A 60,948-nucleotide genomic window follows, 5' to 3' on the forward strand; every position below is an offset into this window, starting at 1 on the left:
CTCCCGTGATTAAACTCCAGATGTCTTTTTCAATAGCCACATATTTTCTGTGATTTCACTCTCAAGCACCTCTTTTCTCTCTGTTCACCATCTTCATCTTTCAATCTCACCTACTTTAGTATCCCCATTCCAACACTTCTTTGGACTCCTCTTGGGCTTACAATCTATGAACCCGGTATGTTATCTATTTGGCTATTATCTTTCTCCCTTCCCACCCTGTGCCCCTAACTAGAATATAACCTCCACAAGAGCAGTCTCTTGGCTATTTTTGTTCACTACCATATCCCAGGGACAAAACAGTCTCCAGTGCATAGAAGATGCTCAACAAATATTCGCTAAATGAACGGTGACCAATTGAATTACTGCCAGAGGTATTAGCAGTATGTAGGGTACCTCCTAGGGAGGAAGCTCTATACTTGATAATCTGAAGATTACAGCAGTGGAAGAAGCATAGACCTTGCCTTTATGGCATTTGTTTGGCAGAGCAGTTGTTCTCGATCCATTTTGCAATATCTTAAGATGTTGCTGACATAATTTGATGTTAATTCAAATTAATTTTAATTATCATTAGTTGATTGTAAATAAACGTATGACAAGCTTCATCTTGGTAGCAGGGAGATGGTTTCAAGGTATAAAACTAACAAGGGGCTTGATCCGAGGATTAAGGAGATGTTGACAAGGTCCACAGCAGGGAGGACTCTGGGCATCTTTGGACCTTGCTAGCTGGGAACATTGACATCTGTCAGCCTCGAGAGGCTCAGATAGTGGAAATCTGTTGGAGAAGACTCTTGAGAGTCCCTTGGACTGCAAAGAGATCAAACCAGTCCATCCTTAAGGAAATCAGGCCTGAATATTCATTGGAAGGACTGATGCTGAAGCTGAAACTCCAATACTTTGGCCACCTGATGCGAAGAACTGACTCGTTGGTGCTGGGGAGGATTGAAGGCAGGAGGAGGAGGGGACGAAGGAGGATGACATGGTTGGATGGCATCACGAACTCAACGGACATGAGTTTGAGTAACTCCGGGAGTTGGTGATGGACAGGGAGGCCTGGCGTGCTGCAGTCCATGGGGTCACAAATTGTCGGACATGACTGAGTGACTGAACTGAACTGAACTGTGTGTGCGAGCCAGCATTCCAACAGTGTTCTTGATTTTAACGTACTTTTGAGAACCCTGCAGTTAGCTTGGTTTGGAGGCATCATGGTGACATGGGAAAGCGCTGGGCAGGAATCAATCCAGAATTCTAGTCCACCTCTTGTAGGGATTCACTGTGGGGCTTTGAGCAAGTCACTATACCTTTCCAGACTCAGATTCCTCATTTGTAGGATGAAGAATAGGCCATCTTGTCCTCCACAGACTGTATGTGAAGTCTCTGGTCCTATGATTCTAGCAAAAATTGGTGTCACATCTCCCGCTGTCTCAGAAATTGGGATGGAAGTGTTCACAAATACATACTTACTAAAATTCTTAAATACATATTTTTGGATAGGGGGCTTCAGTTTAGACCTCATTTATCTTGGTTGGTTGGAATGACTAATACAGAGAGGCATCCTCTAAGTTTAAACAGTTTAGAATGACAAGGAAGAGCATATACAAAGAAAATAAGTTTTCAGATTTAAAATCCTATTCTTTGAACTCCCATGGAAAAGGAGAATAACAGGAGAAAGAGGATCCAGCACTCATTTCTGGGGCAATGATGATTAGAACCTGGAAATCAGCCTCCCAAAAGTTGATTGACAAAGAAGATTTCCAGGTCCAAGGAAGCCAGAAAGACCCAGGAAGATATGAACAGGCAACAGACAGTAGTGATTAACAGAAATGAAGTCATTGTAAACGAAGAGAAGAATGTTTGCTGATGTGATCCGAGGTTGAGGTCAAATGTTAGAAAGCTCCTGTAGGACTGGAGATGAGGATCATCTCTGTCTGCCTGGTGTCTTCTGCTAAACCCATTTCTCCTGGTTACTTCTTCACTCTTATTGACCAGCATGCACTATCTTGCCTTTCACTCACCCACTGCTGTCCATAGCTGTCCTCCAGGTCATTGATGTATCGATTTTCCCAGTTGACACGGATGCCCAGCAGATCAGGAGGCTTAAAACCATTCTCAGCCAAGATCACAAAGTAGGTAAAGAATCCTGCCAGAGCCTGGATCATCCCTGTCAGTGATAGCTAGAGGTCAGGGGAACCTCGCTCAGCGGAGGATCTCAAAAGGCAGACCACGGAAGAGGTGGCGCCTGGGACTTGCTTCTAGCAGGGTTGATGTGTGTCTGAGCTGTAATGTGGAAGATTCCATCTCTGTTGGACTTGCCTCCAAAGTCTGACACTGGTTTCTAAGCTGTAACCCAGTGTTATGTAACCGTAAAACTGGAAAGGCCTTGAGAGGGGGTTTATTCTCTCTCTCTCCACCGAGTGAATGCTGGACTCTTGTCCACTTCCTCTGACTCCAGGACACTCATCAAGTCCTCTCTTCCCCTCACATTTCTCGCATCTGCTCCATGCCTCTCCCTTGGTCAAAACCTCCATCCCCATGCCTGGAAACCATAGCCGGCTGATGCTAATGTTTGCCTACTGACCACAGAGCTGTCACTGCAGATACCTGCACAGTGATTCTCACAGCAATTCTGAATTGTCATTTACATTTCATCAGTGGGAAAACTGAAGCACGAACAAGATTCAGTCATTACCCAGAGTGGTACAGGTAGTAAGTTGTGATACTGAGATTCAAACATAGATATGGCTCCTAAATCTGTGCCTTTTCTCTGTGTTTCCATCTCTAAATACTGATATTGTCTCCTCTGTCCGTATCTCTTGCCTGTACCCACATTGTGCCTGGCTACTCAAGAACAAAGAAGTGTCTTTCAAGACTTGGACCCACTATAAATACTATCTGTGTCCACAGCCTCATTTCCCACTACTTCTTTATCAGGAATAAGCACTCCACCAACTTGATTTATTCACTCTTCAGCAACCAGGTATCGTCTGGTCCCCGTCTGACCGTCCATTCATTAGCTGAGCCCTATCTTCCAGCCCCAAGTCTAAGTCCTGTCTCCTCCGCAAGGCCTCTCTGTCCGCAAGATTGGTGAGTCCTTCTGCCTTGTATTCCCGTAGTGTGTCCTATCTGTACTCGGTATGTGGCACTCGGAAAACAACCTGCCGTTCTTTCATGTGTGTTTGTACCTTTCCGACTGGATCCTTAAGTCAAGAGCAGATCAGAGATAGTGATTTTTTGTGCTAAGGCCTAGCACAGTTCATAATTAAGAAGATAGCTCCCTGAACTTCCAAACCAAGACTGGCCTCATGACCCTTCTGGGGCAGCCTCTCCCCACTCCCTTCCACCCCTCATTCCTGCAGCCGCACCAATCTGTCCGTAGGCCATGCCAATGAGACGGTCATTCACCAGCTTATCAGTCTTTGCGTTCCTTGGAGGCCTCTTCATGATGTCACTCTCAGCTGACTCATAAGCCAAGGAGATAGCAGGGACCTGGAGGATGGAGGGTGGAAGCAACAGGGAACCCACAGTTCAGGAGGAAACTCAGGGAAGTCACTCAAGCTCTGCCCCCTGCCTGACATAGATTGTCCCAACTCAGTCCGTTTCACAGGAGTTCCACGAGCTGGGTCCCAGCTTGGTCCTCACCATGTCAGTGCCCAGGTCAATGCAGAGGATGGTTATGGTGCCCAGAGGCAGGGGGATGCCGAGGATGATGAACATCAGGAAGGGGGTGATCTCAGGGATGTTGCTGGTCAGGGTGTAGGCGATGGATTTCTTCAGGTTGTCAAAGATCAGGCGGCCTGGGAAAGATGGTCAACCTTCTGTGAGCAGCACAGAGACATCACACCTCCCACAAACCAGCTCCTGGGCAGAGAGGCCACTACAAAGCAGTGTCAAACAGTCCGTGAAAGGGTCTTGGGCCGTGGCAGCCCGAGTTTTGTTTCTAAATTGTGTGACTGTTAGTTAAAGCCGTGATTTAAGCATGTCAAATTTGTATACTCTGCGTTCTTGGATTCAACATGGCTACTATCATCTGATCTCTGAAAATCAAGCAGGCTGGGGCCTGGTTAATACTTTGAGATGTCTGAGAATGCCAGTATAAAAGCCCTAAGAAGATTAAGGCTGGATTTGCAGCAACATGGCTGGAACTAGAGATTATCATACTAAGCGAAGTAAGTCAGACAAAGACAAATACCATATGACATCACCTACATGTAAAATCTAGAATATGACACGAATGAACGTATTTACAAAGCAGACAGACTCACAGACGTGGAAAACTAGACTTAGGATAATCAAAGGGGAGAATTACGTAGGTATAAAACTGAGTCACTCCACTATACACCAGAGACTAACACAATGTGGTAAGTCAATTATACTTCAATTTAAAAAAATTAAGGCTGAAATGGAAAGAGCCTGGGCGTGGGTTCCAGTTGCTTTTTCTGCCATAACTAACTTGTGACCTTGGGCACCCCTCACCTCTCCGAGCTTCATTCCTTCTGCATTGCAAGATGGCTTAAATCCTTCCATGACAACCTTTTTAAAAAGTGTCACCTCTCCTTCCACTCCCTGCTTCACTTACTTTTTTCCATTGCACTTGTCTTCTTTTATTAACTGTTCAGTTGATTTCCTATCTATCTTAATTCAACTAGAAATTAAGTTACCTGAGAGCAAGGAGGTGTCTTTTTACTCCCCATTGCTGAATCCCCAGCATCTAGAATAGTGCCTGATACATGGTTGATGCGCAAAAGTTTATTGAATTGAGTGGACATACAATACTGAGGATTATACAAGATCTCAATACTGAGGATCATTCACGGTTTCAATATAATGTTAACCGTTATTATTATGTGGATTGTAATAGGTTTTAATTCATAGCTCCAGACAAAAATCAGGGAGCCCAGGAAGCAGAAATCTGGGCTTCACCAATGGGAATTGTCTCTGTGAAAGAGGGGACTTGATTTGGCTCAGTCAGGTTCCAAATGACCTTGATACGTCAACATCATTCAGACAACAGGTTGCCTGAAAGTCCTCCTGAAATTGTGAAGTATAGAGTAGTCTTATGGATATGGCTACACCCTGAAACCTACAGTAGAATCCTACAGTAGAAACCTACATCAGATTCAAGTAGGGTCTCCTGAATCTCCGTGAGAGAAACAAACAAACTATGCTGCCCTGGGGCTGCCTAGACAATCTGGACTTTCCTCCCATCACATAAAGGTTCCACATAGTGATGGTCTAAGGACCAGCTGAATCCAATTTGCAAAATTGTGACTTACAGTGATTTTTCCCAGTGTGTGCAGGAGGTTGGAAGATGGGCAAAGGAAATGAGAATAATGTGCATCAACTCTCACCTGAGTCTGAGGGCCAAGTAAGTCCCTACCCTGGGCCCCCAGCTTCCTCACCCTCCTCCACGCCGGTGACGATGGAGGCAAAGTTGTCATCCAGCAGGATCATGTCGGCGGCCTGCTTAGACACGTCGGAGCCGGCGATGCCCATGGCGATGCCGATATCCGCCTTCTTCAGCGCCGGGGAGTCGTTCACCCCGTCCCCTGTCACCGCCACAATGGCCCCCTGGGGGAGGCACAGAGGGAGTGAAATAACACTGTATCAGGTTCAGGCCCCGTCCCAAAGGTCAGCTTGATTTCATCATCCCTTGTTTCTTGATGTGGCTTCTTGGCACTTCCTTCTCCTGCACCTCCTGAGACAGCAAAACTGTCAGGGAGCCCCCAGATAGATGCCTGTCTCAGGGGTTCACAATCGGATGCTCTCTGGCTCCTCCTCCAGCCCAGCCCACATGTTGCTCTGCTTGGTTTGGGGCTGGGTGACTTCCCAAGCCTCCTTGGTCTCCCTTACCAGCCTCTGACATCCCTCTACAATGATGAGCTTCTGCTGGGGCGAGGTCCGAGCGAACACAATCTCAGTGTGGTTTTGGAGGATCTCATCAAGCTGCTCAGGGTTCATATCCTTTAGTTCTGAGCCATGCACCACAATGGCTTGGGCGTCCCTGAGGAAGAGGAATTTCTAAAGGTTAGTTCCAGGTACTGAGAATTCACCAGGCATCCTGTACCCTCAAACTCATCTTTGCTATAACCTGCATGTTTCTCCTTTCAGCCCCATCTCCTCAACTTGTCCCCAGCCGTGAGACTGGCACACTGTATCCTCACCCCCCACCTCTCCCTCCCTCTTCTCTGCCTTCTTCTTTGGCCCACCTTCATCTGAAAACCTACTGACACAGTCGCTTGGTCATTTTCCTATTATGTTTTACCTACCTACAGAAAGAACCTCAGAAATCTTTAGATGGTGGAGCAAACTAAGGATGGAGGGGGGAAAATGGTATATCTAAGTTCTTTATGGGGTCTCACCTAGGATTGACCTTGCTGACAGGGATCTTGAGCCGGGCAGCAATGTCCTCTGCTGTCTCAGAGCCCTCTGAGACGATGCCCACACCCTTGGCAATGGCCTTGGCTGTGATGGGATGATCCCCTGTTACCATAATCACCTGGGTTGGGAGAGGAGGGAAAGAGAGCAGAGTCATCTTCAGAGAGGCTCCCAGCCCTTCACCTCTCTCTCCAAGAGCTAACAGATCACTGCTGTTATTCCACAGGGGTTTAAGTAGCTCATTCCCGAGAACTTGGGCTGTCAGTCAAAAATCTTGCTATGCTAGCTTCAACCCTTGGGAGGGGGTCAAGGCCATCAGACCATAAAACATAGGACAAATTGGACTCTGCTGCTGCTGCTGCTGCTAAGTCGCTTCAGTCATGTCCGACTCTGTGCGACCCCATAGATGGCAGCCCACCAGGCTCCCCTATCCCTGGGATTCTCCAGGCAAGCACACTGGAGTGGGTTGCCATTTCTTTCTCCAGTGCATGAAAGTGAAAAGTGAAAGGGAAGTCGCTCAGTTGTGTCCAACTCGTCGAGACCCCATGGACTGCAGCCCACCAGGCTCCTCCATCCATGGGATTTTCCAGGCAAGAGTACTGGAGTGGGGTGCCATTGCCTTCTCCGGTTGCCCATGAATAAATCAGGGATTTGAGTGTATTTACTATATTCAGATGGAGAAGGAAATGGAAACCCACTGTTGTATTCCTGCCTGAAAATGACAGTGGACAGAGGAGCCTGGCAGGCTACAGTCCTCGGGGTTGCAAAGAGCCTGACGTGACTCAGCACGCACAAGCACACTATATTCAGAATTTCATGTATTGCTCCAGAAGCTATTCTGCCTCTTTTTTTTTTTTTTTTTAGTTATTTTATCTTTTTAATTGGAGGATAATTGCTTTACAATGTTGTGTTGGTTTCCTCCATACAACAACCCAAATCAGCCGTAAGTGTACATATACTCCCTCCCTCTTGAATCTCCATCCCACCTCCCACCCCATCCCCCTCCTCCAGGTTGTCACCAAGCGTCAGGTTGAGCTTCCTGTGTTATACAGCGGCTTCCCACTAGTTTTTTATATGGTAATGTAGCTACTTCAAAGCTACTCTCTCAATTCGTCCCACCCTTTCCTTCCCCTGTTGTTTCTCTAAGTCTCTTCTCTGTGTCTGCGTCTCTATTCTTGTTCTGCAAACAGGTTCATCAGTATCATTTTTCTAGGTTCCAAATATATGTGTTAATAGACAATATTTTTCTCTTTCTGACATACTTCCCTCGGTATTACAGACTCTAGATTCATCCACCTCACTGCTGCTGCTGCGGCTAAGTCGCTTCAGTCGTGTCCGACTCTGTGCAGCCTCAGAGACGGCAGCCCACCAGGCTCCCCCGTCCCTGGGATTCTCCAGGCAAGAACACTGGAGTGGGGTGCCACCTCACTAGCACTGACTTAAATTTGCTCCTTTTAACGAGTGAGTGATATTCCATTGTATGTATGGACCACAACGTCTTTATCCATTCATTTGCTGATGGACATCTCCATTGCCTCTATCTCCTGCCTGTTGTAAATGGTGCCGCAACGAACACTGGCGTACCTGTGTCTTTTTGAATTATGGTTTTCTCAGGGTATATGCCCCGTAGTAGGATTGCTGGATCATGTGGTAGTTTTATTCCTAGTGTTTAAAGGAATCTCTGTACTATTCTCCATAGTGCTATCCTTCCTTTTTGACCTCAAAGACAGAAGCACCTACCATCAGAACAATCGCAGCAAAGGGACGTCTGGAAGAATCCATCTCCCTAGCAAAATTTCATCCAGACCCAGTGCATTCTGATCCTCACTCTACCCCTCTTCTTCCCACTGCCTCCTTGGGCCCCTGGGTTCTGGCCCTTTTCCTGGTACCTGGGCCCAGCCCCAGTCCTATCCCTTTCCTCCCCAAAGATCAGGTGCCCACGTGTGTGGTCTTCTAGCCTTCTGTTCTCCTAACCCTCCTCACATTGTCTGTGTGTGATGGCTTGTCTGTCTCTCTCCTCTGCTGGACTGAGAACTCTCAGACAGTGGGGCCATGCCTATGATTCATGTTAAGTTTCCAGCTTAGCATAATTCCTAGCTCAGAGTAATCCATCAACAAGCAATTATAGAGTGAAGGAAGGATCGCTTCCTGGGAACCGCTGCCCGTGGTTCCCAAGTGCCCTCTAAGCACATAATTCTCAGGCTTTGGTGGGAGGGAAAAGGGAACTATCTGACTGTGGCTGAACTAAGAACAGAGGTCCTGGAAAGGTCAGTCTATTCACTCCCAGAGCATGGAAATAAGCCTTGAAGGGGTTTTCCCATGAGCCCTCCTCATTCCATACTGGCACTGCTGGCTTGCTGGATGAAGTGCTAACTAAGCTGGGATTACCAGGGACTCAGGCAAGGTGCACTATGAGCAGTTCCCCCCCTCATTGCTTTCCAATGCCCTGGCTCGGTTGTGGGGCGCTGGGGCCTCACAAAGCTCGGCCTGTGGGGCGCAGGGAGGATGTAGGAGGAAACCGCAACCAAAGATTCCAGGTGTGGTTCAGACTGAGCTCTCAGTGATGGGTTTTTAGGCTTACCGTGCCCTGAACATTTCCCAGTAGCTCATTAATAATGACGTGTAAGACAGTTGTCATACCTAGGCCTGCCTCACCAGAACTACTGTTCTACAGCAGTTTCTGGAAGTACCACCTCTATGCCAGCCCGGAGAAATAAAAACAAAGTCAGTCACCCCAAGAGTGAGTTCCTAGGACACAATTTCACAGAACATTGAGATGCATTCACATAATAGAAGAGAATGGCTCCCTTCAAAATAAAAGGCATCTAGTAGTTTCTGGTGGAGAAGGCAGTGGCACCCCACTCCAGTACTCTTGCCTAGAAAATCCCATGGATGGAGGAGCCTGGTGGTCTGCAGTCCATGGGGTTGCTGAGAGTTGGACACGACTCAGTGACTTCACTTTCACTTTTCATGCATTGGAGAAGGAAATGGCAACCCACTCCAGTGTTCTTGCCTGGAGAATCCCAGGGATGGCAGAGCCTGGTGGGCTGCCGTCTATGGGGTCGCACAGAGTCGGACACGACTGAAGCGACTTAGCAGCAGCAGCAGCAGTAGTTTCTGGAATTCGTCAAGTACTAAAGGAATTTCATGTTTCACTTCTTGATGCTGTCTGTACCTCTGGTGTTCCCACGTACTCTTGCAAGCTGCCTTCCTTGTTCCCTTGGGCCCTCTTCCCCCAGATCAGACCCATTGAGAGAGAGCTTCCAGCGCTGGTGACCTTAACTTCAGGTGCTTGCTGCTCAGCTGCAGTTCTTAGAGGAGGCTGAATTCATAGCCAGGGCCAAGTAGCCTCATACTGTTAAGGGCCTCAGGTAGTGGCAAATATGATGGGATAATTTTTTTATTTTTAATGATTTGGTATTCTTTATTTAAAAAAAAATTTTTTTCATTTTATATTGGAGTAGAGCCAATTGGCTTCCCAGGTAGCTCAGTGGTAAAGAACCTGCCTGCCAATGCAGGAGACATAAGAGACGTGGGTTCGATGCCTGTGTCAGGAAAATCTCCTGGAGAAGGGCATGGTAACCCACTCCAGTATTCTTGCCTGGAGAATTCCATAGACAAGGATCCTGGCAGGCCACAGGCCATGGGCTTGCAAAAGAGTTGGATAGGACTGAGAGATAACAACAACATAGCCAATTAATAATGTTGTGACAGTTTCAGATGGACAGCAAAGAGACTCAGCCATATATATACATGTATCCCTTCCCTGCTGACTCCCCTTCCATAATGGGATAATTTTATTTCAGTTTTCTTTTTTTTTTTTTTTTTGGCCATGCCACACACAGCATGTGGGATCTTAGTTCCCCAAGGAATCGAACCCACACCCCCTGCATGGGAAGTGTGGGATCTTAACTACTGGACCATCAAGGAAGTCCCTTATTTTAGTTTTTTAAAATCATTCATTCCTAAGGCCTGAACACATGACTATCTGAGAAACACCAGTCCCACCGTCAATTGTAAAAAAAAATTTGCTGCCACGCAGCTGTTATCCAGCCTCTTTCAACAGCTTCATCACATCCGTCAGCTCTGCGTCAACACCACTTTGGAGTTAACCTTGGAAGGTTCTCACCGCTGGGACAACACTCTATATTGTGTGCTTAGTCGTGTCCCACCCCCTGTGACCCCTGGCCCGTAGCCCGTCAGGCTCCTCTGTCTGTGGGATTTTCCAGGCAAGAATACTGGATTGGGTTGCACTTTCCCTCTCTAGAGAGCTTCTCGAGCCAGGGGTCAAACCTGAGTCTCCTGCGTCTCCTCCACTGGCAGTCAGGTCCTTTACCACCGAGTCACCTGGGAAACCCAACCCCCTGTTTAGCCACTACACTTCATCCTCCTTGAAGGATGGCCTCCTGTGCACATCTTATACTCCCCTATAGGGAGAAAAGGGAGTGATGCAGAATTCCTCACCAAGCCGGCCAAGCTTCTGTCAGCTTCAGGTCCAGAAGAGGTAAGAAATTAAAGTGTAAACCTATGCCCAGAACAAGAACGGGCCCAGGAAGCACCAGCCTTTGTGCTTCAGGTGCCAGCTCCAGACCCGCCCGAATCCCCTGCGGACCGTTACCTGCCACAGCTCGCTCGGCCTCGTGGGCCATGAGCGGGCCCTGCGCCGGCAGGCACCCTGACTCAGGTCACTTCTTGTCTCCGGGGTGGGCCTCCCCACCTGTGGACACGATTATAGCTCTGCTTCTTGCTAGAGATCCATAAACTCCCCGATGAAGTAAACTTTCGACCACCTCCATAAGAGCTATACTTCTCATCCCAGCAGCCCCCCTGGAAGCTGAGAAAATGCAAAGGAACCCCTTCTCCATTTAGCTACCATAGTATGATGCTGTAGATCTGTGGAGGACTATCAAGACGGATGGTTACCCTGTCCAGATGTGTTACGATGAAGAACTGTTCCACCCCAAAGCATCCGGTAGTAATCAGGGAATTCACTCAGAGTAGTTTCCGCTATCCCTTCCTCGGTTCCCACTGTAGTGACCAATCACTGTGCTTGGCATGACCCAGACTGCTCAGAGACAAACTGCCAATGGTTAAAGGTCAAGAGGAAGTCAGCTCTGACACAGAGCATCCAGTTCTCCTTAAATACTTCCAGCCCCACCCCAACTCCAACCTGCTCTCCTAAATATTCTCCTAATAATATCAAGTGTGAGCAGAGATGACAATACCTAATCTATGAAGATGTGTAGAAGTCTTAGAATTTGACCTTGGAGGGAGTTCCCTGGTGGCCTAGTGGTTAGGATTTGGTACTTTCACTGCAGTGCCCTGGGTTTGATCCCTGGTCGGGGAACCATCCCGCATGCCAGCCAAAATACAAAACCACACAAACAAGCAGCAACGAGTGATAGAATTTGACCTGGGAAAGTGGAATACAGAACATCTCAGAATTAGAAGAATTTTGCTGCTGCTATTCCATGAAGTCCAAAGTCCTCTTCTGACTGAAAGGAAGTTCCCATCTCTGGGTTTGCTCTCCGCTGGGTTTGCTCTTGGACCACTTCATTTTAAGCTTCTAGCTTTTGCTCCTGGACATATACCTATTACGGCAGCTGCTCACCCTGAGTCAGATCCATCGAGGGCCCCAGCTCTGTCTCCCAATTCTCACAAGTGTCTGCTCCAGGACCCCAGCCCACCTGGCTTCACCCTTTTGACAACCCACTTAGCAGTACATTTTTATGACATTTTCTAGCACTTTGCTATTTCCAGTGTGGCTTGCAACCAGCAGCAATGGCATCACCTAGGAACTTGTCAAAAATATAGCATCTGGGGGTCTTCTGGACTTACAAAAAAAAAAAAAAAAAGGATTTGCATTCCAATAAAAGCCCCAGCCTATTCAATGCACATCAGTTTGAGAAGCACTCTCCTAGGGCTTAGGTTCTCAAACCTGTCTGCACACTGGAATCTCTAGGAGACTTTTGAAAAATACAGATACCTGGCTCCCAATCAGAAACTTGAAGGAGTCTGGAGTGTGGCCAAGGCATCAGAGTTTTAAAGCTCCCCTGGGGATTCTGTTTTATTTCATTTTTTAATTTTATTGAAGTATAGTTGATGATACATAGATGAACAATGTTGTGTTCATCCCCTGGTGATTCTAATTTAAGACAGGATTCTAACTACAGAGGGCACACTATAAAGTTCTCTCTTAAGACTAAAACTTATAAGCTCAAGGAAGCAGAAATCAGCTCAGTTAAATGAAGAACCTACTCTGTCCAAGATTTCCTATGGTTGATCCAGGTTAGGATAGGTGAGGGGTGTCTGGATTGCTCCGGCACTTACCTTAATCCCAGCACTCCGGCACTTGCCCACAGCATCAGGCACAGCAGCTCGGGGAGGGTCAATCATGGAGATGAGCCCCACGAAACAAAGGTTATTTATGGGAAAGTTGATTTCACTGGTGTTAAACTTGAATCCCTTGGAGTAAGTGTTAGGCAGATTCAAGAAGCAGAACCCTGAAGAGGGACAGAAGAGGGGACCAGTAGTCATTCCTCTATGTCTCTACCCGCTTGCCCCAACCTCCTAGATTCTTCACCCCACAAATAATGACAGTTTTGACGTCACTCTGCAGAGGCTTCTCGCACAGCCGCCTCACCTAGCACACGTTCCCCGAGACCTCCCAGATCCAAGTAGGCGTTTTGGAAGGCGTCCTTCATTTCATCATCTATTGGGTATTCCTGCCCTTTCAGAAGGTAAGTAGAGCAAAACTCTAAGATCCTCTCAGGCGCCCCCTTCATCATCAGGACATGGGCCTGGGAGCTGTCTTCCCTCAGGTGGATGGACACCTAGGGAGAGGAGAGGAACCTTCGATGGAAGGAGAGCACGAGGGTTGGGTCAGAGAAGCAAAGTTAAGCTGTGTCATACCTCCATTTCCTGTGTCCCCTGACCCAACACAGCCCTCCTTCCTGCAGTCATATCTGCTCTTTGGTTGAGCCCCTTCCTCCTTTGTAGGACCCCACAGCCTGGTATTATTTGCACACGAATCTCTGTTATCTTCTTAGCCATACTTGGAGCTAAGGGCAGCCCAGGCACTCTGTTCCCCTGGCTTCCTCTCTGCCTGAGTGGCTAGCGAGCAGAGACAGCAGAGTGAACAGGAAAGAAAGCTTAGAGTCGAACACCTATGTTCTAGGACCAACAGGAAGGCTTTCTTAGCTTTCTGGCCTCAGGTCTGTCCATTTAACCTCTGCAAACCTTAGCTCCTTTGAGAAAACGTAAAAGATCTGCGATGCCCACTTCATTTGGCCTTTATAAAAGAGAGAGAGTATTAATGAAGACTATATTGAAAAACACTGACAGTTATTTACCATGATTGGTTGAGCCTGAAGGATGGGATTAGGATGAATAATAATAGTAGCATTTATTGAGCACTTACTATGTGCCAGGCATTGTTCCAAGTGCTTTACGTGAACCGTCATTTTAACCCTCCAGTTACTTCCCTGTGAGGTAGGCACTATAAAGTTCTTTGTTTTATAGATGACAAAACTAAGATTAAGCTGTGTCCAGAATCACATAGCTAGAAGGTAGAAGCAATCAAGGGAAGAATCCAAATAGACTGACTTTAGAACATGCTCTCTTAACCAGTCTATGTTCTAAATTCTTTGTTAACTCTGTCATTGCGTATTTGGTGATAGTCTACTTAATACTTATGATTGTTGCTTCATCTTTATTAACACTGTCTTTATTTTTTTCCTAAAAGAGTAAGGGTATCTATTCACTTTGAGTTACCAAACTCTTCAAGCATTCTGATTTGTTTGCTGCTTAAAGCTCAACATTCAGAAAACGAAGACCATGGAATCTGGTCCCATCACTTCATGGGAAATAGATGGGGAAACAGTGGAAACAGTGTCAGACTTTATTTTTTTGGGCTCCAAAATCACTGCAGATGGTGACCGCAGCCATGAAATTAAAAGATGCTTACTCCTTGGAAGGAAAGTTATGACCAACCTAGATAGCATATTCAAAAGCAGAGACATTGCTTTGCCGACTAAGGTCCGTCTAGTCAAGGCTATGGTTTTTCCAGTGGTCATGTATGGATGTGAGAGCTGGACTGTGAAGAAGGCTGAGCACCGAAGAATTGATGCTTTTGAACTGTGGTGTTGGAGAAGACTCTTGAGAGTCCCTTGGACTGCAAGGAGATCCAACCAGTCACCAGTCCATTCTGAAGGAGATCAGCCCTGGGATTTCTTTGGAAGGAATGATGCTAAAGCTGAAACGCCAGTACTTTGGCCACCTCATGCGAAGAGTTGACTCATTGGAAAAGACTCTGATGCTGGGAGAGATTGGGGGCAGGAGGAGAAGGGGACGACAGAGGATGAGATGGCTGGATGGCGTCACGGACTCGATGGACGTGTCTGAGTGAACTCCGGGAATTGGTGATGGACAGGGAGGCCTGGCGTGCTGCGATTCATGGGGTTGCAAAGACTCGGTCACGACTGAGTGACTGAACTGAACTGAACTGAAGTCGCTTCAGTCGTGTCCGACTCTGTGTGACCCCATAGGCGGCAGCCTGTCCCTGGGATTCTCCAGGCAAGCACACTGGAGTGGGTTGCCATTTCCTTCTCCAGTGCGTGAAAGTGAAAAGTGAAAGTGAAGTCGCTCAGTCGTGTCTGACTCTTCGCGACCCCATGGACTGCAGCCTACCAGGCTCCTCTGTCCATGGGATTTTCCAGGCAAGAGTACTGGAGTGGGTTGCCATTACCTTCTCCGAAACAATATGGAGATTTCCTTAAAAACTAGGAATAAACCTACCATGTGACCCAACAACCCCACTACTGGGCATGTATCCTGAGAAAACCATTCTAAAAGACACATGTACCACAGTGTTCACTGAAGCACTATTCACAACAGTCAGGATGGGAAGCAACCTAGATGTCCCTAGACAGATGAATGGATAAAGAAGCTGTGTACATACATACAATGGAATATTACTCAGCCATAAGAAGAAATGAATCCAAGTCAGACCTAGTGAGGTGTGGTGGCTTCGAATATTTTTATGTTCATCTTTGGGAATGATAAATAAACTATTTTCCACATGTTGCCAGTAAAATTTGTATAATCGCATCTTTGGTAATTTTATTTATATGTTGAATGTACTATTATTTTGTGTTTATGATTTTTTTTGTTGTTTACCAATAAACAGAACACATCTCCAAACCGAAAAAAAAAAAGAATATATTGAAAACCGTGAAGTACAACAGTTAGCCATTCTAGCCCCCTGGCCAATCTCCTGGAAACATGACGCGTTCCCTGAGAGGGGACTGGGGGTCCCTGTGGCTCAGTCGTGGAGCAGAGGGCATAGTCATGAAGGGAGCCTGAAGGACAGAGACCAGTTTCAGTTTTCGTTTCCCTGTGATCTGATCTGAGCAAAGGAGCTATTTCTGATGTTCCTCTAATGATCGACAGGAAATTCCTGCTACGTAACCTGTCGGGTAACAAAATCAGCACATTGGGAGGAACTGAGCCTGCAGTGCTGAGGGAGCCAGACCGCACTGGCCCAGGGAGAAGCCAGATGGGAAACCTGGGTGTAAGATGTAGTTACAACAGCTCCTCGGGAAACTTTCCAAAAACTATTTTATTCAAAATATGCTTAAGCAGTTAAAAGGGAAAACCTTAACTCACATAAGCAGAAAGCTGTAAAAAAAAAAAAACAATTTAAAAGCTTAATTTTCTGAGCACTTAAAAAAACCCCCTTTGCTGACTATCTCCAATAGGAGATGATTGGAGATGACAGCAAGATCTGCTTAAGCTGGTAATTTAGTCACACACACACAAATCACAACTTAATAGAAAATTACAGATGAAAAAGATGGGAGAAACTGGAAATGTCAGAACTGAGAAGCTTCTTCCTTTCATTTCAGTCTCAGAGAGGGAGAGAGACCAGGCCTTGCAAACGACCAACAGGCTAAGATGTCCCTTGCATATCAGGGCCTCTGACTGCCCCGAGAGCAGAGAGCAAGCCGATAAAGCAGCTTGTTTATGGGTAGGGAGAGAAAGGAGTCAGAGGGGTTTTCTTGGGGCCCCAGGCAAGCCCCACCAGAGTTGGCGGCTTGCAGACTGGCCGAGCACACTTGGTATAGGGGAGGATTTTGCTGTTTGAACTTGATACTCATTAGCTCAGAAAAGGCTTCTAACAGTCATCTAGGGGAAAGATTGCTATTTTGTTAGACATCCCAACAAATGTCATAACTATGTTTTGCTTTTATTTTGAATCTTGTGGAAAGAGAGGTACCTAATTCTTTCCAGTTGAAGGCTTTAATTGGGCCTTGCCAAGCACAAAATTCCTGTCTGGTTAGTGAGGCCACTAAACATCAGGAAAAAATGGAAATAGGTTTGCAGTCTGGGCCGAAGGGATCTATCTTATTTCACTGATGAAAAGCCAGTTGAGACAAAAAACCTACAGGTCTGTTTCTTAAGCTTTTACTTGTTCAGCATTCAATGTGAAAGTGTAGGTAATTTGTTTTTAAAAGATCTATATAGCTTTTATTATGTTGTTGTCATTTTTAGTTACAAAAATGTTTTTCTTGTGACAAAAACTTTTAAGATCTATTCTTTTAAGCAACTTTCAAATATAAAAGTATGGACCACTTCACGAATTTGCCTGTCATCTGGGGGCCATACTAATCTCTGTATTATTCTAGTTTTAGTATATGTGTTGCGAAGTGAGCCCTGTTACATGTTTTTAAGACTCAAAACCCAAAATGACTTTTGGGAGTCTCATTTCTTTTCTGTTATCCACACCTGAATGACCTTTGCGGTATTGCGTGAATTTAGAGAATTTCACTATTCTAAGCAAATCAACCCTTAGCTGCTAGAGCTCCCACCCCAACGGCGATGCTGCTGTTCCCTCCTTTCCACCAGAACCCCTCCTAAAAGTGTGCCAGTGTTCCCACATAGGAGGGAAGTACTGGGTTTCCTGTCCCTCTCATGAAGTTTACTGGGAGGGCTACCACTGTCCCTCCCCAAGCATTTCCCCTTCTCTTGTCACATCTCCCTGGATCACGGACAAAATGACCCTAGAAAAGCAGCTTCAAAAATAGTCAGAAGAGCCCTGCCCACCTACCTGATGGCAGCTGCTAGAACTGCAGGCATGGAATGAAAAGAAATATTTGATGACTTGTGAGATAAGGTACTCAAGAAAGTGACTGACAAGTCTAACATATTCTTCAGCAGCAAGTCTCACAGTTGCCACCGAGACATGCAGCCAGCCCTTGCTGCCTGTGGACATTTCAGAGAGGACTTCATGACTAGCTCTCTGCACACTGATGTAGCCTCAAGACTGCTTAGGGCTGAACGCCTCTTCCTTTATCATCTATGTCTGCCTTTTTCTGTTTACCACTTTCCCTTGGGCTTCCCTGGTGACTCAGGGGTAAAGAATCTACCTGCAATGCAGGAGCCGCAGGGGACTCAGGTTCAATCCCAGGGTTGAGGAGATCTCTTGGAAGATCTCTTGGAGTGGCAACCCACTCCAGTATTCTTGCCTGGGGAATCCCATGCACAGAGGAGCCTGGCGGGCTACAGTCCACAGGGGTGCGAAGAGTCGGACAGGACTGAAGCCACTTGCACACCAACATGCACGCACTTTCCCTTGAGGTGAGCCTGCCTCCTAACTGGGGTGCCAGTTACACACTGTATCTTGTTCTATAGCTCAGACATAAAGGCAAAGGTAAAGCTCCCCCTTGCTCCAGAGGACGAGCCCGTCCCCCACTGCTCTTTCCTACCTTGGTCGGTTCTGTACCTGGTACTTGGTGGTGGAATTGAAGGGAATCTCTGCCACCTTGGGGCTTTTCTCTCTCATCTCCTTCACGGAGCTGTAGGACTGCTCGATGAACTTGAGGAGCGCTGACTCCGAAGCATCTCCTGTTGTTGTCCGCTGCCAGGATAGGGTTGGTATAATAAGCCTGGGAGGCGTGGCCCCTGGGCTTGCCGATGGTAGCAAGGAGAGGGACAGAATGGGGAGGGCTGCTGGGGGCCATCACCCAGGGCCAGGAAAGAGAGATTGAGGCTTACATGCTGGACACTGAAATCCCCTCTACCCGCTTGGGCCTGACACCTTAGCTATGGGAAGGCTCTCCTCATTCGCCTTAAAATCAGCCCGGTTGCAGAGGCCAGCAATTTGGGCCAGGATAAACCAGGTGTCAGAGCTCTTGGCAAATGGATTCCCTGAGAAGAGAAGAGAACTGTGAGCAGGGCGGGGAATGGGAGAGTTTAAAGCAGGGGGTTATTCACCTCCCGTTCAGCATCCAGACACTCCTCAGAGACAGCTCCTCTTCTCCAGGCCTCCTGGCTCTCCTCTCACTCGCCAGCTCTTTCCTCACTGTCTGGACTCAGCACGCCCTCTCAGCTACCCATCACGTCTCCCACATCCTTCCACTCTCTGACCACCAGCGCCACCAGTCACCAACCAGTCTGTTCTTCACTGGTGTCGGCCTCGTAGATGGTCTTGTCGAACCACAGGTGGGCGACAGTCATGCGGTTCTGGGTCAGGGTGCCCGTCTTGTCGGAGCAGATGGTGGAGGTGGAGCCCAGGGTCTCCACCGCCTCCAGATTCTTCACCAGGCAGTTCTTCCGAGCCATGCGCTTGGCTGTCAGGGTCAGGCACACCTGAGGCCAGGAGGGGAGCGGCATTAAATGAAGAGGAGAGCTCTGCCACCCACAGCACTATGTGGTTTTGGAAACCTGATCGTTTTTACTGCTCTTTTAATTTTTGGTACTTATTTCCCTTTCGTTGTCACCTAGCCTTTAGAAATCCCATCTGTGGCCACAGTAAAGGAAATTAGGAAAGTGATTCCGGTTTGGTTTGTACTTTATGGCAGAGTTTCAAAAAAAGAGTGCATTCCTTTACCAGGGTATTGTAGAGAATGATCTCCTATTCCTTCTAGAATATTCCTTTCCCCCTTGATCCTTTCATCTTTTCTCTTCCACAGCCTCTTCTCCATTCAAGTTCAGGCCACACCTCTTTCTCAAGTCCAGTCTTTCCAAGGACCACGTTGAGGGCTAACCTTGGACTGTAGTATAAGATGCTATGGGTGGAGGAGGGTTGCACCAATAGTTTAAAGAAAGAATGAAGAGGAGAGAATGACAAAACTGAGAAGGACTGTTGCAGCGCTGAAAAGGACTTGAGAAATCACTTAAACCAGAAGATTTTTGTTAACCATAATTCAAGTGAAAACCAGGCATGTGGCAAAGTTATTTTAAAAGCAAATAAATTCTTAGGCTGTGGTTATGTACAGAATTTGCACAGTGGAATTTTTATTTACATAACATCATGAGTCCTGATGTTTTTGTGCTAGTCCAGCCACACCCTGGATATTGTTCTCATTTCCATTTTAAGAAGAATATTGATAATGGAGCGCAGGCCCCAAACAGGTATCTGACATCATGTCACAGATAGAAGGGCTAAGGGAAAAGGGATTCTTTGACCTCCCCACCTGCAGAGTTTGAGGGGACATAATGGCTACTGCAAAAAAAGGGTAGGTTTGTAGAAGACAGAGAATTGACTTATTTTGTGTTCCTTCAGATGAGAAAACTAGGACCAAACAGAGAATCATATGTCTATTCAACATAATGAAATCTAACTAGAGCAATCCAGCAATGAAATGAAGTCAGATAAAAGAGGGGTAGGCTTCCCATTACTAGAAATCATCATCTTTTACAGATTTTATACAGGATATTTGGCATTAGTTGAAAGGTTGAATTTCTGTGAATTCTGACGTCCTTACCAGTAAGATTCTATAATCCTAATAAATTGAGGCCCTGGAGTGCAGCGAGTTGGCCAGGTTCACCAGCCAGTACACCCAGGACTGGAACTCCCTCTGGGTGATTTATAATCTAATGCTTTCTGCATCATAACTCACTTCTTTTCTCATTAAAGAGAGAAGGCACCAGAAAATACGGGTGGAGGAAGTCAGCGTAATTTGGGAACTAAATAATTTGGCATATGTGTATGCACTGGAGTACTCTGCACTTGAGAGACTCAGCCACAAAGGCACATAATAGTGATTTCATTTCCTTGGGGGCAGTTTGTCTGCTTTGGAGCCACCCTCCACTCTGGTTACTCACTGTGACGGTGGCCAGCAGCCCCTCAGGCACGTTGGCCACAATGATGCCGATAAGAAAGATGACAGCCTCCAGCCAGGTATAGCCCAAGATAAGCGAGAGCCCAAAGAAAGTGACCCCCAGGAAGACGGCCACCCCTGTGATCAGATGGATGAAGTGTTCGAGCTCAATAGCAATGGGGGTCTTGCCCACCACCAGACTGGAGGTCAGTGAGGCTATACGGCCCATCACGGTGGAGTCTCCTGTGGCGATCACAATACCTTGGGCTGAGCCTGTGGATGAAGGGGGAAGTCTGAATCAGGAAGGCTGTTGGATTTGGTTCCTACATAGAAAAAAACTGTCACTGGTCAAAAACAAGGGTCTCTGAGCGGTTATTACGTTCTGCTCTCTTTACGTTTCATTTGTACAAGTGAGGGGCTCCTAGTCCGAAAAATCTCAAGATTCCACAGTTCTCCAGAGATAGCCAATTTTATTGCCTAACTGCCTTCACCATCAAGGTATTCGTCTTTGTTGCACTTAATCTAAATATCTCCTATTGCCTGCATGCTTCTCATTTTGTCCTCGGCAGCTGAAGAGTTTCTTGAGCCCCAGGAATAGCCGTTACCCTTCTGCTGGAATCCAACATTCCCAAACCCCCCATCCTCTCACCCAGGGCTTCTCAATTTGCCCCCAGGACTCATCTGGCAGCATCTGGAGTTGAGCCAAGATGGGAGGGTTACTACTGGCACCTAATGGGCAGAGAGCAGGGTGCTGCCAGATATCCTGGCACTCAGAGGACAGCCCTCCTTTCCCTGCCAGCTAGAACCACTGCTCAGTTGTCAGAAGCACTCTGCCTGCAGCCCCCTCCCTACTTAGCTGGCTGGAGCCAGTCTGACCCCTGCTGGCTGGCACAGGCCATAACAGTGGGGCTTCGGGGCCCTAAGTCAGGAGCGAACTTCACACACAGGATGTGGAACACTCGGGTATGCGGCTTGGAATGAAGGGCCCCACAAAGCTCTCTGCTTACAATAATTCTTCCTGCCTTACCATAATGACTGAAACTCCTACCATTAAAGTTACAGTCAGAATCACCCAGAAAAGCAACATATTATAGAGATAGCTCTTATTTTTTAATCAGAAAGACTCATGCCTGAAACTTCAACTTTTCAACATACTAGCTGTTTGCTCTGGGGCAAGTTCAAATTTCTAAAGTCATTACCCTCTCTTGGGATGCTGAGGAGAAGTTAGGGCTTACTTCAGGAGGAGAATGAATTAGCAGGGCTGAATAATTTTCTTCCCTTCTATGCTATTTTCAGCTCATGGAGCACAGTCCATTCACTACATAGAATAAAAATAGCTACAATTACAGGGCACTTAAAATGTGTTAGGCCTTGTGCTAAGCATTTTATATGTATTATCTTGTTTAACCCACATAAAAATTTATGGACCAGTGACTTTCAGTATCATCATTGTTCAAATGATGGCTTTGACCTTTTATTTAAGATCATACAGCTCTCAAGTGACAAAGAAGGTAGACTATTTACTGGCTATTACATTCCTTACTACTTTTAGATGATAGAGAGTTCTAGAAATCTTTGTTTCAACCTTTGCTTCTTTTCTTTTTTTTTGGCATGTGAGATCTTAACTCCCCAACTAGAGATCGAACCTGTGCCTCCTGCGGCGGGCTATCGGAGTCCTAACCACTGGACAACCTTAGGTGACCACCATTAATCTTTACTTTTGAATCTAGGCTACTTATGATTCGACATTCACCTTCCACACAGTTGGTGGAGAAGAAGCAGATGTTTTGGGTCTCCAGAGGGTTCTCATTGGTGAACTCAGTGGAGCGGGACTGGGGCTCTGACTCTCCTGTCAAGGATGAGTTGTCCACCTGGGATGGGAGAGAGGAGAGTCATAAAGCGAGGATGGAAAAAAAGACTTACACAGATGACACATCTTTTTCTGCCACCAGCATCATCATTATTGACACGCAGACAGGAACATAAGCTTGCACACCACTGGAGCCTCAGATCTGCTCTTGTGACTTCTCATGGTTCCAAGTAAGACGGTAACTTCATTAACTGAGCCCAGGCCACCGCCGTGCTCGGAGACCACACTCGGCCTCTTCCGCAGCGTTTCACACCCCCTCACCTTACATCCTTGTGAAGAGATAAGCCGGATGTCAGCGGGGATCCGGTCCCCACCCTTCACTTCTACCAGGTCGCCTAGCACCACTGCGCTTACAGGGATCTGAAACTTCTCTCCACCTCGAATGACCAGCGCTTGCTGTGGGAAGACAATGTAGGGTTCATTTCCAAAGCTCTTTTCTCTTTCCCATCCAGTTCCTGGTCTCCTGTCCTCTGATTCCCACGATTACTCACCACATCATTTGTGCAGATCACTTTGGTAGGTTGCAAATTCTTACCATCACTCTCTGCAGGGCCTTTTGATGCTCCTCCCACTTACACCCCATGTAGGAATGGGGTTTATCTCTTCATTTCTACACTTAGGTTCGACCATTTGGCTTGCTTTGGCCCATAGGACATTAGCAAATGTAATGCAAGCAGATGCCTAAAAAATGCTTGCACACTGGGGCTTGCCCTCTGTCACCATATTGAACAGGCTCAAGCTAGCCTCCTGGAGGAAGAGAGATTATAAGGAGAAAGGCCCAGATGTCCATGACATCTCATCTGAGGCCCCAGACACGTGAATGAGATCATCTAAAACCATCCAGCACCAGCTGAGCTCAGCCCGGATCAGAAGAACCGCCCAGCCACAGTGAGAAGTATGATATTTGTTGTTTTGAGCCTCTATGCTTTTAGGGTGGCTTACTAGGCAGCAGACACTGATAGGCTCCAAACTCCTACTTCATTCTACCAAAACATTTCCCCCTGAACTCTTACCCAAGGAAGAAATTAAGTTCTGTTGACATCAAAGGGAGAAGATCCTGGGCTAAAAGGCTAGAACACGACCATGTCATTGGGAAAATCTGGAGCTTGTCCCTCTTCAAGTTTCCAGCCCTGTGCCTAGAAATGTCCTTCTGCCATCATGTTTTCCAGGCTCTTTAGAAAGGTTTTATTTGAAAACAATCTAAACTTTCAGAAGAGTTGCAAGAATAAAAATTGTACCAAGAACACCTATATAACCTTTACCCAGATTCACCTGTTAACATTTTACCCTATCCGCTTTGTCATTTCTTCTCTGTCTCTACATGTGTGTATGTGAATTCTTTTTTCCCCCAAACTATTTGAGGGCAAGTTACATACATCATGATCTTTTTTAAAAAATATTACCTTTTTTGATGTGGGCCATTTTTAAAGTCTTTATTGAATTTGTTACAATATTGCTTCTGTTTTACCTTTTGTTTTTTTGACTGTAATGCATGTGGAATCTTAGTTCACTGACCAGGAATCGAACCACACCCCCTACTTTGGAAGGTGAAATGTTAACCACTGGCTGCAGGGAAGTCCCCACATAAGTCATGATCTTTTATCATACGTACTTCAATGAGCATTTCCCAGGAATTAGGCGAAGGAAATGGAAATCCACTCCAGTATTCTTGTCTAGAAAATTCCATGGATAGAGGAGCCTGGTGGGCTACAGTAGTCCATGGGGTTGCAAAGAGTCAGACATGACTTAGTGACTAAGCATGCAAGCATAACAATTACGGTGTTAAATAACCATAAAATGGTTATCAAACTCAGTAAATTTCACATAGACACAATACTTTCATTTGCTGTCTGCATTCCAGTTTTATCAATTGACCCAATATATCCTTTACAGCATTATTTTCTGCTCCAGCATAGGATTTGGTCTAGGGTTAGATACTGTATTTAGCTCTCATGTCCATTTAGCCTCCTTTAATGTGCATCACTTCCATAGCTGTTCTTTGTCTTTAAGACCATCAACATTTGAAGAATCTGCCTTCCCCAACCCCCTGTGCCTCCAGCTTACTTTTTGGGGGATAGAACCCAATAGATTTGAGGTTTCATATTATGCTCATTGGACTTCCCTGGTGGCTCAGACGGTAAAGAATCCACCTGCAATGCGGGAGACCTGGGTTAGATCCCTGGGTGGGGAAGATTTCCTGGAGAAGCGAATGGCAACCCACTCTAGTATTCTGGCCTGGAGAATTCCATGGACAGAGGAGCTGGCCGGCTGCAGCCCGTGGGTTCGCAGAGTCAGAGACCACTGAGCGACTAACACTCTCACTTTCATTATACTCATTAGATTCAGATTATGCATTTCAGACCAGACAACTTCAAAGGTGATGTGTTTTTCTCAGGGTACTTTTAAGGCCAGACAGGACAAAACTTAAATGAATTCACTCTCATTATCAGCCTCACACAGTCCACTCATGGTAGAGTACAATTCTTCAAGGGAATAAAAGGCATATATTTGGCTGCATTCTAACACATTCTCTCACTAGATCCTTCCATATGAATCCTACCTGAGGTACCATGTTCTTAAAAGATTCCATGATCTTGGAGCTCTTGGCCTCCTGATAATAGGAGAAGCAGCCAGTGATGACAACCACGACAGTTAGTACAATGCCCAGGTACAGCTGCAGGTAGGGAAACCAAGGGCTCATCAATAGGTTCTTTCCTCCCTCTTCATCCTCAGAAAGTCAGTTTGCAAAGGTAATAGCCATTTCTCTAGGTGGAGGAAACCATGAGACTTGGCAGGAGAGCGCAGGGGTTGGGCAGAGTCTGAGACAGCCTGGCTCTTTCAGCTTCCTGCTGAAGGAACCCCGAGCTACAGTTTGGAGCCAGCAGAACTCCAGATCCGAGGAGCGTCATCTCTTCCTCTCCAGAAAGGCTACGCACAGGGAGAGGGGGCTCGTGAGGGAGATGGACAGGAAGGAGAGAGATTAAAATTCTGCGAAAGAGAATGGACAGCATATGCTTTGATGATCAGTCGGGAGCATAATCAAAGGAGAACAAGTTTCTAGAGATAGCTCTGTATCTCAGGGAGCTGAGTCAGAAGCTTTCTTTTTTCTTTTTTTGGCCACACCACATGGCTGGCAGGATCTTAGTTTCTTGACCAGGGATCAAACTCATGCCCCCTGCAGTGGAAACACCGTAGTGCAGCGGAATCCTAACCACTGGACGGCCAGGGCATTTCCAAGATCTTTTTTTTTTTTTTTTAAAGAGGCTTTCTAGATAAAAGGGAAACCAGGAGGAACCAAAGCTCTCTTAGCAACCCCTGGGAGTATATTGATTTGGACCTGAGGACTTCAGGAGTGCTAGGCTGCTGAGTAGAAGAGTGGCAGGGGCTGAGCAGAGACTAGGCAGCGGTGGTTGAACAGACTCACGTTGTCTTCGGTGGCGTCCTCACTGAAATACCGCTGGATGCCGAAGGCCACGAAGCAAAGAATGGCACCAGTCCACAGTAGGAGTGAGAAGCCGCCAAACAGCTGCTTGCAGAATTTGACCCATTCTGGAGTGGTAGTGGGAGGGGTCAATGCATTGGGTCCGTCTCGAGCCAGGATTTCCTGCGCCTTTTCAGGGCTGTGGCCCTGTGTGGAGAAGAAACAGGGAGGAAGGGAGACCCATTAGAAGAAAGCAGCTGTCACAAAGGAGAACCTAGCTTCAGAACTCAGACCTGCCATTTATAGCCCCAGGATAAGTCTAGAGACCAGTGAAGTTCTCTGAAGGTCAGCCTGGAAGTTCTTCCTACATAAGTGGGATTCTAAAACTTGCATTACAGAAGGGTATTATTTAGCCTCCTTACATAGGAAGGATTTTCAGTTTATGGGTTGATTCACAAATCTTTTGAACACCTGTCTTGGGATGGGTACAACAGTAGAGTACTAAACTGAGTGAGACTGATGTGGAGATGCATATAAACGATTTATAATACAGTGTGCCAGGCTAATGGAATGAGGAGATACAAAGCATACGCTTATAACATACAGACATCCACACTCTGATTCTTTAACTTGGAAATACCAAAAAGCAAACAAGCAGCTAGATACAGGAAAGTGTAGATCCTCGCTCTAGCCTGGTGCATAAGCTTGGGTGCTTTTTCCTCTGAGTGACAGTGAGACCAAAACCTGCTAGAGGATTGTAATAAAAAGAAGAAGAAGAAGAAAGTAGCTCTCTTAAATACCCATCAGCCACTCCCCAACCTGCCCTGGAAAAATACAATTTAAATAAAAACAGGACCCGCCTCCTATGCTCATCTCTGGTTATCAGAGGGTCACCCTAAGACCCTCCAATGAAGAGATTCTAGAGCTCAGAGGAACTCACATTTCCAGGGCTTTTGTTTATTTGGGATCATTGTATTAGTGGTCAGAGTAGAAACAGCAGCAGTGAAGTGACAGCAGAGGTAATATATGGTTTTGCTATTAAACCAGCAGTTCTCAAAGTGTGGCCTGGGGACCTACAGGGTCCTGAGATGCTTTCTGGGCAGAGGGGAGCCAAACAATTTTTTTTTTTCCTTTTGGCCACAAGTAGAGCCTTAACCACTGGATCATGAAGGAATTCTCAAACAATTTTCATAATAACACTAAATTGTTGTTTGTCTTTTCACTCTCATTCTCTTGAGTATATAGTACAATTTCCCCAAGGCTATAGGGTACATGATACCACAACAGAGTTAATGCTGAAACTATGTGAGAATCCAGCAGTCTTCTACTAAAAAGCTAGATGTTAGATTTGCAAAAATGTAAAATACCACTATTTTTTTTGCTTTGAAAAGCAGTTGACATAAAAATATTTGTACTAATAGATGACAGCTTTACTCTTACAAATGAATTAGGAAATAATTTTTCATTTTCTTAATTTTAATTTCTAATATGATAAATACAGATGATGGATATGTGCTGTGCTTAGTCGCTCAGTCGTGTCCAACTCTTTGCGACCCCATGGACCGCAGCCTACCAGGCTCCTCTGTTCATGGGATTCTCCTGGAAAGAAGACTGAGTTGCTCTTTGGAAGGAATGATGCTAAAGCTGAAACTCCAGTACTTTGGCCACCTCATGCGAAGAGTTGACTCATTGGAAAAGACCCTGATGCTAGGAGGGATTAGGGGCAGGAGGAGAAGGGGACGACAGAGGATGAGATGGCTGGATGGCATCACGGACTCGATGGACGTGAGTCTGAGTGAACTCTGGGAGTTGGTGATGGACAGGGAGGCCTGGCGTGCTGCGATTCATGGGGTCACAAAGAGTCAGACACAGCTGAGTGACTGAACTGAACTGAACTGAACCGATGCCCTCCTTCAGGGGATATTCCTGACCCAGGGATCCAACCCGCATCTTCTGTGATACCTGCACTGCAGGTATATTCTTTACGGCTGAGCCACAGGGAAGCCTGCTAGATGTAACCCTCGTAAGCCAGAGCTCCTTGGAGTCCTTGATAATCTGTAAGAGTGTGAATGGGTCCCCGGGACACAGGTTTGAGACGTGCTGCCCTAGTCCATCCTATTCTTTGCTCTAATCCTGAGCTCTCTTTGGAGCAGTTACCATTATCATCTTTTTCGGAATGTGTGTCCTTGGTGAGGTGCAAGTTAAGGGTCAGAACATTGACCTTCAAGTCAGGGGCTAGGTTTCCAGCTCTGCCTTTGTCCTGGGCGCCTCAAGGTCGAGGATGGAGAGCCTCTGCCTCCCTCAGGGAACTCCTCCACTCACCCTGGTCAGGTCCACAGAGTACTTGGCGCTCAGCTCATCTAAGGTTAACTTGTGGTCATCCTGAGGAGAGAGTACAGTCACTGAGGGACGGGTGGTGACACGTCATTTCCAGGGGAGTCGTTTCTGGGGAAGAGGGGAGGCGCTGGCCCGCGTGATGAAGTCTCAGGGTGCGATGTGAGAAGGCTGAGGGCTGGCAGAGACTTCGGAGGGCAGTTTGCCAGCACCCTCTTCAGCTGTTCTCACCATGACTACTTCCTTCTTCAGCTCCTCCATATCTTTCTTCTTTTTTTTCCTCTTCATTTTTTTTTTATTCATCGTAGGACTGTTTGTGGGTCCTGGGTTTGGATTCCGTTCATGAGGTGTCATGGTTCCTTTTTTCCCTCCAAGCCCCATGGTTTTCCCTGGATATGGCTGCCCCAGATCAACTGGTGGGAAGAAAGCAAAGAGAGTGAGGAGTGTGAGGGGACACAGGAAGGAGGAGACTGGGGAGAGCGGCTCATGGAAGGGGGACCAAAGGAGGCAGGCAGGGAGGGCAGCGGCGCGGAAGCCCTGGATGGGGTCGGGGGAGGCCTGGAGGGGTGAGAGGAGCCTGTGGCCTAAGTTACAGGAAGGAGAAGGGGTAAGGAGAGGGAGCCGAGGAAATGAAGCGTGGAGCGTGTTATGTGCCTCAGTGCTGAAGATGGTACAAGACCCTGAGCAGGTAGTAAGTGCAGTGGGCTTCAGAGTATGCTGGAAGCCCCCCAGCCCCAGCCCCCGTGGCTCCAAGGCAACGCCCAGGCCTGTGGTCACAAAGGCCTCTGCAAAGTTCTAACCCAGAATACACAAGTCTTAGTCCCTGGCAACAATTGGAGCAGGTTCTGCCGCAGAGACAATTGTAGTCTGAAAGCAAGACTAGTGCAAGGTCCCAGCCTGGTCCTGCCAGCTGCTGGGACCCAGAGGTACCCCAGATAGCTGACTCAAAAAATAGAGTACGCAGTCTGTATGTGAGTGTGCTTTTCCAGAAGCGCACTTCCCACCGACTTTGATTTTGAGCTTTTGGTTATAGGAAATCAGATAGCAGGTTAGGTCAGACTTTGGACTTTTGAATCAGTCCTGGCTTTGAATCCTTTCTCCTCTGCTTACCAGAGGAGTGTGGCTTTGGTTAAGTTACCTAACCCCTTTGTGCCTCTCTTTCCTCATCGCTAGAGGGGGATACTATCTACATTGTAAGCTGGCAAGAGTAAGGATTAAAGTCGGGTGCTTCATGTAAAGCATATCTGATATACACAGTATGTGCTCAACATATGAAATGAAGTGAAAGTCACCTACTCATGTCTGACTCTTTGCGACCCCATGGACTGTAGCCTGCCAGGCTCCTCTGTCCAAGAGATTCTCCAGGCAAGAATACTGGAGTGGGTGGCCATTTCCTTCTCCAGGGTATCTTCCCAACCCAGGGATCAAACCCTGGTCTTCTGCATTGCAGGCGGATTCTTTACCCGCTGAGCCACCAGGGAAGCCCTCTGCTCAACATATAGCTTGAATTAAATGTTTATGAGTCTTATCTGTCACTTAATGTACAGCTCTTCTCAGTGAGACTGAAAATACCCTTTCCATGTGAATACCCTGTATTTCCTCATGACATATTTATCTCTTTTATTCACCTTCATTGACATCTCGGTATGCTATTTGGTTGTATTAACTTTATATATATTTTACATGGAAAATTATGTTGTGCCTCCTTCTAAAAATCCATCTGAAGTGGCTATATGTTTACATTATTTGTACGTTTTTCAGTTATGCATGTCACATTTTTGCGTTTTGAGTTGGCATGCTTTTCAAAAATATAACTGGATCAGAAAACATCCACCTAGAGGCTGATGTAACATTGCTTTGGTATTCAGAAATAGAAAATTTCCCTTCCCAGCTGGGACAAGTAATAGTTTGTTTCTTTAATAGATTGGCTGAAATTTTCCTTCTCTTCTAAAAGTATACAAAATAGAAACTGAAAGTGCCCTTTCCCTCTCCCTAAATTAGACTCCCCACCGCTGATGTTACTGCTGTTGGCAGTGTGCTGTGTGTCCCTCCAGTCTTTTTTCTACTTTTATACTAATAGTATCTATAAGGAAGTGGATTCTCACTTTTTACAGACACGTTCACACATTCCCGCTACTAATTGATTTATAGGATATTTCCTTTTTAATTTTTTAACTATTAAAGACATTGCTGCAGCAGCATCCTTATGTATAGTACTTTTAGGCCTTTGAGCTTCAGTTTACATAGAACTGATTCCTGTTCTGAATCGTAAGATACTCTTGTTTAAAATCTTGAAAAATTTCTACCAGATTGCTCTTCAAAAGGGCTTGTCTTACCCATATTCCACCACCAAGATATAGAAATGTCCACTTCCCACACCTTTGGTTACACTGGATGATCCTGACCAGTTTCATTTTTTCTATCATAACTGGCAGACTTTGATATCTTACAGTTTTAATGTCCATTTCTTTATTTTCTAGGTAGTACTTTTTCTCCTATTTATTGGCTTTCTGGGCTTCATTTTCCTTTTTCGGAATTGTCGTTATTTGCCCAATTTTCCATTGTTCTTTTCCTTATTGATGTGTTCCAAGGGGTTCCAACCTCTTATCATATACATTACAAATATTTTCTCCCGGTCTCTGTGTTTAATGTAGATCATAAAATCCCAAAGAGCAAGGTTAGAATTAAAGTTTAACCTGTTAAGTTAATCTCGGCATCATCCATGTGACAATAGCACTTAGCCCAGCTTTGCACATAGAAGGTCCTTCAAGGCAACTTTATTGACAATAAAATCAAGTGAATTTATTTTTGAAAACCCCATTCTGTCCCACAGATCTTAGTTCAAAAGTGTACCTCTTCTGAGAGGCCTTTTCTAATTGCCAAATCCAAAATAGCAGCTCTCACAAGCAGTCCTCAATCCATCACTCGTGGGCTTCACTGCACTTCTTGACCTCTGAAATTATCCTGCCGCTTATCCACTGACTTGTTAAGTTTTCTGTTTCTCCATGACAGTGAGGACCTTTCTGGGCTTATTTGGGGTCTGTACTCAGCCCCTAGAATAGCACAGAGTGGTTCATCCCCAGACAGTTCCTAAAAATAAGTTGATGACAATGAATGTTCAGGTTTTATCCTAATATTATAAGGTTCCATACCCATCATTCTGGTCTGGTATGTTTTAAAACCTGTCAGGGTTGATAGGCTAGAATTACAGTTGTCTACTCATTCGCTTCATAATTACTTGTTAAAAAAACCCTCTGATATTCTTACCTGATCACTCTTACAGCTGAATGTCACAACCAACATGTCATGTTTTATAAAAATACAGTGAGGCTTTTAATTGGTATTATATTGGCTCTTTATAGCAACTTATTTTTATCTTTACTATATTCTGTCTTCCCAAACAGCAGTCAAGGTTAGCCTTACATGCATTTATTTTTTTTATTATTATTCTCATTGTGTTTTAAAATTTTCTTTAATAAGTACCTTAGGTCACAAACGCTAAATCTTGAGTGTAATGTGTTTTGGCTCTGTTGTAAATAGAAGCTCTTTTACTGTATTTTCTAATACTTAGAGATAAATTTGATTTTTAAAAAACCGATGTCTTGTGCCTGTAATTTTGAAATCAGTGCTTATAGGACTTTTGTTGTTGTTCCTGTAGCTTTCTTGGCTTCCTTGGATACTTTTAGGTATTTAACCACAGTGAAGTGACGTCGCTCAGTCGTGTCCAACTCTTTGCGACCCCATGGACTGTAGCCTACCAGGCTCCTCTATCCATGGGATCTTCCAGGCAATAGTACTGGAGTGGATTGCCATTTCCTTCTCCATGGGATCTTCCCGACCCAGGATTCGAACCCGGGTCTCCTGCATTGTAGACAGACGCTTTACCGTCTGAGCCACCAGGGAAGTCAATTTAACCATATTCATTACCAAAAAAAAAAAAAAAATGTTTTTATTTCTTCCAGCTTGTCCCTTTATTTAGACCATATAAATACAAACTTCTTATCCAAGATTTCAAATGTTGCTGCTATTGCTTTTGGTATAGTTATTATTATAGTTTTCTAGACTCATACATCCTTCCCCACTTCTCTGAACATAATTATATTTTCCTTAATGCTTTTTCCTCGAACATCTTAATCAGTTAAATTTTACTGATAACCTTCTAACATCTTTTGAAATAATTATTTAATAATTTTTCTAGTGAATGTTAATGGTTATTTTCTGTATAATATACTGTCCTTGAATTCTACTATTTGATGATACATTAACAAATATATATATTTGTTTATTTTATTGAATTCTATCAAAACTATTTGTTTCATAAAATAGGCTGAGCAATATAAAAGTTTTTTCTGTCTTCTAGTACAGTTGAAATAATATAAGGGTGTTCTTTGAGTTCTGATTGTTGCCAGTTTTATCTGCTCCTTAGTGCTCTGAGCAGGCTGATGGTTGAAAGCTTATAGACATAGGCCCCATGGACAGTACAGCATTCGGTTGTTTTTAGTGCTACCTGGGGCCAAAGAGCTAGGAAAATGTTCTGAGTGTCCCTTATTTCCTACTTCCCCCATTCTTTAATCCCTAAAATAAATGTGGGATCAGGGATCAGAGACACAGTTGACCCACGGCTTCACCTAATGAAGTGCCCTAGAGGTGTGGGGGAGGGGCTGCGTTCAAAATCTAGAAAGGATATCCCATGAAACCAGCACCAAATGATCTAATCATTTGCCCTATGTCATGTTGCATTCTTAGCGTTATGAGTATTTAGCTTGTTGTCTGTCTCTGATGAATCTTGTATTTACTATTCTGCAGGGGAAAAGGAAAAGGCATGGAAAACCTGTCCGTCTGGGTCAGACGTTGGCCTTGATTTTTATACTACATCCCATAGTAAGAGTCTCTCATCTTCTCAGTAACAGCCCCGAAGACGGTTGACTCTTAACCCCCTACCCATCATTAAGGTCATGGCTCCTCCCCTCCTCGGGTTCTAATCACTTGGATCTGCCCAGCCTCTACTGGTCAAATGTTCACTGTGCACGCATTCCTGGCTCCCTTTGTAGCTTCCCCAGTTCCTTAAACCATGGCACTCATCAGGCTGCCTCCATGCCCGTGGGTTTTCTGTTCACACCATTGCCAATGAGTATGGCATGCTGGTTAAGGGAGCTGGTCTCAGGTTTGAATCCTGATTCAGATGCTTACCATCTTTGAGACGGAGTACATAATTTTGCCTTTCCAAGCCCTAATTTTCCCATCTGAAAATTAAACAATAGTCTCCATTTCACTGGATTAAGAGGATTTTTTCTTCATCCAACCAATATTTATTAATTGCCCAATACATGTCAGGCATCATTTTTTTAGGTGATAAATAAATGTGGTGAAGAGAGAAATACTTCTGTGTACATGGAAATAATTCTGGAGGAGTCAGGCAAACATTTTTGCTTTTGTGTAAGTAAAAAACTATATATGTGTGTGTGAATTATATTTATATATTTTTATACACTACCTATATCCACCTATCTGTGTAAATTTGAGGTAGTGTTCATGAATGAAAACAGAGAGAGAACGGGGAAAGAGGTGCCAAAAGTGTTAATTTATTTGCTGTGGTCTGTGAGGACCTTGTGAAGAGGTAATGTTTAAGGGGCAATCTGTAGAAAGTGAGGCAGCCAGTCATGTGAAAGAACTAGAGAAATCGATTCCTGGCAGAGGGACCATCAAAAATAAAGGCCCTGAGGCAGGATTAAACGAGACTATACAACTAAAAGTGTGACATACTTACAGCACCGAGAGAGCTGCAGTTAATTCTCCTCCAAGTTCTATCACAATAATCACCATCACCCCCACTGCTAACATTGTAATAAAGGGGCCAAGAGCTGACTCCTGACTGCCATCCCAAGATCCTGGCACAGGGCTATCAGTTTGGTGTCTTCCTCTCTCCTGTTGTTAGGGACTCGTGGGAAAACGCACACCCTCCTCGCCACCCCTCCACCCCCAGCACAGAAGCATCCCTTCTTACTGGCCATCGCACCCTGTCCGAGATTTCTGATGTCTGCTGCTGCGGCTCAATCACTCAGCTGTCTCCGACTATTTGTGACCCCATGGACTATAGCCCACTAGACTCCTCTGTCCATGGGATTCTCCAGGCAAGAGTACTGGAGTGGGTTGCCATACCCTCCTCCAGAGGATTTTCCTGACCTGTGTCTCCTGCACCAGCAGGCAGATTCTTTACCACTGAGCCACCTGGGAAGCCTCCAATGTCTGCTACTTAGATGAATTCCAAGGATTGCATCTGCTTCTCCCTCCATTCTTCCCCCTCCAAAGACAGCAACTAGAACAGTACAGACTGTTGACTGGTGTTGACAAGCAGGGTCCTTCAGCCCACCATCTCCTCCCCGCCATCCCAACCCTGCTGCTCATATTAAAAGCAGCCTGCTTGTAGTCTGGCATGGAAAAAGCAGGCGTGGCCCTCAGGGTTCGGGCCTGTAGATTCATGGACTCTTTCTTGTCCTTGAAAAGCCTTGATGGTTCTTGGGGTGGGTTCAGCCATCGGGAAAGACGGCCCCACTCTACTCTCTTCCGGACTGTCCTGCAACCTAACTTCTTCCTTCTTCTCTTGCTCCACTGACATCATCTGTTCCCAGGTTGCTTCCCTCTGATCCTTACCTCCTGCCCTCCCTACTGCCTCCTCTACAAGCCAAATCTTGCCACAGCGCACACTTCAACACCACAGTTTGGGAGGGAGGCAAGTGGTTTAAATATAAAAATCAGACTTGTGGAAGGGACTTCTTTCATAAAGAAATGCAACTTTATTGTTTTCAAGTACGTACAAACTGCCTCAAACTAATGTCTTACAAAAGGTCACCAAGGAAAAGTCTTGCAGATGTTTCTTTAACAAACACAGCAGATGATAATTAGCCCATGCATTCACTATTTCTAAATGGATATTCCTAAAGTGTCCCAAAAGTATTGTTTTAGGAGACTACATGTGCCACCCCTAGCAATATCGTTTATGCTCTTAATTTGCTAAACAAATGCCATTTTATTCATTGAGCAAGGTAAACCTTTGTCTATGGTCAATAACTCTCAAATTCATCAGGCCCAAATTCATATGGTTTCCCGTTTGGTTTTCTAAGCCCCAGACAATGACTCGTTATTTCAAGGTACTTCGGATAAAGTACCTTCCAGTGTATTAAAGTAATAGCGCTCGGGAGGTTGCTTGCAGGCCTGATGTTTATCTGTTGTGCTTCCTTCCTTTCTGCCTCAGGTCTTCCATTTTCCTTCGGTGTCTCTCTCACACTCTCGGTTCACCTAGGTGTCTCTCTACAGGATATTCCCAATGCCTTCTAATCTAAGCCAGGCTTAAGAGAACGGGCAGCGCTGCCAACAGAGCAGAGTGCAGGTGGGGAGGAGGTTGAGGAGGAAGAGCATCTTCCTGTAGGGACCTGAAACCACCTCCCTGTCTCAGGGGAGAGTGGACACAGTGATCATAGTGTGAAGGGTGTTTGGCGGAACAGCCCCTGAGAGACCAAGGCAGGACTCCTAATGCTTTCTTTCTTGTTGTCCAGAGGCTCTAACCACGTCCATGACCTAAGCTCATTCTGTGTGTCCCTTGAAGACAGGACGTTTCTGGAAACTTCTCCACCTCAATTCCAGCTCATGGCCCGGGACCTTCTTTTCCAGGGCTGGCTTGGCAGTGCCTGGGAGTGGTGCAGGTTCATCCGGGTGGGCATGATGGGGAATGGCAGCTCCCCCTCTCAGCACCACGTAGAACTTCTGGGGACTTGGCATTCAAAAGGCCAGGGTATTACCAAGGATGCTGACAGAGAGAGCTGGAGTTTCTGTGACACTTGGGCCTTGGGGACCAACAGACCACAAACCAAGTGTCTGTGGGGAACACCACAGGCACCTTGAGTGTGCAGCCTCAGTGAAGCTTCCCAGATTGCTTCCTGGTCCTGCCTCTGCCTCTATGGCCGTGGAATCCGGTCTGCTGGCAGGGTACTCTAAAGGGCAGGACTCAGAGCTGGGGCCCGGACGTCTATGTCAGAGGTCCTGTCATTGACCCCTCTCCCTTCCAGCCCACCTCCTCCACCATACCCGACCCTCCCATCTGTCCGAGCAGCTCTCCTCTAGCGTTTCCTGAACAGCCTTGGCTGGCAGGCAGGCCAGCTTCTTCAACCTGTTCCCTTTCTGGCCTCAGGTCCTAGCACTCACCAGGTGGATTCCAGGTCTGAAGGGGAAGCAGGGGTCAGAGTTGAGCAGGAAGCAAATGAGGGGTAAAGGTGGGAAGTGGGGTGAGGCTGGGGAGATAAAGGGACCTTGGTGATCGGAGACAGCTCCCCTCCCCCGGTTTAGACAGACCCCTGCCTTTCGGTGTTGATCTGTCCTAGTGGGAGGTGGGGGTGAAGGGGCAGTGACTGCGGAGGGCTGGGGAGCCCCTCAGTTCCTTGGATAAGAAAGGCAGCCCGCGGAACGGAGCAGGGTCTGGGGGCGGATCATGACATCTAGTGTCTAAGCTGACTGCTCCTAGTTAGGCCTCTGGGGCAATCACCCCAAGCTAAGTTACCCTCTCCCCCAACTTGGCCTGCTGAGTTGCCTCATTCTCTCGGCCTCCCCGCCGAATATACCCCAGTGTTTTTTTTCCACCCCTACCCAGTGCCATCCCGGTGACACCGCCAGGGCCCCCGTCTTCTCTGTGCCTGCTCCTCCCTTCCGACCGGCTCAGTAGTAGGTCTCCTTCTCCACCCAGCCTGTTAGAGAGATGAGCGGTGGAGTTGCAGCATGAGCTTACAAAGAGGCAAGAGATACATGTCCTAGGGGCTTGGGTGGCTGAGGCCAGGTGGGACAGAAGCCTGGGGAGGGGCAAAACAGCTGTGGAAGGTGGAAAGGGAGAAGGGGACTCCAGGGAGTAGGGCCGTGGGTTAGGGGAAAGGAGAGACTTGCTCTCAGCACAGGGGCCGGCGGGCCCAGGCTGGGATGGGGGTGAAAACAGAAATGCCAACAGGGACTGTTCAAGTAATAAATGAGTTCCTGAAGGGCAGCTGTCCACGGCTGCTGTGCAGAAATGGGGCCGGGGTCAACAGCACCTGTGATTTTTCAGGAGAAGTCAGAAATTCAGGTTTTATGTGAAAGCCTCTAAGTTTTAGATAGTAGGCCAATTGAAAAACAAACAAACAAAAAACACCCGCCCCATACAGGGCAGCCAAACCAAACAATATCCACGGACCATATTTGGCTTGTAGGCCATCCATTTTCGACCTCCACTAAGTGATCAAAAATGCTTGTTGGGGGGAAAAGAAAACACTTGGATGATGCCTGGGACTTGGGAGGCCTGGGCCCTAGGGCCAGTTCTGCGGCTCCTCCCTTTTTGACCCTGAACGAATCAATTCACCTCTGCCCCTTTCTTTGTCTGTAAAATGTGGAGGTGGGACTAGACGGTCTCGGAGGGCCCTTCTAGTTCCGATGTACTGTGATTCCAGGTGGAAGGTGGAGGGCCTCGGAGACCAGTTAGGTGGGACCGGAATCTGAGAGGAAGAGGTTCCGCGGAGTCAGGGCTCCAAGGCCCAGGGAGCCCAGGATGGAGGCTCCGGAGGGAAAGGCGCAAGGATCCGTAATGGGGATGGAGTCTGCGTTCAGAGCCCCGGAGGGGTAGGTAGCCGGCAGTGGGGGGCTGCACTTTGGGGGGTCGGGGTGAGGCACGGGAGTGCTTACCACCAGGATATCGCCGCAGGATCAGCTTCCGGACCTCATCGTAGATGAAGATAAGGAGACTGTAGGGGAAGGCGCAGAACCACCAGGTGACCCTGAAGGAAACAGGAGTGTCAGGAGCATCAGAAGTTGCTTCCGAGGGTCCGGAACTTGGCTCCTAGCAGGCGGCCCTTCCAAGAGGACACTCACTTGAGCGGGTACATTCGGAGAGCCACACCCATGCCCGGGCAGTAAGACAGAAAGGCGGCCAGTGCTGTCTCCTCCAGGAGCCCAAAAATCAGAATCTTGTTCCTGGAAAGGCAAAGAAAGGAGGGTAAATAGGGTTTGAGGGGAGGGCGAGAAGCGGGGGCAGAGATCTAGGGTGACCCCTGGTGGTGGAAGGGAGAGAGGCGGGAAGAAATGCCGAGGAAAGACTACCAACGATGTCTTCCCTTGCCTTCCTCAAACGCCCTCTTCTGCTGCTGCTGCTGCTGCTGCTAAGTCGCTTTAGTCGTGTCCGACTCTGTGCGACCCCATAGACGGCAGCCCACCAGGCTCCGCCGTCCCTGGGATTCTCCAGGCAAGAACACTGGAGTCGGTTGCCATTTCCTTCTCCAATGCATGAAAGTGAAAAGTGAAAGTGAAGTCACTGACTCGTGTCCAACTCTCAGCGACCCCATGGACTGCAGCCCACCAGGCTCCTCCGTCCATGGGATTTTCCAGGCAAGCGTACTGGAGTGGGGTGCCATTGCCTTCTCCTCTTCTGATGATAAATGTAACCAAAGAAAGATTGTCTTTACTTTTTCTTCTTGCTGGTTTCACCACAGATTGTTGTCTATAACACATAGGTTCATTCATTGAAGAAATACTTCCTATGTGTTGGGTGATGCACAGCCTACACAGCCCTGTGCTGGAAAAGCTTCCTTCTAGAGAATGGGGGCCTGCCCTCAGGCATCTTATAATCTTGTTAGTGCTCCAGGCACGTGGCCTTTGAAAGTGTCGTCTCCCCTTCAGTTCACGACCCATGGATGTCTTATACCGTCTCAGTGTCTTCTGCAGCCCCTGGTAGCTGCTGGTCGTAGATATTCAATAAAGAATGGTTACGTTCCCTGTTTGCCGTGCCCTGCGCAGTAAGGACTCTCTGCTCCTTGTCCTCTCCTCCCTGCTTCGTCCCCATGAGTGATTTTAGCTCAGTGGAATCTCTTTCTCTTGGGCTACCTTTCTTTATCTAACAGACACGCCCCCTTCTTCTCCCTAGGATCTTAATGCTATTAAGTTCACCAGAGTTTTGGCATCTTTTTTTTTTCTTCTTCTTCTTAAAGTAAGAAATTGTGACAAAACTTACGGGGATTGTGCCCATTGCTTGCAGTAGTAGAAAAGAAAGAAAATGGGGGTGATACCTTCAGCACTGATCACTGTCTAGGCTGGAACTGCAGAGGAAATCACTGAGTACCCCCCGGATTCCAGGCTCTGGGATGGGTGAGCCACCCAGTGTAACAGCTGCGGGCTCAGGCGTTCCCAGCTGGGTGACCTCAAGCATGTCAGAGGATGTATGTGAATAACTTAGCACAGTGACTGACACCTGTAACTCACACTATAGAAGGCCCTGAACTTGACCGAGTAACTCTCTGCCCTGCAAGAATAACACCACCATCACAAGGCAAGTGCTACAAACTGGAGCCACCTGCCAAGTGGAGGGGAGCACAGAAAATCCTGTATTTAGGGCTGGCCCAAGGGTGAGGATGGGTGAGGATTAGAGTATAAGATGGAAGGAACGGAGGAAGGGAGAGAAGAGGTATGGGGAGAAGATGAAAAGGAAAATGGAAGACCAGAGTGAAGGAGATTTTAGAAGCAAATTGAAACTCATCAGAAACGGTCATAGCCCTCCTTCCTCTTCTCTCATCTATTTCCAACAATGCTACGGATATACAGCTGGGCAACTGCAGTCTGAGACTCCAACTGATCTGGGCCTGTGTAGGTGAGTGAGTGCACCCAGAGCCTGCTCGGCCCGGTGGGCGGGGCTGGTGGGCGGGGCCGACGGGTGGTGGGCGGCGCTCACTTCATGCCCTGCTGGAAGACTGAGTTGCGCCGGGTCTTGCAGATGATGAGGTCAGCCCATTGCACGACCACAATGCTGGCAAAGAAGGCCGTGTGGCACGTGAACTCCACCACCTTCCGCTGTTCATAGGTCTGGGAGAGGGCAGGCAGAGAGAGGTGAGAGAGTGAGAGGAAAGGGGAGGACCAGAGTTCACTGTCCTCCGGGGCAGACGTTAAACCCTGGGCACCTGCACCACCCTTAGCCTCCAATCCCACTGGCCGCGACTGACCACTCCTGCCAGGCGTTCAGCCCCACCCTATGCACATTTATCGACACTTATGCGGCCCACTCACCCACTCCTGTCCGTAGCTGTCCTCCAAGTCATTCATGGACCGGTCATCCCAGTCCAGGCGGATTCCCAGAAGCCGTGAAGGCAGAAAACCATTCTCTGCCAGGATCACGAAGTAGGTGAAGAAGCCACCCAGAGCCTGGATCATCCCTGTGGGCGGGCAAAGGACAAAGGGCAGGGCCTGGGTCAGAGCAGGTAGCAGGGTGGAGCCAGCCCCTCTGGGCCAGAGATGGACATCCCTGAGCTTTGGGGAGGTGGCCCCTGTTCTGGAATTTTGTAGGGGGATCATCCCTTTAAAAGCCAGGAAAGGCATCCTCTTGGGGTTCCCTCCTGAACCCGGGGTCTGGCCGCACCGATCTGTCCATAGGCCATGCTGATGAGCCTCTCATTCACCAGCTTGTCCGTCTGGGGGTTTCGCGGCTGCCGCTTCATAATATCACTCTCAGCTGCCTCGTAGGCCAAGGAGATGGCAGGGACCTGTGCAAGGGGGCCGTGGGTGGGGGAGGGCATTTGAAGGGGGAGGGTGGGAGCAGAGGATGACCAGCAGTGAAGAATCTTTGACACAATTCGCTTAGTAAGTTCCCCAAACCCTCTCATCCTCCAGGCCTGTGCTTCTCTTCTCGGCAAACCTCCCAGCCTGCTCGGGTGCCCCTGCTGTACCTCTTCTTTCCTCTGCTGCCTATCCCTACCCACTGCACCCCCATGACTGCCTTGCCCCATGACCTCCTTCAACCCCTGGCCTCACCATGTCAGTGCCCAGGTCAATGCAGAGGATGGTCACGGTGCCCAGAGGCAGGGGGATATTGGCAATGATGAACAGCAGGAAAGGGGTGATCTCAGGGATGTTACTGGTCAGGGTGTAGGCGATGGATTTCTTCAGGTTGTCAAAGATCAGGCGGCCTGTGGGGAGGTCCTGAGGGCTTCAGGGAGGCCAGAGGGACCCTGCCCACCCCTGGCTCCTGCAAGCATGGCTGCCCATCTTTCCAGTAGGGGGAGATTTTGTATTGGAGCTAAATCAGAAGGTGGATGCCTGAAATCCTAGTTGAGTCTGTAATTGAGGCAGGGAAGAAGCTGTGCCAGCTCGGATATCCGGGGTGCCACCCCAGCCTGTGCAGTCCCTCACCCTCCTCCACGCCAGTGACGATGGAGGCAAAGTTGTCATCCAGCAGGATCATGTCGGCGGCCTGCTTAGACACGTCGGAGCCGGCGATGCCCATGGCGATGCCGATGTCCGCCTTCTTCAGCGCCGGGGAGTCATTCACCCCGTCCCCCGTGACCGCCACAATGGCCCCCTGGGGAAAGGGTACAGCCAGAGCTGGGGGTGCAGCCCCTGCACGCACCTGGCCCCGGCCCCTTCCCCCACACCCACCTGCCTCTGGCAGCCCTCCACGATGATGAGCTTCTGCTGAGGAGACGTCCGGGCAAAGACGATCTCCGTGTGGTTCTTGAGGATCTCGTCCAGCTGCTCTGACGTCATATCTTTCAGGTCAGAGCCGTGCACCACACACGCCTTGGCTTCTCTGGAGGCAGGGGCAGAGCCCACTGATTGCCTGGCGCCTGAGAGCACCCCCTGCCCCTCCTCGCCGCTGCAGGGACTCCCCCACAGCTTCAGTCCTCCTCTCCTTCTACAGCTCAGGGCCCTGCCTTTCCCACTTCTCTCTTAGAGGGGATGGCGCTCGGTCTTCCCCGTGTGGCGTCCTTGTGCTCATCTGCACCGTGTGCTAGGCCAGGTGCTGGTGACACGTATCTCGCTCCCATAGCAACCTGGCAGCGCAGAGACCACCCTCATCTTGTAGCTGAGGAAATGGAGGCTCAGGAAGGGAAAGTGATGTCTTCAAGGTTACACAGCACAGCCTGGCCACCCACTCAGGACCAGGGAACCACAGGTTAGGACCAGATAGCCCAGGATGCTCGAGCGTCCTGTGGGAGAGGCTGAGTTGATGGCGAGGGGTCCTGCAGAGCCTCACCTGGGGTTGACTTGGCTAACAGGAATGTTGAGCCGGGCGGCAATGTCCTCCACTGTCTCGTTGCCTTCTGAGATGATGCCCACGCCTTTGGCAATGGCCTTGGCTGTGATGGGGTGGTCACCGGTCACCATGATCACCTGGCAGGAAGAAGAAAAGAGAAAAGGAAAGCAGCATTACGTTTTTTTTCTCCTTTCATTCTTCCCCAAAGTCTTCCAGTGGGGCTAGAAGTGGGGCTGGAAGTGGGCCCAGCCAAAATGACTGAACTGTGTGTGTTTGGGAGGGAGGGTGAGAGGGAGAGAGGGCAGGTTGTGTTCAGGAGATACAGAGAACGTTTGCCTAAATGCAGGAGAGCCTCGCCGATAGAGTAACGAGTTAATGAGGGTCCCCTGGAAGAGAAGCTTCTAGGGTTGTTTAGGAGTTTGGATTTCATGGGATACGAGGGTGTCAGAGTTGGAAAGACTCTTGACAGCTCCTTCATCTCACTGATGAGGATCTAGAGGCTTCAGGCATCTGTTTTAGCCCCTTCGGTTGCAGCCCCTTCATTACTGCAAGTTCCAGGAGCCAGGACGGACGTGGCTTTCTTATTGCTCAATGTGGCGGCTGCTGGCATCCCGACTGGACTGGGCAGGGATGGGGGGGACCTCCTCTGTCCCTCCCTCTACCTTCCATCTTATGCTCCTCTGCCTCTGCCATCCCTTCACCAGGGGGCTCCCTGCCTCAGCAGCGACGACGTTCATTGTTGCTGTTGCAGAATGGATGCAGTTGGATGGGGTGGGTGGTTAACATCTGACAGGCTGGATGAGGCTTTTATAAGCATCAGGACATCAGAGCTGGCTTAGGACAGCATTTGCATGTGGGGGTTTTTGGGGTGAAACCCACAGATCTGAGAAAGAAGCTTCTTCAGGCCCCACTGCCTTCTCTTCCACCCGCAAAGGCCATACAGGCCTCCCAACTGAAAGACAGAAGCATCTTTGCAGTCCTCATCTTCTTCTCCCCTTGGGGGGTGTGGCACTGTCCACCACCCGCTCCTTGAAGCCCTGTCCTCCCTTGGTAGGCATATTCCTGCTTTCCCAGAAACATCTCCCCTGGGCATCTTACAGACCCTTCCAATGTCAGGGCAAATAGAACTAGTTATCTATTCCCACCACCCTCACTGAGCCTGTCCCTCTGCTCCCCACCTGAGATTCCGTCCCTCTGTTCATCCAGCCCCTCTGTCTTCTGGATCTTCCTTGCCTCTCGATTTGAGTTTGCTCACCAAGTTCTCAAAACATCTCTCAAGTGCTAACTCCTCCACTTCCTTTGTCGCTGCCCTCATGTGGGTCATTTCCTTACCTGCGCACTGTGTTACCTTCTTACACTGCCTCCCTGACTCGAGTTAACTCTTCTCCAAGTGCAGCCCCTCCTCCATCTAGGTCTAGCCTCCTAGGAGCTAGCTCTGTCCTGTGATACCTGTGACTTGCAGTGGCTCGTGGGATAAAGCCCAAGACTGGCATTTAAGCAAAGTCCTTCCAGCTGGCCCCGGCCCTGGCTCCAGTCTCCATCCCAGCCGCTCCTCGGCCACCCCCACGTGCCCTGAACAGCCCAACCACGGCAGGGTACACGCTGTTCCCTGCTTCTGCCTTCCGCTCCCTCCCTCCTTTCCAAATGCTCTTCACCCTTCGAAGACCAGATCGAATATCATGCCCTCTGTAAAACTGTCCAGTTCTCCAAGGTGGACTTAACTGCCCGCTGCTGCTCTGAGTTTCCCGGACATGCCTTCCCAGGCCTGGCGACAGTTCTGATCATGGCAACAGGCTGCCTGGTGACAAGGGGAGCATGGGCTTTCCGGATGAGCTGGCCAGGTTTCCTCCAGCCAATCTCCCTCTTAATAGCAATTTTATTTTGGGAAAGCTACTTACCTCTCTGAGTCTCAGCTTGTTTTATTTTTAAATGGGAGTAGTGATGCCTACAGACAAAGAGTGGTGGCAGGGTTCAGAAATCACATATATGTACATATATGCACACAAGTGCTTGAGTGTGATGGTTAAAAAATAGCAGATGCCTTGGTTCAAACCCCAGCTCTGCCACTTACTAACTCTGAGGCCTTGGGTATGTTACTTTAAGCCTCAGTTTCCCTTCTGTAAAAAAAAGGGAAAATAGTAGTGCCTACTTATAGGGTTGTAGTGAAGATCAAATGAGATCATACAGATTTGGTGCTTGGAATAGTGCCTGATGCATATTTCTGGTGGGGGTTGCTGTTTAGTTGCTCAGCTGTGTTCAACTCTGCGACCCCATGGACTATAGCCTGCCAGGCTCTTCGGTCCATGGGTTTCTCCAGGCAAGAATACTGGAGCAGCTTGCCATTTCCCACTCCAGGGATCTTCCCGACCCAGGGGTCAAACCCTTGACTCTTGTGTCACCTGCATTGGCAGGCAGATTCTTTACCACTGGCGCCAATATAAAGCCTCACAAAACAATGGGCTCTTTTTATTATTAGAGTATCGGCCCCTTAGCAGGTGCGCAAAGACCCTAGCTGTTGAAATTGTTCTGTGATTAATTTCAAGGCATCTTTCCCCCAGAGGGATCATGAGCTCTGGAGGCCAGGCACTGTATCTTGTTTGTTTTTGTATCCCCAGTGCCCCCGTTCAGCCCTTAACAGACAGAGTTGAACTGATTTGGGAGTAGGTGAGATGTTGAAAAAGGAAGAACAAACGATGGCCTCAGAACTGGCAACTGGACAGGCTAAGAGTGGTAAAGAGCTGTATCTTGGAAACAAGAAAGTAACCAAGATGGGAGGGGCTTTTGTTTGTTGAACACCAGCACCTTGAACAGTGCCCGGTACATTCTTGGTAAACAATAAATATTTGTTGAATGAAGCACACACGTAGCACAGAAGAGGGAGTGGTTATTGAGAAGGCCTAATCTCATCCCAAACAGCTAGAGAGAAGGAGTGGGCAGTGCCTGGGAAGGGGAGAACAACCAGATCTCCAAGACAGGGGTGCCTGACCAGCTTGAAGTCAGAGTGGAAGGAGCTGTGCCCCAGAGAGAGAGAGGATAGGCATGGGAGACTGGTTACTCCGAGCCAGTAAGGGCCAGAGTGAGAGTCTAAGGCAGGGCTGAAACTTTCCTTGCAGATGGACAACTTCTCCTCTTGGTCAGTGGGAAGGAGGCCACCAGTGGTCAGGTCTCCCCAGGGCAGCAGCCCCCATGTCCCCTGGACCTTTGGTGTTTGGGAGGAGGGGCGAAGCGAGGCCGGTACCTTGATGCCTGCACTCCGGCACTTGCCCACAGCGTCGGGCACGGCAGCCCGTGGAGGGTCGATCATGGACATGAGCCCCACGAAGCAGAGCTTCTCCGTGGGAAAGTTCAGCTCATCCGTGTCAAATTTGAAGCCCCGAGGAAACTTTCCAGAGGGCAGATTCAGTTGACAGAAGCCTGAAGAGGGCAGATGGGAGGAGTGAGAGCAGGCTGGTGGTCACCTGGGTGCCCCCCCACGCCTCTCATCCCAGGGAGGCCTTCTTGAGCCCTGCTCCCTGCTTCTGTCCCCTCACCCAGGACGCGCTCCCCGAGCCCTCCCAGCTCCAGGTAGGCATTCTGGAAGGCATCTTGCATCTCCTTATCCAGAGGGATCTCCTTGCCCTGCACCAGGATGGAGGAGCAGCGGTCCAGGATACGCTCAGGGGCCCCCTTCATCACCAGCACGTGGCTCTGGGGGCTGTCTTCTCGCTCGTGGATGGACAGCTGGAGAGAGGACAGGCAGTTACAGAGGGGGCCAGACTTGTCTCAGAAGCTCCATCGCCCAGCACGGGGCCCGGGAAAGGGCAGAGGATGGTAAAATTCCCTTAATAAAATACCCGCTGAGCCACTGACCACTGTCAACATAGGGAGAGTCTCTGTGTGTGGATGGGTGTTTGGATCTCATAGTCATAACCCTGCAACCTGCGGGTCACTTTCCCATAGGACATTTATCCACTCAGCAGATATTTACTCTGATCACTTAGGACAGGCCCTGGGCTAGGGGCGAGGTGACTGTCATCACGGGTGACATCATGGGTGTCATCAGCATCCCCATCACCATACTGGGTTCAGGGGGCTTTAGCCATATGGCTTTTAAAATTGTATTTATTTCTTTATTGGCTGCGCTGGGTCTTCGTTGCTGCACAAGCTCTTTCTTTGGTTGCGGCGAGCAGGGTCTATTCTCTAGTTGCAGTGAGGTGTCGGATTCTCTGCCATGGCTTCTCTCATGGAGCATGAGCTCTAAAGCACACGGGCTTCAGTAGTTTGTGGCTCTTGGGCTTTAGAGGGCGGGCTCAGTAGTTATAGTGTCCGGGCTTAGTTGCCTTGAGGCAAATGGGATCTTCCCGGACCAGGGATTGAACCCATGTCCCCTGAATTAGCAGGCAGATTTTTAACCACCGTACCACCAAGGAAGCCCCACCTCTATAGTTCTGAGGCTGCTGTCCTGGCATTTAACAGAGAGGGGCAGGCTGGGGGATACCCTAAAGATATTTCCAAAGTATGATTCAACTGAATGGAGTGGAAGGGTTGGGGGACTGGAGCCAGAGGATGTGGAGAAGAGTTGAGAGGGTGGCAGCTTATAGTAAAGAAATGAAGGTTTGGGAGCTGGGGACAGGAGGTGGTTGCAACCAGACGTCTGGTCATCCATGCTGCCAGGGTGATGAGGCAGGGATGAGAGGAGGTGACGCTCAGAGGGCCTCTCTCTGCCTGTGGATTCCCCCTTGATTTTGTGTGCCCCTCACCCCCATCCCTTCCTCTCCCCCGACCCGGCATCCAAACCCCACCTGGTACTTATTGGTTGAGTTGAAAGGGATTTCTGCCACCTTAGGGTTTCTGTCCCTCATCTTCCTCACGGAGCCGCAGGACAGCTCAATGCACTTGAGGAGAGCTGACTCGGAGGCATCACCTGCTGTGTCCCGCTGCCAACGAGCAGAACTCAGTGTCACGGTGGAGGACCGAGCAGCCTCTGGGCAGCCGCAGGGTGTGAAAGGGGAGGCTTTGTGTCAGGAAAGGGGGTAGACTGTGGGGACCCCCCACCTTACCTTAGACACAGAGATGTTTTCCTGCCCTGCCTTGAACACAGCACGGTTGCAGAGACCAGCAATCCGGGATAGGGCGGTCCACGTCGGGGATCGTTTGTCAAAAGTGGCCCCTGGGAGGAAAGGAGGGAGAAGGAGGAGGTTGGCTCCCCTTTAGAGCCCTCATCTCAGCCCACCCGCCCTGCCAACCCCGGTGCTCTGAACATTCCCCCCCGCTCTGGGTAGAGCGCCCAGTCACCAGACTGATCTTCCGTGGTGTCGGCCTCATGGATCTGATTGTCGAACCACATGTGGGCGACGGTCATGCGGTTCTGGGTCAGGGTGCCCGTCTTGTCGGAGCAGATGGTGGAGGTGGAGCCCAGAGTCTCCACCGCCTCCAGGTTCTTCACCAGGCAGTTCTTCCGAGCCATGCGCTTGGCTGTCAGAGTCAGGCACACCTGGTAGAGAGAGTGGGCAGTAAAAAGGGCTCCACCTGGACCTGGAGATGACATTGTTCTTACCTCAGACCGTGGCTCTGTCCCTCCTCTCTTGATCCTACTCCATGAACATGGAGAGGGACCTAGGTGTAAGTCGTGAATGTGTTCCACTTTAGACGTGTTGAGCTGAGATCATGAGTGTATATTTAGGTGAAATGTCCAGTAAGGAGTTGCAGATATTTGGCCAGAGCAGGGTGAAGGTATGTGCGTGTCATCAACATGGAACAGGCACCAGGAACTGGGAGGAGAAGAGCTCACTCGGGTGCATTAGGAGATGAACAGAGCACTGAGGCCTGACGACCAGTGGGGGGCGGGGAGGAGGAGAACCAGGGCAGCAACCTGTCGCAGCCATCCGCGAAGGAGAGAATGCTAGGAAGGTGGGCAGCAGTATCCATTTCAGCAGCAGAGTGAAGGATGGGAGCTGAGGAAAGGTCACTGGATTTGCTAGTCAGTCACTGGTGACCTTTGAGAGAGGCTTGACAGGCGGGTTGGCCAGGACGAGCTCCAGATGGCAGTGGAGAGATGACTAATACGAGGGTTGTGAGGAAAGTGACTAGCAAGAGCTCCAGTAGAGAAACTGAGCGCTAAGACACAGCCCAGCCTGAGACTTTTCTTACTCAAGCTCTGAGCCAGGTGCTAAAGTGGACTTTTTCAGACCCACATTCTAAGCCATGTAGTAATGAGAAATTGAATGTGTGATTGTAGGGGCTGAAAGTGAAAAAACTGCAGAAAACCTATAAGCCTCTCTTGCTTTTGAGGCAGGGGAGCAGAGCCCTCCCCGGGTAGCCCCTCAACCTGACCCACTCACGGTGACAGTGGCCAGGAGGCCCTCGGGCACGTTGGCCACAATGATGCCGATAAGGAAGATGACCGCCTCCAGCCAGCTGTAGCCCAGGATGAGGGACAGCACGAAGAAGGAGACCCCCAGGAACACGGCCACCCCTGTGATCAGCTGGATGAAGTGCTCAATCTCCATGGCTATGGGCGTCCGCCCGACCTCCAGGCCCGAGGCCAGAGTGGCTATACGGCCCATCACCGTCCGGTCACCCGTGGCAATCACGATGCCCCTGGCAGTGCCTGCAACACAGGAAGGGACACCAGGTCGGGTACCTTGGGGATCCTAGGAACTGAAGTCCCTTCCTGCTTCCTGGTAAAGGAAAACCAGCACAGCGTGCATAAGCCAAGGACTCCCATCCTGGAGGGTCCCTCCAGGAGACTACCTCCCAGAACTCAGTGCAACAGCACGTTAGTCTCTCTTATACTTGGACCTGGGGTGGGGGTGGGGGGGCGAATCCCTGCAAATAAACTCAAAGTTCACATTGAGGAGATTCAGTGAATGAAATAAAAGTATTGCCTGTGGTTATTTCAGTAAAATCAGTCTCATCTCTTAGATCTTGTGTGTGCTTAGTCGTATCTGACTCTGTGACCCCATGGGCTGTCGCCCGCCAGGCTTCTCTGTCCATGGGATTTCCCAGGAAAGAATACTGGAGTGAGTTGCCATTTCCTTCTCTAGGGGATCTTCCTGACCCAAGGATCAAACCCACATCTCTTGCGTCTCTTGCATTGGCAGGTAGGTTCTTTACCACTGCACCACCTGGGAAGCCCTAATCTCACACTTGTTATCATTTAAAAACATAACAATATTTTTGAACACATATATTGTGTTCATAAGTAAATTTGTAAGTAAAGCACTTATGGATTTTCCCTGTAGGCATAAGTGTTTGTTTCTCGACACTAGGTACAAATCTCTCTAGAAGAAGCTAGGCAACCACTAGCTCTTAGGTAGACATTCCAGGGGTACTCAGGGGAGGAAGTGCACTGTTGCGGAAAGAGCATGCATCCGAACTAGCTAAACCTGGGTTTGCATCCTTGTGTGAATTCCTTTCTACTCATTTTAATAATGAAATGAGACAGTGCTGTGATACACCTAAAGCAGCGTCTGGCACACAGTAGGCACTCCAAAACCATTAGTTCCATTCATTTCCTCTCCTCTCTCCAAAGTCAGTTCAGGGTAATCAGTGGCATGTTTTACGAGGCATTTTTATCAATTGTGGGAAATGCAGAGCAACTTTCAGAATCTCAGGACATTAAAACTTTAGGAAACAATGTGTGGTGATATTTTTTGCTGTGACTCCAACTTGCTGAAGGAAGGGGAAAGCCCAGAGAAAGAGAACACACTGAAGGGAAATGAGATACAAGAAGGGAGAGGTGTGTGGGGGTTGGGGGGATACAAAGCCTGTTTGACCCACTTTCTGAGGCTCATCGTCTAGTCAGACACTTCCTCCCACCAGCTCGAGTCAGCCCCCGACACTGCTCACAACCACAGAGGGTAGGGTTTCGGGTGGGCTTGGACTCCAGCCACTCAGCAGTGACAGCTCCGGGGCCTCTTCCTGGCCTTTGGTCATCTCTAGAAGCCAGAGCTGAGGGCCCGCCGGGCAGCCTGTGCATGGCCAACAGTTCCTTTGGTGAAGCCCAGGCCTGGAGGCAGCCTTAGGAAAAGCCTGAGTGTTCACTTGGGCCGGGTGCTTTCTTAACCCCTTCCCCAGTCTGGGTGCTGGTCAAGCAAGGGTCAGGAGATGAAGCAACTGGTCCTGGAACCAGGAGCGAAGTGGGCCATCAGTCAAACCAAAGACTTCTAGGAGTTGAGGCTGGTTTGGGGGATGTGTGTGTGTGCGTGTGTGTGTGTGTGTGTGTGCACGCACGCTCATAGTGGTCTCGACTCATATCTGAAGGCTTAGGAACCCGCTCTGTCCCGGGGTGGACAGAACAGAGCTCTTACTGTGGGGAGGTAACTATTCCATGGGGTCACACTGCCCCAGCCGATTTGCTGCCCTCTGGAGAGATTATTCCTGTAATACTCAGGGCTCCAGCCCCTTTGATTCCCTTCTCCGTAGCCAGGCTCTTGACAAGCGAGCATGGCCACAGCCCCCAGTGCTGCCTGGGGACCCAGGATTCAGACTCCTCCCACAGCTGCTGCTGGAAGCAGGGGCTCCCCACCAGGCTGGTCTCTCACCTTCCACACAGTTGGTAGAGAAGAAACAGATATTGCGGGTCTCCAGGGGATTCTCGTGGGTGAACTCGGGGGAGCGGGTCTGGGGTTCTGACTCGCCTGTCAGGGAGGAGTTGTCCACCTGAGGAGGAAGGCAGTGTGGGGTCATCAGATGGGCAGACACGCCCGTGCACACACAGCTGCGTCCTGACTCCAGCCACACTCAGTCGCCACGACATTGGAGACAGAATTATACTTGCTCTCATCACATACTTATAGTGTTACTCAGCTATTGTCCCTGCTCTGGTTTGGAATCTGGGCTCATCGACTTCTTCTGTGACCTTGGGCTGGTTACTTAACCAACAGTGCTTCTGATTTACTCTTCTTTAAGTGGGGCATGGAAGCAGAACGTCTGCACTGCACAACTACAGGGGGCGCCACTAACTCTGTAGTCTGTGAAAACGGCACAGTCTAGGGTTGTGTGGGGCATGACTTGTGTGACCACGCGCAACCTCCCTGGGTGATTACACCATTCTGGCAGAGTTAAATTAGATAGCCTGTGTGAATGTCTACAAAGCATCTGGCACATAATAATACTTAAATTGTTGCTAAGAAGTGAATATCAAAGAAACTCAAAGAAACACCCAGGGTGCAGAGCATTCATGGCACACAGCGCTAGTGTAAGACAAGGTGGGGCTGGGCAGCGTGGGTCAGGTGTTGACAGCTGGACCTGAGTCTCCCAGACTTGAAGCCCCGAGCTGGCCCCTCGCAGCCTTAGACAGCGTGCTGTTTAGGCTCAGCCAGTGGCTGTGACGCGGCGCCCTCACCTTGCAGCCGTGAGAAGAGACGATCCGGAGGTCCGCGGGCACGCGGTCTCCACCCTTCACCTCCACCAGGTCTCCCACCACCACCTCCTCCGCGTTGATCTGTATCTTCTCTCCTTCCCGCACCACCAGGGCTTGCTGCGGGGAAGCTGTGCGCGTCTCTACCCGACCTTCCTCCTGCACGGTCTCCCCCCGCACCTCCAACCCCACCAAGGAGGACACAGCTGGCACCCTTAGCAACAAGATAGGCCCCAGTGTGGAGAACTGGAGGGTCTTTTCTGCCCAAGCCTCCTTCTCTGAGCATGAGGAGTTGAGAAGAGCTAAGCCAGACTCTCCCAGAAACCTTACACCCCAGCCCACAGCCCAGCCCCCAGCTGTCTACCTGAGGCACCATGTTCTTGAAGGAATCCATGATCTTGGAGCTCTTGGCCTCCTGGTAGTAGGAGAAGCAGCCAGTGACGATGACCACAGCTGCCAGCACCACGCCCAGGTACAGCTGGTGAGGAGAAAGGCTTTGAGGGACCTGACTTTGCCCAGCCCTGGAGGGCCAGCTGCCACTCAGGGTGAGAGTTCAGGGCCGCCTTTGTTCATGTCTGGAAGTGAGAGTGAGGGAAGAAAGTCCGTCTCTCCCATCCCCCCTCCACCTGCTAATCCCCAGCCGCCTAGTCTAGAGGGGATGGGGAAATTGTAGGGAGTTCCCAGGACGAGGACTTCTCGAGGGGGGAAGACCTGGGGGTGCAGACAAGTCCGCTAAAGTGTGAAGAACAGGGAGGGGCTGTCTCCACCATGAGTGTGTGTGTTGGAGGGGGTGTTTCTAGATGTGTATAGAAGGCTTCCTGGTCGCTGAAACGATAAAGAATCCACCTGGAGGTCAGGAGACCTGGGTTTGATCTCTGGGTCAGGAAGATCCCCTGGAGGAGGTCCCAGCAACCCACTCCAGTATTTTTTCCTGGAGAATCCCATGGACAGAGAAGCCTGGCAGGCTACAGTCCATGGGGTCACAGAGTCAGACATGACTGAGCAATTAACACTTTCACTTTCAGAAACCTCACCCCTTTTCAGTCCAAAGAGCTGAAGGGCTGTGGGATTGTACGAGAGGTCTTGCTCCCTGCCTCCCCCCGACCCACTGTACTGAAGATTTAGGGCTAGAGGACAGAGTCACAGGCTGGTTCAGGGGTCAGATGTGCTGGCTTACATTGTCGTTGGATGGCTCATCCTCCATGGCAGCCTGGATGCCAAAGGCCAGGAAGCAGAGGATGGCCCCAATCCACAGCAGGATGGAGAAGCCCCCAAAAAGCTGACGACAGAACTTGACCCACTCAGGGGTGGTCGGGGGTGGGGTGAGAGCATTGGGTCCATCCCGAGCCAGGATGTCCTGGGCCCGCTGGTTGGTGAGGCCCTGAGGGAGGTGAGGAGAGGTGAGGAAGCTGAGTGAGCTCACATCCAGAACCAACCTGGCCCTTCACCATTTCCCGCCAGGAACCTCACAGGGGCAAAATGTCCAGCTGGAGGGAAAACTCCCACCTGGTTGGAAGGGGTGGGGGTCATCAGGAGAGGCCACATGGAGGAGGAATGGGTGTTGGAGGTTTTGAAGGCTGAGGATATGGGCTGAGGCTCCCCCAACTCTGGTTAACCTTGGGTTGAGACACATTTTGATCAGGGCCACAGTAATCTCCTCTGGAGGCAGCCTGGATAAGGCTCTCTGGAAAGACATCTCACTTGGCCCCCCCGCCCCCCACCCTGCCTCATCTCTCTCTTCCTTCTGATTCCCCCCTTCACCAAGGATTCAAGAAGGTCCTACACTGTTGACCATCAATGTCACGCAGCCTCGGTCACCACTCATCACTTTCCCCAGAAAGCTTCACCTGGCCCTGTACCCTGAGCCCGAGGCTGGCACAGACACCCCTCGCTGGTCCCCTTGTATCCCAGGCATGATTCTGGAGCTGCACTCACCACAAGGCACTGGATGCTAGACTTTGAGCTCCTTGAAGGCAGAAGCCACTTCTTGACTCTTTTTCTATCTGTCCTCTTTCTTATTCAATAAATGTGTACTGAGCGCCTACACGTCAGGCAATAGAGTCAGAGCTGGGGCTCCAGGGATGGACAAGACCTACAAGTCCCTGCCCTGTGAAGCTGATGATCTCATGAGGGAATACGCGATAAACAGACATTACTGCCCGATAGTGAAAAATATTATTCTAAAAAATAAGGTAAGGTAAAGGAAGGGGGAGTAGAATTTTCAAAAAGGCAGTCAGGGGAGGCCTACATTTTTGATGAATGACTTACTACTTTTCGAAATGATGGGCTTGGTAATGTGATGGTGCCATCAACTACTGGCGTAATCATGGGAAGTTACTCTCCCCGAGTGTCCTTGCTTTATTGAACAGGGCTCCACACCTGGCTTGTTGTAAGAATCAGGAAAGTAGGTAATCCTATCCCAGTGCTACGCGCACAGTGGGCGCCTGGTGCTTTACTGTGATAGCAGTCCTGGGTTCCCTCCCTAGTACAGCTCTGTCGGTTCCACAAGAGGAGGTGTCACTGAGCTGCTGCCCAGAGGCCTCCGGGGCCTTGGCTGTAAGAAGCCCTGGCTTCCAGGCAGCCAGGGAAGGAGCTAGACTAAGAAGCAGAGGGTCGCATCCTAGTTTTGGCTCTGCCGCCAACTAGTCCCTCATCTCTGGGCTTCAGTTTCCTTAGCCATGGAGGGTTGGATTTGAATTTTAAAGCTCCTTTTTCCCTGAGGCTGTCTCAGGGAAAAGGTTCTCTCACCTATTTGGTGCTTCCCCAGACACCCCTTCACTGACCTTGGACAGATCCACTTGGTACTTGCGGCCCAGCTCATCCAAGGACAGCTTGTGGTCATCCTGGGGAAGGGAAAGCAAGTTGCTTTTGGGAAGAAGGCTGAGCGTGTCTAGAATGCATCTGAGGGCACTCGGAGCACAGCAGGGGAGCAAGGAGCATGCGAGGCTGGGTGCAGGCATCCAGGAGTGCACGGGCTGCAGGGACAGCTCTCCCAGGGTGGGAGACTTTCCCACGGCCTGGCAGGGTAGGCTGGGGCTCACCATGGCCACCTCCTTCTTCAGCTCATCCAGCTCCTTCTCCTTCTGTTTCTTCTTGCCACCCCCATTTTCCGCAGTGGTGGCCGCAGGCGAGTACTCGCGGCCGGCCTGCAGGAGGAAGGGAGGACCTGGGGAGTCAGGGAGGCTGGAGCTTCTATTCCCACTGAAGGACTAGGAGCCCAGGCACTGGGAATGGAGGCCAGTGGATTTAAAGTCAGTGGTCATCCCAGGGGAGGAGAGGGGGTGCAGGGTGGCAGGGACCCCAGGCTCTCTGCAAACTGTTGGCAGAGTCTTGGGGCTCTATGTTTGAACTTTAGGAAAGGCCGAGGGGCTCAGGACTCAGGAGCCCACCCTTAGCTGTTTAGTAGCTGGGCTTCTGCTAAGATTTTTTTTGTCGAAAGAACCCTGCTCTTAAAGTAAAATAAACAAAAAGCTTAAAAACCACCATCCTACACAATTTGGAGTTCTGGAAGGGACTGGCTAGGGGGCGTTCCTCGAGGGGGTAGAAGCACCTTGTGGGAATGTCTTTGTCTCAACATGTGACTGCTTGACTCAGAGGGGAGAAGAGAGAGTTAGGAATTTGGGGGGTAGGAGTATTTGGGGATCAGGGATCAGGGCAGGAAAGTGTCTAGAGGAGGAGGGGAGCCCTAGGATCTGGTGGTGGAGTGTGGAAATGATGGGCAGGGCTCACACACTGAGAAATCAGTAGCTGGAGGGTCAGTGCCTCCAGGAAATGGGCACTCAGAGGGTCCTGTTGGGCAGGCCTGCCTGTGACGGGGTAAAAGGCGATTCACAGGACACGAAGCCTCAAAGCACAACTGGGTGAGGAGGGGACCGGGCCGTATTTGCCTAAATAGATAAGAGATCGTCTCTGAGGATAAATCTGAAACTGAAGATGCATGGGACTCCTAGGTCCAGACATTCCTGAAGTCAGGTGGACATTCTAACTGGAGTTTCCCGAGGTCACCATTTCCCCCTCTTCTTACGGGTCGGTGGGCTCCTCACCACCCCCAGGCTTCCAGGGTCTCAGAGGGCACTTTGTGGGGAGAGGGTGAGGAAGCTCTCCTTCCAAGGGGTCTTGGGCGATAGAACAGAAGGGGCTGAGGAGGCCTGGGGTAGCGTAGCCAGTGCCTGCTTGTTCCCTCTTCCCTAGGCTCCTTTTTTAACTCCTTCAGGCCGTGGCATCCTTGTCGCCGAGGTGCTGCTCATTTGCTGTCCTGCTCCTCTACTTCCCCTGAACCCCAAGTGCCGGGCCAAGGCTTCAGGGATTAGTGTTTCTATACTAGTGTTTCTATAGAAACACTCCTCTCTTTCCCATAAAGAGAGGATACCTGGGTGGGATTTACATCAAGGGCTTTGTCCCCCCACCCCCACGCCGCTTTTTTTTCAAGATAATGCTTTAAGAAAAAAAAAAAAAAGACCTTTTCTTTTAGAGTAGTTTTAGGTTGACAGCAAAGCCGAGCAGAAATTACAGGTTCCCGTATATCTCTTGCCCCCACATGCATGGCCTCCCCTACCATCAACATCCGGCACCGATGGTACATTGTTACAACAGATGAACCTACATGGATACGGATACGTCACTATCACTCAAAGTCTGTAGTTTACATTAAGGTTCATTCTGTGGGTTTGGATGAATGTGTAGTGACATATGGGTTTCCTTGATGGCTCAGAAGGCAAAGAATCCACCTGCAATTCTTTACCATTGAATCTGGCATTGATCCTTGGGGTGGGAAGATCCCCTGGAGAAGGGAAAGGCTACCCACTCCAGTATTTTTGCCTGGAGAACTCTATGGACAGAGGAGCCTGGTGGGCTACAGTCTACAGGGTCACAAAGAGTCGGACACAATTGAGCGACTAACACTTTCACTATAATGACACATGTCTACTATTATAGTATATAGAGTAGTTTTACTGCCCTAGAAATCCATTGTGCTCAAGGATAATACAATTTTTTCCCATCAAAGAGGAGCAATCCAAGGAATGTGACAGCTGCCCTGATCACAAAAGATCATGCAGCTAGCCCCTAGATTCTAGCACTAGAAGAAATAGCAGTCTGACCAGTGAAATCAGGAACTGGGATGGGGGCAGTGCAGTGAGAGGCGGACACTGTTATCGCCTAGATAACGCCTAATGATCTATTTAGAAGGTCCGTCTAGTCAAGGCGATGGTTTTCCCTGTGGTCATGTATGGATGTGAGAGTTGGACCGTGAAGAAAGCTGAGCGCTGAAGAATTGATGCTTTTGAACTGTAGTGTTGGAGAAGACTCTTGAGAGTCCCTTGGACTGCAAGGAGATCCAACCAGTCCATTCTGAAGGAGATCAGCCCTGGGATTTCTTTGGAAGGAATGATGCTAAAGCTGAAACTCCAGTACTTTGGCCACCTCATGCGAAGAGTTGACTCATTGGAAAAGACTCTGATGGTGGGAGGGATTGGGGGCAGGAGGAAAAGGGGACGACAGAGGATGAGATGGCTGGATGGCATCACTGACTCGATGGACGTGAGTCTGAGTGAACTGCGGGAGATGGTGATGGACAGGGAGGCCTGGTGTGCTGCGATTCATGGGGTCGCACAGAGTCGGACACGACTGAGCGACTGAACTGAACTGAACTAAACTGAGCTCTCCTAGGCTGTGTTGCTCAGAAATGCTCTTCTCAGCAAAGATGACCAGTAAATCTTGCATGTGTTTTCATGTGAAGCATCTATGAATCAGGGCTATTTTTGGCGTCCTGAAGGCTGTCTTCCTGGGGAGACTGAAGCAACTCAACAGAAGGAGTAGGGAAGGGTTGTGAGTGGTACCTCTCCTTTCCCCAGTGACTTAGGGGGACTCATTTACTTGAATGTTTTGAAAAGTCCTGGATTCACCAGTCTAATTCTTTGGATCCTGTTCTTGGTGGGACAGGGCTGAGAATGATTGAAAAGCATTGAAGAGCCAAGAGGCAAGAGAGGAGGCTAAACAAGCTTTGCTGTGACCCTCCGCAGCTCCTAGGGTAGGATGAGGCCTGAGCATGCACAGAGGGTCAGGCTACGACTGGGGGCCAAGGAGCAGAGCCCAGAGAATTTCTGCATACTTAGATATGAAATAAAGTTGTGTGAAAATTGGAATCAAAGGTATGGCTTTAAAAATTTGCCAGCCCACACATGCATGTCTGGCATGTACAGATGGTGGCTGAGCAGCAGCCCTTAAGCGCCCACCCTGCTCTCTTGCGGGCAGTCACAGAGCTGGGGACACACTGCCCTGTCCCCTCTCCCATCCTGGCAGAGATCTCAGTCTCTGCAGCCAGGAGCCTGCGGAGATCTGGGGCCAGAGGACTGCTCAGGCAAGAAAGAAAGAGAGGAAGCGAGGACCACCCCCCCTTTCTCCCTCCCCCATCCACAAGTCCACAAGTCCCCCTCTCTGGACCTTGAATGCTGAAGAACAGAGAGTTCTTTTTGAGAGAGCCCAGGGCCGGGACACAGTGGGGGCAGCTGGAAATCAGCCATCGCTCCCCCCACCGCTGCCCTTCGGTGGCAGCTGGAGCAGGCTCCCTCCCCACTCGGCTGTCCCTTCCCCCAACTCCCACGCTGCCCTTCGAGGCCACAGGGGGAGGCAGTGACAGTGAGCTCTTGCTCTGCAGGGAGACGGGGGATGTGGATGGGGGTGCCTTCCCTCTTCGGGGGTCTCAAGGCTGGTTGAACTCCAAGCTCCAAGCCCTAAGGGGCCCCAGCCTCAGTCTGAACAGAACCAGATCTACTCCCTGGCTTGCTACTGAGGGTGGACGGGAGGGAATTCGGGGGGCGCTGGGGGAGAAGCGCAGGCCCCTGAAGAAGTCAAGGTCAAATCGCTTCTCAAGCAGGACTTCTTAAGCTGGGTCCACCCTGTGCTAAGGCAGAGGAGGGGAGAGGTCAGAGGTCCTGCGCCTCAGCTGGGGACTCCTGCTTCCTGAGGGAACCAAAGACGTCAAGGTGCAGCTGAGAACGCCCAGACAGTGCATCTTCCCACGGCTGTGAGCTCTTCCTCTGTGAAGCCCACACGTCAGAGACAGCTCTTCACAGACCCTCACGTGCCTCCACACGGTGACATCTATGCCTATTCACGTTCGAAGGCCTGCACGTTTGCAAAATTGTCTCCTGGGACACAAACACAGGTGCTCACCCAGGAATATCTGTATCAGCCGCAGTCTATGGAGAACGCATGAGTCACCAGCACACACACACACACACACACACACACACCAGTTCTATTTATAGCTCCCACCCCAGCTCAGGAACCCTGGTGTCCAAGCTCAGAGTTTTCCCAGCTGCTAAACTTAGTGTGATACAACGTCCTTGCCTGACCCTCCCAGCCCCAGAGATGCCCCCACAGTTCCCGCTGGCACCCTCTTTCCTCAGCACCCTCCCATCCCTGTCGTTCCCCAGACCCTCTCCCTCCCTGCTATCTTTGGCCAGCATTCCACAAAAGGAAAGCCGCCAGGCGCAGGATGTAAAGGGACTGGGTCCCTTTTCTCCATATGGAAATTTCATTTCCAAGAACTCAAAGCCCTGGCCCTGCCCCCCTCTGCCTTGGTGGTTGTTAATCTTCCCCTTGGCACAGAATGCCACAGGCTGGGGTGGACTGAGGGGGGTGCCGGCAGCTCTCACTGGCCTCTGGGAAAGTCCTCGAAGTACGTGGCTTGGAGCTGGAGGACAATGCTGCCTGGGACACCCAGGGGTGCTGGACAGAGGGGCTCGGGGCACATTTGCTTTCCTCCACACACTCCTCCCAGCTGTCCTGGGAGCTCAGGGCCCCTGGAGCTGGTGTGCACAACTGCTTGGTGACTCAGGAGTGGACGGCCCCTGTTCCTCTCTCCCACCTCACCTTGGACCCCCATCCCCCAGGCTGAGACTCCCAGAGGAACAGACACCTTCAGCGAGGGGGTGAAGGTGGGGAGGATTGACAGTACCACAGATCCCTGCGGCTGGGAGGCCCGGGGGCGCCGCGAGAGAGGAGGGATGGTGGGGCTGTGGTGGTGGTGGGGAGGCGCAGGGACAGAGACGAGGGCTGGGAGGAGGGAGCGCTGGAGGAGATGCGGGGCTGGGCTGGGGGCTGCTGCCGCGGAGGAGGAGAGCGCAGCGCTCGGGTGGTGAACGCTGCGGGTCTGTACATACAGCCGTAGCTGGAAGACTCTTCCTTTCAAGTTCAAACCAGCCCACTGCTCCTCCCTCCACATCCCATCCTGATCTCATCCTTTCCCTCCAGCCTCCCTCACATCCAGAGAGCCCTGCGGCTCCCTCCAGCGTGACCCCTGCTCTTTGGAGATACTCACCCCGCGGCCCATCTTGGGGCAGAGTGGCTGAGGGACCTAGACGGGAGAGGTCGCCAGGAGGAACCCAAGCCCAGATCACCAGTCTGGGGCAGTGGCCAGAGGCCCCGGCAGACAGACCGAGACAGCGAGCAACAGGGTAGCTTTAAATAGGCCCCTCTCCCCCTCCCCCGCCTTCCCCTTCTCGGGAAAGAAACGTTTGTTGAAACAGGATCTCTGAGGACTCCTCCCCTCCCGCCCCTTAAGCAACTGGCCCGTGGAAGGTCCATTTGTCCCGCTGGGTGCTCCCCCTGGGCTCCCCTCACCCTCCGAGGCCTGGCACCACCGCCAAGAGCAGCGGCGGGGAGGCTGCGCCCAGTGGGGAACGCGCCCCTCCAGACAGGCGCAGGGGGACCGGTCCTCTCAACCTTGCAGGGATAGGGGCCCATGAGGTGCGACATCTTCCTCTCGACTTCCTGATGGGGAAACTGAGGCCCAGGGAGGCTGAATGGTTTGAGCTGATGAAACAGAATCAGAACCCAGGTCTCCCGAGTCTGTATCTAACCTTCCAGAGAAAGAAACAGAGACTGTTTCCTGCACTGTTAGGCGGTGGGATGGCCGAAGCCAGGGGAAGGTAGCGTTGGAGCCCCAGGCCGGCCCTTAGATAGGAGAGTCAGAGACAGTTTCAGGAGCAGCACGGAGTCTGCTTGCAGACAGAGGCCAGAGGGTCTCCCCAAGCCCTTCAGATGCACCTTTCCAAAGTTTGAGCATCAAAACTCGCAGGATCTGGGAGGTGTCTGGTGGAAGGGCAGGCCGGGCCTCCTGGACAGACCAGTAGGCCTTCCAGAGAAGATCTCTCTCTGGGTTTCCTTCACCCTGGTTGCAGATGGGACACATTACTCGCTTAGTCGCTAACCGAGAGCTCGGGGCTGAAGCTATGCCTGGGGTTGTTGGGTACCTGAGGAGAAGCCCATAGAGAGGCAAATGAGGAGATTCAAAGAGGGATGTGGAGGTCAGCATGCTAACAAGTACCAGACTTGTGAACTAGAAAGGGGGGCAGCTGCTTCCTTACTGGGGGGCGGGGTGGAGGGGAAAGGAAGGCGAGTCTGCAGCAAGGCAGGGTGGCGGGGAGACACACAGGGACCTCTCTGCAGGGAAGCCTGGGAGAAACTGAGGCAGTG

At 49.5% G+C, this 60,948-nt stretch overlaps 2 protein-coding genes and 1 pseudogene across 2 annotated transcripts in view; all 3 read right to left on the reverse strand.

Moving 5' to 3' along the window:
- ATP1A4 (ATPase Na+/K+ transporting subunit alpha 4) overlaps window positions 1–28,552 on the reverse strand; it is a 33,812-nt gene extending 5,260 nt beyond the window's left edge. Inside the window, exons 1-18 of the mRNA XM_040230126.1 lie at window positions 28,331–28,552; window positions 28,088–28,147; window positions 25,769–25,972; window positions 24,905–25,018; window positions 22,606–22,740; window positions 22,228–22,345; window positions 20,479–20,747; window positions 18,822–19,020; window positions 18,470–18,579; window positions 18,155–18,289; window positions 13,016–13,205; window positions 12,703–12,875; window positions 6,357–6,493; window positions 5,848–5,998; window positions 5,397–5,565; window positions 3,637–3,791; window positions 3,360–3,483; window positions 2,013–2,158 (exon numbers count right to left, since the gene is read on the reverse strand). Of these exons, the coding sequence (XP_040086060.1) occupies window positions 2,013–2,158; window positions 3,360–3,483; window positions 3,637–3,791; window positions 5,397–5,565; window positions 5,848–5,998; window positions 6,357–6,493; window positions 12,703–12,875; window positions 13,016–13,205; window positions 18,155–18,289; window positions 18,470–18,579; window positions 18,822–19,020; window positions 20,479–20,747; window positions 22,228–22,345; window positions 22,606–22,740; window positions 24,905–25,018; window positions 25,769–25,972; window positions 28,088–28,147; window positions 28,331–28,480 (2,739 nt within the window). The 5' untranslated portion in view covers window positions 28,481–28,552. The remainder of the gene's footprint in view (window positions 1–2,012; window positions 2,159–3,359; window positions 3,484–3,636; window positions 3,792–5,396; window positions 5,566–5,847; window positions 5,999–6,356; window positions 6,494–12,702; window positions 12,876–13,015; window positions 13,206–18,154; window positions 18,290–18,469; window positions 18,580–18,821; window positions 19,021–20,478; window positions 20,748–22,227; window positions 22,346–22,605; window positions 22,741–24,904; window positions 25,019–25,768; window positions 25,973–28,087; window positions 28,148–28,330) is intronic.
- Window positions 16,990–17,086, reverse strand: LOC120857111 (annotated as a pseudogene).
- A 6,318-nt stretch (window positions 28,553–34,870) lies between the features above and the next one.
- On the reverse strand, window positions 34,871–59,960 carry ATP1A2 (ATPase Na+/K+ transporting subunit alpha 2). Its single transcript, XM_040230125.1, has 23 exons — window positions 59,792–59,960; window positions 54,510–54,614; window positions 54,252–54,311; window positions 52,646–52,849; window positions 51,833–51,946; window positions 51,454–51,588; window positions 50,651–50,768; window positions 48,446–48,714; window positions 47,400–47,598; window positions 47,165–47,274; window positions 46,907–47,041; window positions 45,656–45,845; window positions 45,364–45,539; window positions 42,126–42,262; window positions 41,528–41,678; window positions 41,282–41,450; window positions 40,904–41,058; window positions 40,512–40,635; window positions 40,163–40,308; window positions 39,831–39,961; window positions 37,982–38,083; window positions 37,796–37,887; window positions 34,871–36,834 (listed from the first exon to the last, which is right to left on the reverse strand). Exons 1-23 carry the CDS (start codon window positions 59,801–59,803, stop codon window positions 36,806–36,808), a joined length of 3,063 nt encoding a protein of 1,020 aa, XP_040086059.1. The 5' UTR covers window positions 59,804–59,960; the 3' UTR covers window positions 34,871–36,805.
- Between the last annotated feature and the right edge of the window lie 988 nt (window positions 59,961–60,948).

Source organism: Oryx dammah, unplaced genomic scaffold, assembly GCF_014754425.2.
Source record: "Oryx dammah isolate SB20612 unplaced genomic scaffold, SCBI_Odam_1.1 HiC_scaffold_28, whole genome shotgun sequence".
Classification (NCBI taxonomy): domain Eukaryota; kingdom Metazoa; phylum Chordata; class Mammalia; order Artiodactyla; family Bovidae; genus Oryx; species Oryx dammah.

Bases quoted from the DNA above. Each gene is read 5' to 3' on its own strand.
- ATP1A2 (XM_040230125.1), bottom strand. The intron at 51,589-51,832 runs GTAGACAGCTGG...GCTTCCCCGCAG, and splicing joins TCAAGAACATGGTGCCTCAG to CAAGCCCTGGTGGTGCGGGA. The intron at 36,835-37,795 runs GTAAGCACTCCC...TCTCTCTAACAG, and splicing joins CCTGCGGCGATATCCTGGTG to GCTGGGTGGAGAAGGAGACC.